This window comes from Sabethes cyaneus, chromosome 1 (genome assembly GCF_943734655.1).
Source record: "Sabethes cyaneus chromosome 1, idSabCyanKW18_F2, whole genome shotgun sequence".
Taxonomy (NCBI): Eukaryota; Metazoa; Arthropoda; class Insecta; order Diptera; family Culicidae; genus Sabethes; species Sabethes cyaneus.
In genome coordinates, this window is record NC_071353.1 from 138,662,446 (window position 1) to 138,721,352 (window position 58,907).

General features: G+C 39.5%; 4 protein-coding genes across 4 annotated transcripts; 3 read left to right on the forward strand and 1 right to left on the reverse strand.

Annotated features, from left to right (window-relative positions):
* Positions 1–234: 234 nt before the first annotated feature.
* Positions 235–2,301, forward strand: LOC128732693 (sphingomyelin phosphodiesterase-like). Its single transcript, XM_053825993.1, has 4 exons — positions 235–349; positions 415–875; positions 933–1,907; positions 1,963–2,301. The coding sequence occupies exons 1-4, from the start codon at positions 235–237 to the stop codon at positions 2,299–2,301; spliced, it is 1,890 nt and encodes a 629-aa protein (XP_053681968.1).
* Positions 2,302–12,282: 9,981 nt separating this feature from the next.
* LOC128732705 (sphingomyelin phosphodiesterase-like) lies at positions 12,283–14,607 on the forward strand. The gene is made up of 5 exons (XM_053826023.1): positions 12,283–12,405; positions 12,465–12,601; positions 12,665–12,837; positions 12,903–14,036; positions 14,109–14,607. Exons 3-5 carry the CDS (start codon positions 12,688–12,690, stop codon positions 14,481–14,483), a joined length of 1,659 nt encoding a protein of 552 aa, XP_053681998.1. The 5' UTR covers positions 12,283–12,405; positions 12,465–12,601; positions 12,665–12,687; the 3' UTR covers positions 14,484–14,607.
* A 7,637-nt stretch (positions 14,608–22,244) lies between these two features.
* Positions 22,245–24,310, forward strand: LOC128746294 (sphingomyelin phosphodiesterase 1-like). Its single transcript, XM_053843341.1, has 3 exons — positions 22,245–22,398; positions 22,462–23,906; positions 23,966–24,310. Exons 1-3 carry the CDS (start codon positions 22,245–22,247, stop codon positions 24,308–24,310), a joined length of 1,944 nt encoding a protein of 647 aa, XP_053699316.1.
* A 420-nt stretch (positions 24,311–24,730) lies between these two features.
* Positions 24,731–52,806, reverse strand: LOC128746295 (corticotropin-releasing factor-binding protein). Its single transcript, XM_053843343.1, has 5 exons — positions 52,750–52,806; positions 40,997–41,063; positions 28,550–28,990; positions 28,339–28,490; positions 24,731–24,997 (listed from the first exon to the last, which is right to left on the reverse strand). Exons 1-5 carry the CDS (start codon positions 52,804–52,806, stop codon positions 24,731–24,733), a joined length of 984 nt encoding a protein of 327 aa, XP_053699318.1.
* Positions 52,807–58,907: the final 6,101 nt, after the last annotated feature.

The window sequence follows — 58,907 nt, forward strand, 5'->3', positions numbered from 1 at the left end:
GATGTTTCAAAATTTACTTCTATCTGATCGCGCCACGATAACCAACGCACAGGAAAACGTGACCAAAATACACTATAAGGTGTCCGTAGACCGACGTTGTCGCGATAATAGCGACAAGCCCGTCGATAAGAGTTGACATTTTTTTAATGTATAAAAATAGCAATTCAACGTACGGCTGCCGGTAGTCTGCAGAATTCTTCCTCAACATAGAGTTGGTCCGTCCGGTGTTCGAGAATGAAGTTAGTAATAGCAACGTGGCTTTGCTTGCTGCTAGCCAGCTCCGTGTTCGGATATCAAGTCAAACCGAAAGATTTTCATCAGATGGTGGACTCCCTGGAACGGCACTACGGTTAGTGGAGTTTTTATTTTGTCTCATATTGGTCAAATTCTTAGGAGACAATTTTTCTTCAACAGTCAGCATCCAAGAGGAATTTCAGCAGGACTTCGAAGTCTGGCAGCAAACTAAGGAGAAGACAGCTCGTCTGCAGCAAGTGTTCGATGTTTTGAAGTTTAGCGAAGAGGAACGTCGTAATGATTTGGAAGATCTGCCACACGAAAGGCAAACAACGTTCTGCATTCTCTGTCGGTCCATCGTGTCGCAGTTGATGCAGCAACGGGTGAACGGAGCTACCAGGGCGGATTTGTTTGCAACGGCCTACGAACTATGCACCACTTTGCAGATCCAAGAATCGGATGTTTGCTTCGGTGTGATAGAGTTAAATATCGATTTTTTCCTCTACATTTTCGATAACCGACCAAACTTAGGAGCGGACAGTGTGTGCGGTGTTATTTTTCAATCTTCCTCGTGTGTTATGAATGATCCAGAATTCCTCGACTGGTCCGTCAATGTGGACACGAATGGAGAACCAATTACGGTACATTAGTAAGGTTGAAAATCTTTTTACCACCAATCTAATTGAAACCCATTTCAGCAATCGAAACATTTCCCAAATGCACGCAGCGAAAATGACATCAAGATAGTGCACATTACCGATCTTCATTACGATTCGAAATACGAAGCAGGTTATAATGCTGTCTGTAACCGGCCAGCATGCTGTCGCAATGATCAAGGTATTCCAAATAATCCCCAAGAAGGTGCCGGTTTTTGGGGAGACTATCGTGACTGTGATAGTCCGTGGGTCTCGGTTGAAGACACCATCGATCACATTGTCGAAAATCACCCGGATGCGGCTTATATCTATCACACGGGCGACATAATCGATCATGGTGTTTGGGAAACCTCGATCGGGCACAACATTCGTTCCATGAATAGGTTGCATAACAAACTGATCGAAGCATTCCCAAATACGCCCGTCTACAATGCTATAGGTAATCACGAGGCCCATCCGACTAATGTTTTTGCACCGACCATTGCGAATCGTCCAGAGTTGTCGGTCGGCTGGTTGTACAGTTATCTGGCGGATGTTTGGGGTCACTGGCTTCCACGATCAACGATCAACACAATCCGTCAAGGTGGTTTCTATACGACACTCGTTCGTCCTGGTTTACGAATGGTTGTTGTCAACAATCAGGATTGTTACACCTACAATTGGTGGATTTTATGGAATCCAGGATATCTTGCGAACCAACTTCAATGGTTACACGATGTTCTGCTGCTTGCGGAGCAGAATGGCGAAAAGGTACATCTTCTGGCACACATTCCATATAGTTCTAGCGGGTCAACCTTCGTCGTGTGTCAGCGGGAGTTTCGACGCATCGTCGAACGGTTTCATGATACCATTAGTGGAATATTTCACGGGCACACTCATCGGGATGAATTTAACGTGTACTACTCGCGGGAAAATCCTCAACATGCCATCAATGTTGCTTGGAATGGCGGTAGCGCAACCGCGTTCAGTGACATTAACTTTAACTACGTCGTCTATTACGTAGATCCGGAAACATACGTGAGTCTTATCTTGAATTCTAGAAAATACTTGACTAAATCTCATAATTTTACAGCAAGTAACCGATTTTGAGTCATACATCTTCAACCTGACGGAAGCGAACCAATTCCCAGATCGTCGGCCGGAATGGTTTAAACTGTATTCCTTCGCCGATGCGTTCGGCATGCACAACCTCAGTCCGGCCGAAGCGGATACGATGCTTAAACGACTCGGTACTCCGGCCGGGCGAAGCGAGCTGCGCCAGTACTGGGAGTTCAAGGTCAAGATGGGAGACCCCTCGCTGGCAGCCGGCTGCAATGACGACTGCCTGCTGAATCATCTGTGTCAAGTTGTCGTTACCGAGCTCGGTGACGATGTGAAATGTGACGAACTGAGGGACACGTTTTTCGATTGAGTGAAGCGGAATTAGATATACGTTAGTGTTCTACGCATGACTTCTAAGAAGTCCAAAACGTTGATGATACGGAAACTGCAATAAATAATCAGCAAATGGAAAATAATTACAATTTTGAAAGTTTGCCTTACTATATCTAGCTGGCGGAGTGGTTCGCACAGAATCAAGAGGTCGTCTTCACCGAACTTAATCTCATGCTACTTGTCCATAGACTCCCAAGGGTATTGTCCAGTACTCGAAAATATTGGCAGCGCTGCATTAAGGCAAATATAAAACGCATCAGCGCAAACATTTTTACCCCTCGTAGTATTCGTTTATCTGTCAGCCCACGGACCTAACTACTGAACTACTGACAGTGTTTCTCTCTCTCATTTTTCTACCCTTCAAAACGATTCATTTATGAATCGCAGTGCTGAATGATTGCTCGACTAACCTGCCAGTCAATTTTCTTGTTTTTGACTGATATTTCAGATCTCAAAGTTTAGTTTTTTAAACAGCCTGCTTTTTGAAGTCAACAAACCTGGCTGAAGAAAATTAATCAAAACTTCGGAGCAATGTTTACGTTTATTGTAATATCATTTACTGTTGTCGGCAGTTCAAAGTAAATTAATGACTCACATTTGATTTTATTTACTATTATTGGGAATGAATAAATGTAAAGAAAAACACGAACATCAAGTGATTCTCCCGAAGCATTGTTTACAGGTTGGCAGTGCAGTATAATTATTGCATCAATTTAGGCGTATTGCAAAAATTGAATATGAGATTTCTATGCTGGTATTGTCACTAACAACTCGCCATCGATCCGGTCTAGCAATTGTGCGCGGAATCCTCGCTAAGCAGCACGTGCAGTTCAGGTTGGTACCTTCATTACTCATCATACCTTCATAACCTTCATTACTCATTTGTACTCCGCCGTAGATTACCCGCAGCATCCTCCATTGGACACTCCACGAACTCTTCAAGATCCTCAGCTCTGTAAGATAGTCAGCAGCGCAAGATACAGCCTGTATAAGAATATAACACATACACTGGCGCCACGTAGCGAGATAATTCTGCGCTATTTTCTATACCATCTTGAAGCCGACAGTCATTTGTGTAACCTTCCCGAAGACAGCAACGTTCTAGATAGTCAGCAGCGCAAGATACAGCCTGTATAAGAATATTACAGTATTACGTTATATTGCATTACATTACATTTCATACAATACTATATACATACTACGCCACGAAGTGAGACAATTTCGAAATACTACAATCTAACGAAGACCCGTTGTTTAACTGAACAACTTCGACGAAGACACTAACGTTTTATACGGTCAGGATCACGAATTATTCCATGTTGGTACCAATAAAGTCAATTCCCATATGAGGGGAGCCTTGTAGCCGCAAGGTACCGAGTCTGCCTTGACAAGCGAGTGGTCATGGGTTCGAATCTTAGTAGAATCAGGCCGTTCCGATGTTAAGTGACTTTAGCATGGGTTTATTGTCAGGCCCCTCCACATCCTTCCTGCTGCATTCTGCATTTACTAACAATGAAAGCCTCTTGCCAGGGCAAGTTATAAGAGTGGTACTTGCTTGAGGTGCGAATGAAGCCTCTTGTTCAAGGGCAAATTATAGCTTGTTCCCCATCCTGGTTCTTGGAACGAGATTGGTAATGCATAAGTAGTAAGGAACACATACATACACACATACACACCCTCACTCTGTGCTGAACTCTGCTTTACCGACCATGAAGCCTTTAGCCGGGACTGGTTATAAGAATGATACTTGCTCGAGGTGCGAATGAAGCCTCTTGTCCAAGGACAAATTATAACTAGTCTCCGCACTTCCTGGCTCTAGCGCTAAGTTGGTTGAAAAGTAGTAAAAAGCGTAGGGGGAAAACGGGGTGAAAACACACCGACACTTTAAGCACGGATAATAAGCAGTTCGCTCACTCTATAGCGATACTGCAATAACAACGAAGTGCGGAACAACACCCGGATAACATCACAATAGATCAAAATGCTGGTCGTAGTGATAATATCCACACACAAAAAATTCCCATATGCTCATAGACTCCATTAAGATGGTTTCCAATAACGCAGTCCCTATTAGCACAGACAAACAGATAAGACACTCGCGATAATTCCATCATCCAATCAAAAACCACTCATTTTTCAAATAAGCATGTTTCACAACATGGCCACATAGCGGCGCGCGTGTGTTGCTTTGAGTTTTCAGTATAAAACCATTCAAATGTACAAAACCCTACAACATAAAACCCTGCAAATGCAAGCTACTCCGCAACATGCATAACAGAGGGTGCTAGTGTGCAAGCAAAATGTGCAGGACGATGGTTTTTAAAGGATTTTCTTCTATGTGTCTTGTCAGTTCGTCAGTGCTATTAGTGTTCTTAGTAGGTGGATTGCTGTCAAGGACTGGCTTGTTAGACCAGTGTCATACCTCGAGGCCCCGGTTCGGATGACCTGACCAGTCCTGACCTGACCTGATGGCTCAAGTATATGTACTTCTCGATCAGCTCGGTGCGGTGGCTTGATCATCTGAATAAGTTGGTCTGGAAAAATGAACTATTCCAGTGCATGCTCTTCCATAACTGTTTTCGATTGACTACATCAAATGCTGCCTTGTAGTCGATGAAAATGTGAGGTGCAAAGACATGCAACATTTTTACAAAATCATTCGGAACGAGCAGATTTGATCCGCGATAGCAAGAGCAGCTTTGAGGTTTGCCTAGAGCTGACCTACAAACTTCCTGGTATACGATGTTAGATGACAGAATAAAAATTTTGCATCTGCAGTGATGCGGTTCTACGTATTTTGGATTTATCTACGAATCTTCGGATCAAGTGCATGTAAACATTAGCATCAGAAGAATCATTGAACAAATAAATTAATAAAAATTTGGCTTCCCTCTTTTTAAGCAATAATTGAAAACACAATAGCATAATAAGAAGGCGATAAAAAGATGACTAAATAACGGAGAAAAGAGAACGAAAATGTGTTAAAAAACTTAACTTAAAAAGTGATTAAGAGACGGTAAAAATACATCGAACAGACGACAAAAAGACTAAAAATAATATGATAAAATAAAATAATAAGACGCTGAAACAGCAACGAAAACACACGACAAAAATAATAAAAACCCGATCAGGATGACCTAACAAAATTATAACAGATTTTGTTATTTTGTTATCAAATTTTCTAACAACAGATACATTTGATCATATTATAACCACCGTTGGTTTAAATTAGCCTCCATAAGTGGTTAAAATATCAAAAATTATAACTAAACTGCCCCTAATTGATATCTGATTTATAACAAACCATGTAATGATTTCATCTTAATTGTAACACATTGTGTTAAAGCGAAGACCCCATTACTAACAAGACTGGCATCTCTATTATTTTTTCATATAAACGTCGAGCGTCACTATCAGTGGCGCTTCTTTTAGCGAAGGTGGTACATTTTGCAAAAGTGTTAGTAAGCTCTCAAAATTCAAAATTCTGTATTGGTGTTTGTGTGGCTGTGTTGGCAAGACTGTATGAATACAAGTACTCACTCACACAGATGCATCCAGGGACTACCTTTTGTTATAGAGGTCTTCGGTTAAAGGTTAATTGTCAACATTTCAAGATATTCCAAAAATAACACAGCTAATAAAGATATATTAGCAAGTATTAGTAACTGTGAAGTGACGTATTTAATATACTTTTGAAATGATGATGGTAATTAAAATAAGTTTTGCAAGTAACATATTTTGTTATAAAAGTAATTTGCAAGTAACATATTTTGTTATTAAAGCGAAATATGTCATTCTTAGTGGTGGAATCTATATAGCTCATTCATAACTCAATGTGCTACTTGTATCTGAATCTGTTACAAACTTGAATTTTCTTTCTTATTAGTTTATTTTCGATTTGTAACATAATATGTAAAAAATATCAAATGTTATAAAACAGATATAATCTTGTTATGACTTCCTGATCGGGAAGACCTTTAAAAGGCTTCGAAAAGGCAAAAACATGCGAAAAAGACGAATATTCGACAGGAAGACGCCGAAAGAATGATATAAAGACAGTAAAACTACAACATTTTTATTGTCTTTACAAAAAATTAGACACCGAAAAAATGATAAAAGTGTGACGGAAAGACAACAAAACAAAAACGGCGAAACGTCGGCGAAAGACGATGACCAGCTGACAACAAACGAAAAATGGACAACAAAAAAGCCGACAAAAATACCAAAAGCAGACGTAAAAACAATGAACACAACACGAAAGTATGGCGAAAAGATGACCAAGGAGAGATGCCAAAAATATGAGACAGAGAGAGAGAGAGAGATGATAAAAAGACGACGAATACGAAGAAAAGATAATAAAAAGATGACAAAAAGACGGTTTATTGACGTCAAACAAACAACAATAAGATAACGAAAGAACGACGAAATGACAGCATAGGCGAAAGTCAACAAAAAGACAGTGAAAAGACAACAAAAAAGGTACGACAAGTGGGCGAAAAGACGACGAAAAAAATATGACGAAAAGACACCGAAAAGCGCTAAATAAGCAATAAAAAAAATTGCAAAACAGAAAAAAGAGGATGAAAAGGCTATAAACAGATGCGAAAAAGGCAATGACGAGACGATGAAAAGACGGTGAAACAGCGACAGTGAGGTCTCGGCGCACGCGTGATCTAAGTGAAAACGAGCGAGAAACGCTCTCCGCTTAGCTAATTTTGTTTACAAATTTCCGACAGAGATGAAGAATGAACTCGCGAAAGAAGAAGACGAGGGAAACACTCAGCGCATGGTATAGAGTTTGGCCAGAGTGCCAGAATAGAAGACAACGATTCTCACGTGAAGAAGTAGGTGTGGAAAATCTCCCTTCATGTTAAGTTATGAACAAATTTTGGTTTTGGTGTTTGACGGTCAATCCCGATGGTTGGCTATTTCAGAAACAAAATTGGTCTGCGAGAGAGCAACTTATGGAGAATTGAGCAATGTTCCCTTGCAACAATTTGGGTTTTATCACACTCTTATGACCAAAATTAGTTATGAAAACCACTATAAGAGTGCAATAAAACTCACATTGCTATTTGAGTTATACCTCGATAGAATAGGGCAAATGAGAAATCCAACCGCTCCTCCGACATTATTCTTCCGGTCAGATCCTTACAATGCACAGTGGGGAATCGCTGGCCAGCAGCCAAAAAATGAAAGTTCATTTCGACTCTCCGTTGTATTTTTCCTGTGATTCTATACTATTGAAGTGTTCAAATCCAAAATTTTAGATCAATATGATAAAATTTGAATTTTCTATGAATCTTGAAAGTTTGCTATCTCAGTATGTTTTAGCGTTTTTTGAAAAATAACCCAATATTTCAAAACATGTTAGAGGTCTAATGGTAGCTCGGATTTCAACGGCGTCTAAGGAAAAGTTCTTCAAAAAATAGTGCTGAATAAAGCCCATTAATTGAGTATGCAGTAATTTTATCATAGTATGCCACAATTTTAATTTTCATTAAAAAAGTGCCATATTTTCGCGTAAAACACGCTTAAAAGTTTTGAAGCCAAGGTTCGCCACTATTGACACTACCGGTAAAAGTTAGCGTAAAATATGAGCTTTCAAATGGATATAGTCTCATTTAGCGCAGAGTAGCGCAGAGCACAAATGTTACGCTTGTAAGGCTACTATATCAGAATTCAACAATATAGACAAAATGCAAACACTCAAAGTAAACGGTGGATATCTTAATTATGGGATATCTCCTTTACATTGTTGGATAGGCTGCTTCGAATGTATGGTCCATATTGCATATTGACCAGATTTTAGAGGCTGGAGGAAATCTCGAGGATACAGCGATGGTAATGACGGAAATTCAGCTCGAAGATCTTATGCCAATCCTGGTATTAGTTCTGAAATCACGGGTATTGATATGACATTAATTAAAAGATTGAGAAATTTTCTTACAGCAAGTTCTTGAACACATTATTTCAGAAAAATTCGAAACTTATTGTTTGTATACCAAAAACCTTTACGTCGGGGTATTATAGTCCTCATATAACACGTCCACTGCAATGCAAAGAATTTGAATTCGCGGTCCTAAATGAATCTAGACAACTATATTGCTGATAGGACGAATGACAGAAGAAGCAAAAAAATAAGTTTCTTTGTTTAATTATAGTCACTTTAACAACTCGGGTCATTCGTGACTTCTGCGGGGTTGGGAATTGAACCAGGGTCGTCGGTGTGAGAGGCGTGAATGCTAGCCACTGCACCGGTATTGACCCTCACGAAAATAAGATTATGCCTTATAAGACAATATTTTACAAGCAAAAATAAGTGTGAAAAAACAAATCGTGATAGAATTATTCGTCTTCTTATTTCTCCGGATAAAGCTTATAGCTTCTTCGAAACGGAAAAATGCATTTAGAAAAATCTTTCTGAGAACGCTATATTACTATTAAAGACGAAACGTGAAACTAGTGATTCTGCAGAAGGAGAAGAAGAAGAAGAAGAAGAAGAAGAAGGAGAAGAAAAAGAAGAAGAAGAAGAAGATGGAGATAAAGAAGATTAAGAAAACTAATAAGGGGAAAAGTTTTGATTTTTGATTAATATTAACTTATATTGATTTTGTGTTGATTATTAAAGCTCATACTTGCTTTGAATAGTTTTATATAATGTTTTATCCTACAAAAATTCATCTGCAATAGTTTTCCAAATGACCCTCATTTCTTATACGTCATTATACTTAAAAAATACTTGAAAAATAGTTGAAAATTCTCCCTAACACAAAAAATATACGTTCTAATGCAAAATAAACCTGAAATTTGGGCTCAGCACCCCAAAATTACTTAAGAACCACATATTATCCTTAATTTAAAGAGATTTTTTTGCTTGGCCAGCGTTTGTATGGAGTCGCCCCACTGTGCAATGATCCGGGGGATTGCTTCGTACAGTCACTCGCTCCCTGCTTTTAAAAGTATTAGAAATCGCGGTACCGTCCTTCTCTGCAGCTCTACCGTTTTTAGCTCACTGATTGTCTTTTCAACCTCTTCATGTGCTGGGGCCTTAATCGCGTAACGGCTACACCAGATTTTTCCAGCTATTCTCCGTGTTTGCTTCAAAAATCCACAGCCTCAGCAAGTGATTCTTCCGCCTGGTCGTTACCGCTATTTTGTCAGTAAACAGGTTGCCAGCATTATCATTGCACACCCGATTCGTGACGAATTTCCTGCTCCTCGCCGTTCTACGTCGTTGCTCGCGAAACACCCCACTGCCACACCTCTGCCTCTGTGAGCACATTTCCTCGCGCTTATCCTGATCAAATTAATTTCAAAAGAATGAAATAATATCTTTTAGTGCAGATTATCTAATGAACACACCGTCTCCAAAGTATCACTAAGGCAGTCCACGAGACCTGGAGAAAACTCCAGTTTGCCCATGCCTGCTTCTCGCCTTCAACTGTTTTTTGGGTCTTCTCTAGGTTTCGTTGAAGATTACCTAATATTGCTCGATTGGTCCATAGTCTGGCATGTTTGAAGGGCTTTCGCCCTCAGGACACAATGTGTCGGTGGCCTTTGTTTCGTAATGATCGGTTGCCAAATCCAACCAAAACAGCATGGACTACTCGGGTGCTTCAGGAAAGGTAGCAGACGTTCTTCCGGACATGCGTTTACATAAATTTCCTTTTTGACTATCCCGGCTGGTATGAAAATGACGCCAAACCAGCTATTTCCTAGCGAACTTCGACAGTTTTAAATGCTTGACAATGTACACGCCACCTTTATCAGAAGGGAAAGTAAAACTTAATATTTTTTGAAACGATGGTTTTACAATTGATGGAAGGACGGTAGGGGAAAGTAATGAAAATAATTAGCGTAGCTACCTATTACCCCCCCCCCCCCCCTTCCTTTCCACTTTTTCCCCTCCTTTCCCAAAAAATTTTCATTACTTTCCCCTACCGTCCCTCCATCAATTGTAAAACCATCGTTTCAAAAAATATTAATATTAATGCCTGACCGCATTTCATGGTCAAAGACTAAAACACGAGTTTGGTCAAAGTAAAACTTGTAAAACTTTCGGTTAGGAAGGCATATGAAACGAACTACGTCAGCATCGTCATGTACAGCTCCCGAGGTCGTGTTTTTGCTGTCATATTTAGATAATCGTCAAAAGTCGGTGTACTTACTTTATTCAGCCGAGAGCCGGGGTGGCTTTTGCCGTATCAAGAATTCCTCTCACTTGTACTCGGTCCTGTGCTACTCGTCGCCAATTCGTTGCGCATCTCGACACACGCAAGACGTCTTCAACCAGGTCGAGCCGAGTCGAGTTTTCGGATTTCACTACACAGTCGTCCGGCATCCTTGCGACGTGGCCGGCCCACCGTAGTCTCCCAACTTTCGCCAGGTGTACGATGGGAATCTCTCCAAGCAGTGCCTGTAGCTCGTGATTCATACGTCTCCGCCACTCTCCGCTTTCCGTTTGCACTCCGCCAAAAATAGTCCGCAACACTTTCGTTCAAAAACGGCAAGTGCACGTATGTCTTCCGTAAGCAAAGTTACTGTTTCAAGTCCGTAGAGGACTACCGGTCTTATTAGCGTTTGGCACATCGTCAGCTTTGTGCGATGGCGTATGCTCCCAGATCGAAACGTCTTGCGGAGAAAAGTAGGCTCGATTTCCAGCTTGAATGCGTCGTTGGATCTCCTTACTCGTATTATTGTCGGCGGTGACCAGTGATCCCAAATATACGAACTCATCAACCACTTCCAGTTCATCGCCGTCAATAGTCACTGTCCGTTGGAGGTAAACGTTACTTTCTCGGGAGTCTCTTCCTACCATGTATTTAGTTTCCGACGCATTAATTTGTAACCCTATCCTCCTAGCCTCAGTTTTTAGTCTCGCGTAGATTGCCTCCGCCGTCCCACAGTTTCTAGTAATGATGTCGAGGTCGTTTGCAAAAGCTAGGAGTTGGCTACTCTTGCTGAAGATCGTTCCCCTCGTTTCGATGCCCGCTCACCGGATCACACTTTCAAAAACGATATTGAATAACATACAGGACAGTCCATCCCCTTGCCGTAACCCTCTGCGCGATTCGAAAGGACTTGAGAGTGTCCCCGAAACGCGCACGAAACACATCACTCGTTCCAGAGTAGCTTTGATCAGCCGCGTCAGTTTGTCCGGAAAACCGTACTCGTGCATTATCTGCCATAGCTGTTCGCGTTCAACGGTATCGTATGCTGCTCTGAAATCCACGAAAATATGATGCGTGGGCACGTTGTACTCTCGACATTTCTGAAGGATTTGTCGGAGAGTAAAAATTTGGTCCGTAGTAGCACGGGCCCCCATAAAGCCCGCCTGATACTGCCCTACGAGATCTCTTGCTATTGGGGATAGACGACGCAAGAAAATCTGGGAGAGCACCTTGTAGGCGGCGTTTACTAGCGTTATGCCGGTACGCTGTTGTCGTTTGTAGGTAGGCATTTTCACGGTGCGCGAGTAAAATTTTGTATAGAAAGTAGCCCTGCTTACTTGGACGCTATTTTGATAACTGAAGCGCAAATGTCAAAATCAAAATAAAGGCATCATTCTGTAGGTACGCACACATTTACAGAATGAGAGATATTCATGATATTCGATTGTACGATTGAAAATAATGCGTCAAGTTCAACTAAATGTTGATCGTAACATCCTTTATATTGAATGCTTGTATGTTTTGGACAGGATTTTTGGCAAGTTGCGCCGTAAATAATTATACATAGAACATCCTTCATTATGGCACGTATACAGTTAAGTCGCGCTGCGATTATGATTATGTGATCTGTGGATTATGCGGTAAGTAATGCAGAGAACCTGATTTATTGCAGGCTGTAAATAAATAGGTTTGAACAGCTGAGTAAACACGCTTGCTTAACAGTTTTGAGTTAACTCGAGCTATAAATAAATGCAATCAGTTCTCGGTAATTGCAGTTAAGGAAAATAGTTTAATCCGTTTGCTCGCAATGCGTTTAATACTTTTGTTGTTAACATCTCTCTATATTCTTATTCAGGTGAAATGTGATTCTTCCAGTAAAGACAAAATGTGTGACATTAGTGAAATAGGTAAGAATAAGTAAAAAAGCAATATGCAGAAAGTAGACACAATCTTCTCGAATTCAAAGGTGAAGCGGAGAAGCTGTTCTTCGATGCTTTTCGAGTGAATTTCGACATCAATAAGATGTCACGAGATGCGGCTAGAATTGCTGGTTGCCTTGAAAGCAAAACCCTGAAATTAAATCCGATTCCTGGTTGTCTGAAGGTAAACTAGTACTTTTTTGTCACGTTTGTTGTGCAAAAGTTAATCACTCTGTCGTATTTGTAGCCCAAGTACTGTGCCGCGGTGCAATGTACACGTTGATAACCAGCTATAAATCCACATTGGCCAGCAAATCCTCTCAAGTGACGACAGAGACATTACGGAAAGTGGCTCAGGGACTTTGTATGGTGGCAAAGTTGGAGAATGAGTATTGCAAAAAACTTGTCGATATTTATTTGGTGAGTAATAATCACCAAACTAAAAACCCTTTTCATTTATAAGCTTCTTCCGTCCTTTTACGTAGCCTACGATAGCGCAAGTTCTTCAAAAGAACTGCAACATCACACCCAACCAGATATGTTCGATGGTATTTTCACCGATCCAATGTGTTGAGCAGCACTCCGCTGAATTGAGTCCAAAACCGGTGGTTCTTAGCGATCGACCGACTAAGCTACCGATAGCGAAGCATTCCTCGAATCTACCCCCAATTAAAATTCTTCACATCACTGATATTCATTATGATCCCGAGTACAAGCAAGGGGTCGAGTCCCTAGAAGTTGCGAAACGGTGCAAAAACACGTTCGGTTGTTGTAGAACTGCGCCGTCTGCTGGGGCAACGGAAAACTATTGGGGAAACTATCACTTTTGCGATACTCCAAAGCATCTGCTCGAAACGACTCTCAAACAGATCGCTGCAAAACATCCGGATATCAACCTCATTTATTTGACGGGAGATCTCTTACGGCATCACATAACCGAGATCGACTTTGAGACCCTCAAACGAGATTCCAGCTATGTGCTGGATTTGTTCATAAGTACCTTCCGCAATGTACCGATCCTATTTGCGTACGGAAATCACGACACGAATGTTTTCGGGGCATTTTCATCTGCGCTGGTGAACACAAAAGATGGCGGGCAAGCAAATGTTTACTCGTTCTACCAGCAATGGATAAAGGAGCTGTGGAACAATGGCAAACTAATTGATAACTTAAAAATACCACCCAAAACGGAAGGCTATTACACTGTGAAATTTACCGGCAAGTTTCGGGTCATTGTGCTAAACAGCAACATAGCTTACATCTACAACTGGTGGATGCTGGTCGAACACTTCTACGCCGCCGAGCTGCAGTGGTTGCAAAATGTTCTCGCACGGGCAGAATCCAGACAGGAGAGGGTGCATATCCTATCGCATATTCCACCGAATCATCCGACGCTGTTGCATGGCTGGTCCCGCGAGTACCAGCGCATTGTGGAACGCTACAGTGGCACAATCGTCGCCCAATTCAATGGTCATTCGCATTTCGATGAGTTTGCGATGTTTTACGACTCTCGGGATCTCAGTAAGCCTATAAGTGTTGCTTGGAATGGGGGAGCTTTAACGCCTCATGTCTACAATAATCCAAACTATCACATTATCACACTGGATCCGAAGAATTTGGTGAGTTTTTTTCTATTACTACTACTTATTGGTTAGTTGTTACTAGTACCAACGTTTCATTCGACATTTCAGGGCGTTTCACAGCTGGAAAGCTATTATCTGAACCTTGCGGAAGCCAATGAAAACCCTCGCAGAGATCTGAACTGGAAATTGTTGTTCAACATGACAGACACGTACGGATTGGAAAATCTGTCTCTTGAAAGCTTAGACCGTTTCGTTCAGTGTTTGGCCGCTGATGAAAGTGTTTCACAGCAATACTGGGCCAACAAGGTTAAGAAAAGCCCACGCGTCAAGCGGCCACTGACGGCGGAATGTCGAGCAGCATTAATTTGTGATATCGTAACTACCGATGTGCGTAATTCGAGCAAATGTGAAGAATTGGCAGGGAAATATCGGTCCGGATGGGGATCCGCGAATGTGAAACTTTGCCCGATGGATGGTATGTAGATAGAAAAGAAGTAGAGGGCACAATGCGCGGTAGACACGTCAGACGTGGTATCATTGAACAGGAACAAAACGTTAATATGCGAAAAGAATCTAATAATGTAGTATATATAGGAGTTTAATTTAACGATTGATTTGATACATTGGAACGGAAAAAAAAATCATGATCCTGTAGACCTCTTACAACATACTTACACTTTGTTGTTTGAATATCAAACATTCATCCTTTTGAATCAGAGGCTTTTGAATAAAAGAAAGACGCAAATTTGGCATGGTTCTGGGGTGATATCGGTGTCGTGTGGGCTCACTCTTACTAGAATTCGCTGGGTCATCCACTGTATTGGTACCGCTCGGCCTTGGAGTTCCCAGATTGGCAAGACCCATACTATGCTTTGCTTGCTATAGTGGCGACAGCCCGTTATCGATTCTACGCCGAACGAATTATGGCCCTCCAGTACTGTCGATCCTGAAACGACGTTCTCCAATCCCTTCGCATACCAGCTAAACGTGCATCGTCCATGACAGCGCATATTCATCGGGTGTAGGATTTGCCCCGAAGTATACGGGCTCTTCCTGGTTCTCTGCTGGAAATAGTATTGGCTTCACTTTCGTCAGGCATTCTTTCCCACGTGCCCAGCCCACCGCAGCCTGCCACATTGTACTACCTTTACTAAATCAGCATATGTGTATATTTGATACAGCCCGTTATTCATGCGTCTGCGCAACACTCCGTTTTCCATTTTGCCAACAAGTATTAATCGTAGAATTTTACGCTCAAAAACCCCACACACTCGCCGGTCAGCTTCCTTTAGCGTCTATGCTTCATGTCCGTAAAGGATCACCGGGAGGATTAGTGTTCTGTAGAGGGCCAGTTTTATGCGAATTTCCAAACTACGGGACTTCAGCTGGCTTCTCAATCCGTAGAGAGCCCAATTTGCGGCTGCAATTCGTCGATCCACTTCGCGGTTTACATCGTTGTCACATGTCACGAGCATACCAAGGTATATGAATTCCACAACTATTTCATATCGTTCCCCTTCCAGCTCCACCTTGGCATCAACACCGTTTGGACTCCAACGTTCCCTTCCAGCAACCATGTACTTCGTTTTGGCGGTATTAATGGTAAGTCCCAATCTGGTTGCTTCCCATTAAAAAGATTTCTTCCACTGCTTTACAGTCGATTCCACGTTCGACGTCATTCGCAAAACCAAGAAGCATGTGAGATTTCGTGGTGATAGTCCCGTTCATTTCACGTTTGTTCTTCGTATTGCATCTTCCAAGGCAATGTTGAATTGCTTCAGTCCATCCAACGTCTCGAAAGCAACTATGGTCTCTCCCGCTATTCTGACGCATGATATTGACCCCTTCAGCGTTGCACGAGTCAGCTTAATTAGTTTCATCGGAAAACTGTGTTCTAGCATTATCTATCACAACTCATTTCGTTTGACTGAACCGTACGCCGCCTTAAAGTCCACAAACAGGTGATAAGTCGGTAAGTAATACTACCGGAACTTGTCTTGTAACAGGATAAACATCTAATCCGTAGTGACATGACCCTTACGATGACCAGCTTGATACTCGCCGACGAAGGACTCTGCTAACGGTCTCAGTCTACAGAATAGGATACGGGAGAGCACCTTATAGGCAGAATACCTTGATAGATTTTACACTCGAGTCAATGGCCTCTTTAAAAATAAGGAACATGAGGCTCCTCCGGCATATGTTCTTCCCCCAGATCCCGACAATGATCCGGTGGATTAGAAGTTCAGCTGGGATACCATCCTTCTCAGCAGCCTTACCTTTTTTCAGCTCACTGAAAACTAGTGGCCATTGCTAATAATTCTTATCCTGTTTCTGCTGATTTTCCTTTAAATCAACAGCGTCTGGAAGTGCTCCTTTTACCTGGCTGCTACCGCCGTTTTGACAGTAAGGAGGTTGCCAGCACTATCATTGTACATCACAGGCATGGCCAAACTCCTGCAGCTCCACGTGCTTCTTGTACTCGCTTATTTACAGACGATGGGTTCTTTTTTTGCAGCTCTAGTCTCTTTATGGCATTCTGTGTTCTATCGTGCCTACCACATCTCTAACAGTTGCTTCAAATGGAAGTTCCTCCACAGCTCACTTATATCTTGTTCTCTTTCTTCGTACTAATCTGCATTGGCGTAGCTAGGAAAATTCCCTGGAGGGGGCCTAGGGGGTGCCTACAAACAATTTTTGATCATGATCTTGTTTCTCTGGCTGTCATCGAAAGCACAAGGTTTTGTAGAGAAATACCAGGCGGGCTTGATAAGGGTCCGCGCAATTACCAGAAACGTCGGAAGTACAACCTGTCCGCGCGTCACATCTTTATTGATTTTAAAGCAACATACGATACAGTCGATCGAGACCGGCTATGGCAGATAATGCACGAACACGGTTTTCCGAATAAACTGACGCAACTGTGCAGACCTACATTGGAGAGAGTGTTGTGTTTCGTGTGCATCTCGGAGATACTTTCGAGTTACTTTGAGACGCGGCGAAAGTGGGACAAGGTGACGGCTTGTTTTGCATACTATTCAGCATCGCACTTGAAGGGGTGATCCGACGAAATCGGAATCTAGGACGAGTGTTCTAAACATAAATGCGGCCAAGACCAAACACTCAATGGAAACAGACGCGTGCCTCTCGCGGACGGAAACTGTTGATGACGACGAACTATAAGTGACAGATGGGTTCGTGTATTTGGGATTGCTGGTGCACACGGACAACAACACTAGTAAGGGGATCTAGTTACGCATTTAAGCGGGAAATTAGGCTTCCTTAGTCCTTCGCAAAACGCTACGCATACGCAATGTTCGAGCAGAAGGACGATATTTGGCGGAGTACAAACTGAAAGCGGAGAGCAACGGAGACGTATGAAAATCAGTAGGCTACAGTGCGACGAAAACAGTTCTCTTTAACAACTGCACCAGCATCAGGAACAGGGAGGCTCAACGTGCAAGATGGCTCGACCACGTTGAAAGTGATTTGCGACTTCTGTGACTAGGAAATTTGCGACGAGTGGCCCAAGATGTAGTTAAATGGAGACGAACTCTTGAAACAGCATGAGCCGGAGTGGCTACTAAGCCACTGACGACGACGACAACTACGCTTTTGTGATGCCTAGTGAAAAATAAAATATCTACACAGCGGGAACATATACACTGAGTTTTTTTTCCGGTTTCCAATTTCAATGAGGAAAATTTCTGGAGGGGCCTGCAGAATTCTGGAGGGGGCCTGGTACCCCAGGCACCCCCTCTAGCTACGCCAATGCTAATCTGTGATTCGTTCGTCGTTTCAGGTGCATTCCGGTGCCACGCCATCTGCCGTCAACCGCTGAATGTTGCAATGCAGCGTTCGACAACTTTGTGCGAATCTTATATACGTCGAAATACTGGTTAGAGCCGTTATTTGGACCTCGAAAAGCCCGCATATCGATGACATCCAAAAAGTGTCAACCATAGTGCGGATTCCAAACAATACAGCTTGTCTCGAAAAGCGAGCGAATCATGGAACAGTAAATAGTGTCTAACGTACATGAATTCTTTGTCGAATCTGAGGTTAGTTCCCAGCTGACGATAAGCTTTATTAACAATGTAGGTACTGTCTAAAAGACAGTTGGCTGTCCAATAAATAGAACGCTGAGATCCATAACAGTATCACTGCGGGTAATGTACCGTTTATGCGATAGTTCAAAACAAATCACTGTTTTTCTATGACAAAAACTAAGGGCATTTTTGAATTCCTGTGAATTTTATGAAAACAGTGCTGATTGACATCCTGTTAGAGGTGGACCATACCGCAAACAAATCAATCAATTTTTGAAGTGTTGAGCAATCATTGGCGGACTTCATTGGCAGATAAATTTTCATATAATCCACATAGCACAACCTTGTTCTAGACAGCAGCATCGTTGACAAATAGTGAAAACAGCAAAGGTCACAAAATGCTCCCGAGAGGTACTCCGTAATGGTTCTAAAATCACCTTGATTGAGAAGAACGGAATTAAAAGGCAATTTTGCGTTCGCGACGACAAGAGCTTAGCCAAGAAAGCATACTGGATAAAGCTTAAAGAATTGTTGTTCGACTCGATCAAATGCTGCTTTCAAATCAATATAAATGGCATCGACGTTAATGTGTCCTGCTGTTAGATCAACGATGACGCCTTATGGTAGAACAAACACACCGGCTTTAGGGGTTTGCCGTTCCCGTTGTAAATGCGAAAACAACTATATCCCTCCGCAGCATCAATCGCCGTACTGCCGAAACCATTATTGTCGCTGTTCAAAACAAGTTCAATTAAGTATCAAAAATCTGTAGTGAATTAATTGTTATTCAACCTTGTCTCTGTAAGCACAATGGCGTCGCAGTTATAATCAGAAGATATCAGAAAAGTGTGGTCAAATTTGGTCATCAAGCCTCTTACATTCTAATAATAAAACCCGATTTAATCCACCTATTGGTGAAAGGAACCTTTGTTATACCATCTCATTTGTCATTTGAGTTAGAATTCGACACGCCTTCGGAACATAATTCAACTTTTATAACACTATGGTAGTTATCATCAATACATATGCATGTCTATTTAATATACTGATAAATTTGTATATTTCAAAGGAATCAAAAATGTCTTCCTTTTATTTGTAATGTGTTCTTTTGAGTTAATGGCGGGGTCGCATTCTGGGGTTTGGTTTAAGTTAGAAACTGGCCGTTTTCCTGGATGTATTCAGAACGTTCCTACAACGTGTCCGGCTGTGTGGCCAATGTAATCCTGGATACTTTATATGACGACAAATAAACTACTTTTTCAATTTTGAGTACTTAAAGATGTCACATGTTGCATTTTAGTTCAATTCAGAAACTGATCCCAGATCCGGAACATTCCCGGACGTGTTCAGATGTGTCCGAACGTGAACATTTTATACGACCAATGGTCTAGTTTTGCAATTTCGAGTACTTGGAGGTGTCGCATGACGGGATTGTTATGATTCAAGGTGCTTCTATGTTCGAGTTTCATATATTCTGGAACTTTTTCCGGACATATCTTCGGAACCTTACATCCGATCTAAATCTAAATATCTAAATTGTGACGTAGCCGCTTTCCGATATCTCAATTTTTCAATTTTCGCTGCATTTTTTAAAAAAATCGGTTCACTTCGCAACCAGTAAGAGGTAGATAGTTACTGTGTACAGCAAAGTTGCTCATTTTACTGTGTTCTACAGCTTTTGTGGAGACACTGTACTTTTTTGGACGCATTTAAAAAAACAAAAATTTGCAACACCCTAATAGGTAGATTTACGGTCACCCTAATAGTGTAGAAAGTTGCGCCATATTTTTTAAATAAACTCTTCCAAAGACACACCACCTGGGAAATTAAGCATTTTTGCGCAAGAGCACATGATCGCGTTTTTTTCTATTTGGTTCATATCAGTAAAGTTTGCTTAAATAATTTCATCAATGTTTTTTAAATAACTTTTGACTGGCCAATTCTAATAAGATTTAGCAGATATTTTCACAGTGTTAAGGTATCTCGTTTGATACTAAGATAATTGAAATCTGATTAATTATCTGGTTAAAATGATGAATAACGTTATGATTATGAATAATTGTAAATTTTATTATGCTGTACACGACTGCTCATAACTTTCAAATTAAACATCCAATCAAAAAACAAATCAATAGTGATCTATGAGGCTATGTTACCTACCAAATGAGACTAATAGCGAATAAATCGGTTTGGCCATCTCTGAGAAACGTTCGACTAACTGACACCTTGAAAAAGCACATTTTTAAGCATAACTTTTGAACCGCTTTATTGTTTTCGAAAAAACTCTCCCAAAAAATTTGCAGTAGCAAGAGCCTTCATTTGATACTAAAATTGTTGAAATCGGTTGAGCGGTTCCGGAGAAAATCATGTCACGCAATTTTTACATTTTTGCTTATAACTTTTAAACAAAATGTCGGACCACAAAACAGTTCAATAGTGATCTACAAGGTGATAACACCTTTCAAATAAGCGTAATAGCAAAAGAATCGGTTCAGCCATCTCCGAGAAACAGACGACTAAAGTCAAGCGTCACATACACACATACACACACACACACACACACACACACACACACACACACACACACACACACACAGAGACATTGCTCAATTCGTCGAACCTTATCGATTGGTATATGTGACACGGCCCTCCGGGCCTCGGATCAACTTCGTGTTTTTCGACCAATTTTGTTATAGTATAACAAAGGTAAAACCATGCGGCATTGTTGACGGCGAATGGTGATGGCATGCTATGGGATCCACCATCTACATTAAGGTGAAATTAGTCGTCATCGATTCTACAAATTTTCAAAGTAGTTTATTGCCCCTTTTATGACTATTTAGACTACTGTGATAATCATTTAATGCAACGTACCGCATTTGGCACTGTTAATCTGACACTACAAAGGCTTTAAGTTTAATCAACTTCTGAGTTTGACTTAATTTTCCTTCTTATCCTTCTTTTTCACTTCATTTTCCTTGAGCGAAATCGTGTGCGAGATTCGACTGTGATAATCGTGTAAATCGGGGTAGTCTAAATAGAGGCAAATGTCGCAATATTTTGTTTGAAACAAAAATATTGTTCATGAAAATATATTCGCTGTGCTCAGATTGGCAAGAAAAATGCAGAGAATACATTTCTATAATCAGAACCCCGCTTTTGGGCCCTAAAACTACTTCTGAAATTGGGTTCTCCGGGCTCCGGCGAAATGTTAATGACTGCTAATTTCCCGTTAAAGCGCGATGAACAACATCTCGCGCAACATGTGAAAAGGGCCTATCTGTAAATTAGAAATATTCTTCGTGTCTCCTCTCTTACGTTTATCATGGCATTCCAATGCAGTTTTCCCTAACCAATAGCTGGCTAATAACGTCAGCTACAATTTCATGGAAAATTAGCATATTCAAGTGCATTTGCACCGCCGTGATAAGCGAAAGAGAGGAGACGCGAAGAGATTCTCTCGTTTACAGATAGGCCCTTTCCACATGTTACTCTAGAACTGTTAATTGCTGTGATGGTAAAATTTCTGGCGTAGTAATTTGCACTGGGGTCGGGTTCACGGCGGAAAATTCGTGAATCTTGTGGAACACGATACACTCCGGCTAAACCAAAGGGTTAAGTGGATTCGTCTTCAGAACGGAGTTGAAACCGACTTTCAAGGAAACAAAGGTGATGCTGCACCTTTTCTTACTAGTTTATCAACTTCAGAGTATTGAGTTATTTCGAGACACGCTTGTATCAATGCACCAAATTGCCGTTCTGAATCATTTTATGCAGGACAAAGTCGACCAAAATCAAATATTTGTTTGACGAATTGTCATCCAATTGCCAAAATCAAACTGCCGATACAAAAATTAATAATAAATTTATTATCCTAAATATTCCAAACAGCACTGTAGCGGTAGCCAGCATCTCGGACCAATTTATTATGTCATAATTTCCATACGAGGTAATAAAATCGATAAGATACACCTCTCAAAAACAGTACTGGCAGACAGACGGTAGGTATTCATTTCTAGTACCGTTATCAGTGCTGCTCTCACATCCATCACCCGAGGGGATTTAAATATTCTCTCATCAGCATCGCAGCGAGGCTTTAAGACACCCGAACAACAGCTCGTTGTCATTCAGTTGGGATCGAACGTTTGTTGAAGTGCTTCGAGGCCTGAGACCTTTCAGGACCGGTGTGTAGAAAATGACGAGGCAACTCTCCATTGCATTTTTGGTTCTGATAGTTTGCCTGACTATCAGTGGGACACAAGGTAAAGCTTTCGTCGAAACAGGCAATTCTATTTGTAAGACCAGCGGTAATTCGGCATGTGAAGATGCAACGGTCGAAGTGGAGGTCGGTGAGTTCTGTTTGATTTGTCGGGATTAATTTTTTATTAACAAAAGTGATCGATTTGTGACAGAAAAATATTTAACCGAGTTTCTGGAGGAGTTCAAACACCACCAGGCCACCGGTGTGAGTTCAACGAACTTCGTTCGACTGCTGGATCTTATCAAGTCCAGTCAAACTAAAATTACTCTGAATGAGATGCCCAACGCAAAGAATAAAAAACTGTGCCTGCAGTGTTTATCTGCTAGTTACACGTTTCTGGAAATCTACAAAGAAATGGAAAATAAGGAGAGACCTGTTCTGGTCAAACTAGCGAAGGACATTTGTAATCTTTTCAATATGAAACCCTTCGTTTGCGAAGGTCATGTCGAAATGAACGCAGATTTGATTCTGTACATGCTGGAACAGCTGGATACACTGCCAACCGTGCAAAGGATTTGTGAAATTACCTATCAGGGTGAAAACTGCGTCGCTACCGGTTCGGATGTTTTCAACGATCGATACCCTGCGGTCGACATCAGCCCATCCGACAAGGCTCTGCAATCATCCAAACCGACGGCGGTCACTCATTACACCGAGCAGCCGCTGACCATCGTTCATCTGACCGATATCCACTACGATCCGGAATATACGGTCGGAGTCAATGCCGATTGTGGTGCCGGGACGTGCTGTCGGGCTCTACCGGACCTTGAGCCGGCCGATTCGAGTAACGCTGCTGGGTACTGGGGAGATTATCATGCCTGCGATACCCCGTGGCATGCCGTCGTCGATGTGTTGGACCAAATCCGAGCCCAACACATTCACATTGATGCAGTTTATTTTACCGGCGATATCATTCACCATTTCACCTGGAATACTACACTGGAGACCAACATTGATGCTATGCAAAAGATTTACCGTCTACTGAAGGAACGGTTTGCCGGAATTCCGGTTTATCCCGTGCTCGGAAACCACGAAGCTCATCCGTCGAATATATATGCTCCGCACGAGGTTCCTGATGCATTGAGTTCCAAATATCTGTACGATCTAATCACTGAGGAGTGGAATGATTGGCTTCCGGATGATGTTAACGATACTCTCGCCGAAGGCGGTTATTACACCGTGTTGAGCCCGCTTGGACATCGAATCATTGCCCTCAACAATAACTTCTGTTTCAACTATAATCGGTGGCTGTTCATCACCGATAGCTATTTCACCAAACAGCTTCAGTGGTTGAACGATGTTTTACTTGCCGCGGAGGATGCAAACGAAAAAGTTCACATACTTGGGCACTTGCCATCGTACGATAACTACTGCTATCTCGGCTGGACCCGAGAGTACCGCCGAATTGTGGAAAGATTCGCTCACATCATCGAGGGTCAGTTCAACGGTCATTCCCATGTTGATGAGTTCAATGTTTACTACAAGAAAAGCGATCCTTCCGCGGCGGTTAACGTGGCCTGGAATGGTGGCTCTACTACGGCGTTCTCAGAACTAAACCCAAACTACAAGGTCTTCTACGCTGACCGAACGACCTTTGTAAGTTCAATTATTATACTCTATGAAGGGACAACTTATTTCATTTCTTCTCCCCACAGGAAATCCTTGACCAAGAATCGTGGATGTACAATCTAACCGAGGCCAACCAGCACCCGGACCGCAAACCGGCTTGGTTCAAAGCTTACACCTTCAAAGAACACTACGGTTTGGCAGATCTTAGCCCGCAATCCTTGGATGGGCTTTTGCAAAAATTTGCCCGCTCTGAAGCGGACCTGCTGCAGTACTGGAAGCTGAAGCAGAAATATGCCGATCCACTGATGGCAGCCGGTTGTGACGCCGATTGCCTCCGGGAGACTTTCTGCGATATAGCCCGGTCCGAGTACGGGGACGATGCCGCTTGTGAACGGCTCCTTGCCGAGGCGACGACTGGTTCCCGCAATTGAAACACTCGATGGCTTGTCAAAGTTAACATTCATTTTTGCTTTATTTTTCTGAAGTTCACTACGCATGATGCTGATGTGTGTTCCTGTGCCTGTTTTTGTTTTAAGTTTAATTCACTTTAATTTTATGTAGATTTTGGTACACCTTAAATAAATATCGGCTCGTGTGTTTTGTTTGTTTTTCACTTGCATTTTTGCTGTTTTCCCTTTTTTTGGTCAAGAAAAAGTTAGACGCAGTAGGAAAGCAGGTAATTCTTAAACCTTTAATCAGAGTAATCTGCACATTAATTTTCTCCTATTTATACCAAATAGTTCGTAGCCTACGCAATCGACCAAGAAACAGCGAGATCATATTTTCTTTTGTTTTTTTTATTCACTATTTTACAAATTCTGTGTGTACTGCCTTCTGTTTACCGACGGCGCTTACTTCCTCTTCTTCCGCCTCATGTCACAGAGAACGGTGGCCAGCGGGATGTCGCTTTCGTCCGCTAACCGAACGGCAATCATCGCCTGGTTTGCGTATCTTCCGCTGGAAATGAGCCGAGCCGTCGATGTGCCGCAAAAAATTGCCTGCTCCGGACCGAGCTCACCGCTTTTGCCACATACCGAGCTCGATAGGTCCATGCTGGTCGAGTCCAGCCCAGTCGAACCGCCAATGTCCAGTTTATCCGCCGAGCCCGGTCGATCGCACTGGGAACAAGAAATAGAAGAAAATAACACATGTTGGATTTTTTTTTGCAAACACATGTTAAGTGGAAAAATGAATGACCTAAAGTAAATTTAAAATCAACAATAAACAACAAAAATACAGAAAGTAAAAAGAAAAAATTGGAATCCAACATCATTTGACCTGCAATAAAAATTATGAAACAAAAATACAGAGATAAAATGAGAATTTAATTTGAAATAAGTTTGTGATTTTAAATTTCTTAATGCTTATTTTTGATTTTTATTCATTCGCTTTCTGGTTTCTGCTAATTGTTAATTTTTGTTGTTCATTTTAAAAAATAATTTAAAACATTTGCCTCCTTTTTACCTACTTTTCGCATCCTTTTTGCATTTTTTGGTTCCTATTTGTTTCTTTTTCACCACCTTCGTTTTGTCAACAAGAATCCCTTCTTTTTAAGTTTTTGATATCCTTTTACTGTCTTTATTGTCCCTTTATTGTCTTCTTTTTGTTTCTTTGTCTCCTTATTTTTGTTTCTTTATCGCCTTATTTTTGTTTCTTTTATATTTCCCCTTTTGTCTTTTTGCCCTAGTTCTTTTGTGTATGTTTTTCTTGTATTTATGTCCACTTTGCCTCCTTTTATCTCCTTTTTGTTTCCTTCTTGTGTCCATTTTGACTCTTTGTTATTCATTTTTATCTCATTCATGTTTCTTTTTCGCATCCTTTTTGTCTCCATTTTGTCTTCTTTGTGTCTACTTTCATATGTATTTGGTCTCCTTTTTGTCTCTTTTCTAATTCCTTTTTATCTCTTTTTTGTCTTCAATTTCTCTCCTTTATGTCTCCTCTTTGTCTTTTTTAAACTTTTTTCTGTCTTCTTTTTATCTCCTATCCTATCCAATGTCCTATCTGTCCCCTTTTTGTCCCTTCTTGGGTTCTTTTTATTTCGTTTTTGTCACTTTTTTGTCCCCTTTTTATCTCCATCTCATCCTTTTTTGTCTCCTACCTGTTTCCTTTTTGCCTCTTCTTTGACATCAGACATCAGAGAAGACATCAATTCTTTTGCCTTTTTTGCTACCTTTTGTCTCGTTTTAATCTACTTTTTCCCCCCTCTTTGCATCCTTTTTGTCTCCTATTTGTTTTCCTTTTTCTTTTTTGTCTCCGTTTTGTATCCTTTGTTAGCTATTGGTTTTTTCTCCTATTCGTTCCTTTTGTGTCTTTTTCGTCTCTTTTTTGTTTCTCTCTTTCCTCCTTTTTCTCTCTTTTTTGTCTTTTTTGCCTCCCGGAGTAAACCCCGTTTTGTCTACTCTTCGTCTCTTTTTAAAATCTTTTCTGCTTTCTTCCTATCTCCTTTTTGTCCACATTTCGATCCTTATTGAATTCTTTTTGTATCTTTTTTGTCTTCCTTCGATCACCTTCTTGTATCCTCCTTTTCTCCTTTTGGCTTCTCTCTTTTTTGTTTCATTTTTGTCTCTTTTTGTGTATTTTTCGATTATTTTTTGTCTCCATTATGTCTGCTTTTGCTTGTTTTTGTATCCATCTCCGTTTTATCTCCCTTTTATCATCCTTTTGGTTCCGTTTTGTCTCCAATTTATCTCCTTTTTGTTTTCTTTTTGTTTCCTTTGTGTTTCATTGTTTCATTTTGTCTATTCTGAAGACAAAATGGAGATATTACAGAGATAAAAATAAGATAAAAAAGAATTTCATTTTTATCTCTTTTTTGTCTCCTTTTTGTATCCTATTGTCGCTTTTTTAAACCTTTTCTGCCTACTATCTATCTCCTTTCTGTCTGCTTTTTGCCCCTTCTTAAGTTCTTTTTGCCTCGTTTTTTATCACTTTTTTGTCTCCTTTTTATCTCTTTCTTGTCTGTTTTTTATCCTCTTTCTGTCTCCTTTTTGGCACTTTTTCTCTCCTATTTGTCTCCTACTTGTTTCCTTTTTGCCTCTTTTTTTCTTTTTTTAGGTTCTTTATGTCCTTTAACCCCGTGTACAGCAATCGGGGCCTGCCACAAAAGACGATCATTAGGACTGTCGCAGTGGCCTTTTAACCCAATGGCCTTCTGGCATACAAAAAAATGTCCTTTAACCTCCTTTTTCCGTTTTGTTTCTTTTTTTGTTTCCATTTTGTCCCCTACCTGTCTGCCTCTTGTGTTCTTTTTCTCTCTGCTTTGTCTCCATTTTGTTTACTTTTTATGTCCATGTTAGCCCCTTTTTGTCCCCTCTTTTCTCCTTTTTATCTTCTTGTTTTTAGAATTTGGTTTTTCATTATCGCCTCTTGATGTTAATTTTTCTGACTTTTGCGTTTTACTATTTGTTCTTTGCTCGTTACTTTTTAGTTTTTGCGCAACATTTTTCGCTTTTTGCCGATTTGAAATTTTACCAATTTTTACTTGATTCCAATCTCTTTGCTTAGTTCTGTATTCTTTTTAGCTTCTCATGCATCATGTATATATTTTCCTTCTTTGTGCTTCCTTTTTGCTGCTTTCGTTTTTCATGTTTCATTTTACTGCTCTCTGCTGATAATTTTTTATTTTAAATTTTTAAATTTAAATTTCTTTAGTTCTTTTGTTCTTTAGAATGAAGAATCAATAATGAAGAATGAAGAATGAAGAATGAAGAATGAAGAATGAAGAATGAAGAATGAAGAATGAAGAATGAAGAATGAAGAATGAAGAATGAAGAATTAAGAATGAAGAATGAAGAATGAAGAATGAAGAATGAAGAATGAAGAATGAAGAATGAAGAATGAAGAATGAAGAATGAAGAATGAAGAATGAAGAATGAAGAATGAAGAATGAAGAATGAAGAATGAAGAATGAAGAATGAAGAATGAAGAATGAAGAATGAAGAATGAAGAATGAAGAATGAAGAATGAAGAATGAAGAATGAAGAATGAAGAATGAAGAATGAAGAATGAAGAATGAAGAATGAAGAATGAAGAATGAAGAATGAAGAATGAAGAATGAAGAATGAAGAATGAAGAATGAAGAATGAAGAATGAAGAATGAAGAATGAAGAATGAAGAATGAAGAATGAAGAATGAAGAATGAAAAATGAAGAATGAAGAATGAAGAATGAAGAATGAAGAATGAAGAATGAAGAATGAAGAATGAAGAATGAAGAATGAAGAATGAAGAATGAAGAATGAAGAATGAAGAATGAAGAATGAAGAATGAAGAATGAAGAATGAAGAATGAAGAATGAAGAATGAAGAATGAAGAATGAAGAATGAAGAGTGAAGAATGAAGAATGAAGAATGAAGAATGAAGAATGAAAAATGAAGAATGAAGAATGAAGAATAAAAATTAAGAATAAAAAATGAGAAATGGGAAATGAAAATTTCAAAGCAATTGCAAAATTACACTTACATCATAATTGACGCCATCCTTGCGTTCGCCCACATCTACTCCAACGACTGACATCACCGCTGGAAAGACTGCCGTCAGCGAGCAGTTCCGATGTTGGCCGTGATTTTTCAGTGTATAAAATGGAGCTACTCCTTCTGCCATAATGTTGCAAGCTGAAAAAACCATTTTTCATTAATTCCTTTCACAACAACATCCAACCCAAGCGACTCACGGTCGGGATTATGGATGTACCGAACCGAAACCACAAACGAACCGCTGATCGGTATCCGGTACTGTACCAGAGCCGCATTTTGACTGGACCGAAATGCTTTCCGAACCGGTTTGAATGGCCACAGCTTGGGATCGTTGCAGAACTCCTCGATCCGTTGCTCCATGCTCTTGGGATGATCGTGCTCCGTGGGAAAGTACATTCCATTCAGCTCCCACCCGTCGACGAAGGACATCAGCCCGCCCAAATCGCAATTAACGTCGACGTGCTTGATGCTGACTTCCACTATCTTGTCCGGGTCAGTCACGAAATACAACCCACACACGTCCATGACCGGGGCCACGCTCAGGATGTCGATAAGTCGTCCATGCTTGGGGGCTGCGACTATCGGTGCCGTTTTCTTGAAGAAGAATTCACCCTCTTCCGATGTGACGTGCATGCAATCTATAATATGCAAAAATAGTGCTCTGAAAGTATCGCTGATAAGCTTCATTCACAATTTTAACTTAGTAAATCCTTATTTAAATTTCATTACCCACTCCAAGTTTGATTTTTCCGAGAATTTGTTTAAAATGCTAATAAACCATAAACATTCTTTTCATCCCTACGAAGAGGCATTATGCATGAAATCTACATCATCCTCAAGTTGCTTGCAGAAGACACTTGTTGTGCCCCCATGCTTCGGTCGGAAACTTTTTTTTTCGGGCTGACACAATGATTATTGAAATCAACCAAAAGCCTTCTTGGCAATAATGAAATGTATTCAAATCAAATTTAGCGATTCTATGCATAGTGAGAGTGACTGACTGACTGACTGACTGACTGACTGCCTGTCTCTGCATCTGGCAGCTTCAAGTGGCAAGCCTAGGTCCTGGCCCCAACTGGGTTGTCTGTTGTCTTTTCAATTCTAGCGTGCGATAAGCTTGATAAAAATTACATTAACATTTAGATTCTGTCACACTTTACACCGGGCCGACGTCGCGCGCCATCATGCAGCGGAAAATCACGGATTACACACAATCCGCGCTGACCCGAAGCAAGTGCTTCACAGGCCAAAACATGACGAGTCAGAGGGAGATAAATTTTTAAAAACGTTCTTGTGATGGGTGCGAAACAATATGTGCGTGCGTGCGTGCGGACTTGAAGTTCAAGTTGAAGATTTTATTCTCGCTTTGTTAACAAGCGGTGAAACCCGCTGAGAGGAAAACTGCAATTGAGATTGACTTAATTATACACATAAGTGAAGAGATTTAATAACAAAGCACAATAGGAACATAAGTGATGTTAGTATATTTTAATCCTAACAAGTACTTTCATGTAATATGTGTAAAATCACTTCACTTTCTGTTTTCTTGAGCAGCTTTTTATCCACATGGGATGTACGTATTATTATTTTATCAAATTAATAGAGCTCATAGTTCTTCGATTCCTCTTTACTATTAATATGAACGTTTTTGGTGCAATTTTTCTTTCCACGATTGTTCACTTAGAACTAAAGCATCTGATTGCTATCATGCATATTAAGTTATCAGCAGTGATATAGCATTTCAAAAGTTTTCGCGAGACTTTTTACGCTACATACAGCCAACATTCCAAAACCATTACACAGGTGCATATTAGGTATCGTAAAACATTTGCTTGAGGCGCCTCCTTAAAGGGTACTGTACTTATCATAGGAGAATTTAAGTCACCAAAGTTTTTATTCGATAGAAAAACTGAGAACTTTGAACATTTGTTTGAAATAATGCAGCAAAGTAATAAATACACTTTTTCACTTAAATAAATTCCTTCATGTTAAATTCTATATTACCCACTGAATCCCCTTGACGCCTGGAGGATTCTTCATTAAACTTGGCACATATGTTCATTAACATAAAATAATCATTGCAAGGGGTTGACAGAAGGGCGGCTGGCTCTTACAATGAGGGAGGAAGGTTCAAATGGGTGAAAGGGCACGTTTCTCTTATATTTGGACGGATAGCCTTTCTTTTGGACCGATTTCTTTCTTTCTGGACCAATAGATTTTCTCGCTTTAGCGGGATTGCCAAAAAGAAGACATATTTACAAGTAGCTGATGGATAACGGGGAGAAGGAGAGCTGTCAAACGGAGTAGACACATTCAAATACAGATAATGTTTCTTGCATTCAGCACAATAACAAATGTACAAGTGGCTGAGAGACAGAGGAGCCCCGAGTAAGATCAGGCAATCAGCTAGTAATAAAATAAATGACACAAAACTAATACGGGAATGACACCAAAATGACACAAAAAGAGCAGAAAGAAGATTCAAAAATAATACATAAATGATACAAACAGTACAACAAAATCAATGCAATAGTATATTATTTAATTATTATTATTTATTTATTTATAGACCCTTTAACTTTTGGTCATTCGGGTCTAGATATTATTTAATGCAAACAAAACCAAATACAAACCCCCTTATTCTGCAAGTCACGTGACTCAATACGACAATTGTCACTCGCCGTGACTCACCACGGCGAGTCGAGTCACCGCGTCACCTAGGTAACAAACCCCTGTCACCTAAGTGACAAACAGTGTCATCTAGGTGACAAAGCGAGTCACCTAGGTGATAATTGTCTGCAAAAAACTGACGCAGTAATGAAAAATGATACAAAAATGGAGGAAAAATTATTCAATAATAATACAAAGTTGCAAAAAACATGTCCCAAATTGTCCTTATTCGTAGAAATTGACCTTATTCTTAGATGGCCAAGATTCTTATGATAGTTAGAGATCCCTCCGCCGCCTAAGAGGGAGGGGAGAGCTCCCATACAAATGAAACACAAATTTCTACATAACTAGAAAATTAATCAAGCAATAGAGGTTTTCCGTCAAAAATTTTTTTTTCACTAAATGTTCGGTTTTGACTCTTAGAAATGATACCCATATAAAACTTTCTTTATTAAAGCCTCTAACTACTGTAAAAATGAAAAACTAAAATACGTATATTTCAACTGGTCACTTCTCGGATGTCTTACATGCCTTTTTGTACCAGTGTCCTCTATTTTCACCACTTCGGAACCATTTGTGCCACTCTTTACTCTTGTGGCAAGCAACAAACGAAATGAAAAAGAAGGTAATCATTAGCTTTTCATTCGTTTTATCCTTTTCACTCTACCGCTGATACACATATGTCAAAAACTGTTATGCAATGCTGCCAGAAAATCTGAAAATTTTGATAAACAGTGCAGCCGAAACGAATTTTTTAAAACTCAACATTCGTGATTTGGTGAAAAGAAACTCAACATTCTTGCAATATGCATTGTTTAAAAAATCGTAGTAAATTCTAGAGTCAACGAAAAAAATATATTTTTGCACCATTGTCACTCGTATTGGGAGTACTTTTGAGAAAAAATAAGAAAAGGAGGGGTATGATCTGACGGAAAACCTCTATTGGAACCGAATTTGGCATGTGGGAGTTTTTGGAGGCAAGAATTTTTTTCTATGGTGAATTGAGACCCCTACCCTCTTTACAAACTATAACCCCTCTCCCCTCTAAGAGGGCGGGGGGCTTCCATACAAATGAAATACAAATTTCATCTGATTTCGAGAACTAATCAAATAAATGGAACCAAATTTGGCATGTGGGGCTTTCAGAGGGCAGATATTTTTTCTATGATGAATTATGATCTCTTCCCCTTTTAATCGGGGGGGCTCCCATAGAAATGATAAACAAATTTCCTCATAACTCGAGAACTATTCAAGCAAATGGAACCAAATTAGGCATGTGGAGGACTTTGGAGTCTTGTATTTAGTTTATGATGGTTAGAGACCTCTCACCCCTGCGGTAGGGAGATAAGGACTCTCATACAAATAAAACAGAAATTTTTGCGTAACCCAAAAACTAATCGAACTCGAGAAATTCGAGACTCTTCTATAAAACAATAGTCAATAACAAGACCACAAAAACTATCTATAGTAACACTAGATTATTCAGAGCGAGACGGCCGCGAGTGTTGCCGCCGTCGCACAGTGGGATGGTTTCAAAAATAGTGAAACATAAGTATTAGCATCGAAACCTTAAGACATAGCATAACAGTTGCTTCAGAAAAGTTTCTTCATTCAAAAAGCACTTTCTAGTGGTGAAAAATTATTTGGACATTAGGGTGTCCCTAATCAAATACAAAAAATATTTTCTCTATTTTAAGTCAGAAATGGTTGTTTTCTACAGAAAAGTTGTAGCTAAACTATTTTTGAGAAACTTTGTTGAATACTACAGATTTCTATCTCTTACATGAAAGAAGTTATAGAGCCAAACTCTTAGGGACACCCTTTAAAACAGTTTTTACGATCTAGCTCTTTAATAACGCTTCGTATGCTTTTCAAATGTTCTAAAAAATTATTAATCACATTAAATTGCATATTTTTGTCGAAGACAGTAGAGCTCTATCTTTTTCCCTTTAGCAGCTGTCACTGGTTTTTTAATTTTTACATGTAATCTTTAAGGGGGTGTCTCTCAGGGGAGAGCAGCTATGAGCAGCTAATCTCACTTATTTTTTGTGAATCAATTTATGCTGTATCATATCATGTACAACTTAGGGCGGAACACTGTGGAACATCTGAGAAAAGTTACCATGAAGGCAACCGTTTTTAAAGCTGAAAACTATGGAAACCATAGTGTTGTTCAGTTTCCACAAAGCAAAACAATCAATATATTGCAGTTAAATAGCATTTTATATAAGTCGATGAATATGTTGTAGTTTAGTTTTGTAATTTTAGTATTTTTTTTTCCTATATTTTTATTTTCACCTTACTCATCTTGTTTATCTTCATTTATGGTATTGGTTGAAAGAACTGGTTCTTTTAGCAGTTTCAGTGCAGTTTCACTGAACGGCATAGTTTTTTCCAGACTTCTTTCATGTAAGAGATAGAAATCTGCAGTATTCAACAAAGTTTCTCAAAAATAGTTTAGCTGCAACTTTTCTGTAGGTTTGTTACCTACAGGTTTGTCATTTCTGACTTAAAATAGAGAAAATATTTTTTGTATCTGATTAGGGACACCCTAATCTCCGAATATTTTTTCACCACTAGAAAGTGCTTAATCAATGAAGAAACTTTTCTGAAGTAACTATTATGCTATGTCTTGAGGTTTCGAGACTATTACTTATGTCTCACTATTTTTGAAGTTGTCTCACTGTGCGTCGGAAGTGCCGTCGGAAGCGCTGGCCCCTGGAAGGGGGGGGGGGAACCACCGCAGAAATTACCACTATCTAGGTTTATTAGTTTTCCTAGGTCTACTGACCTCTATTACTTTCCTTCAGTTGGGTCCTTACGAGCGACAGCGAATGATACTTTCCGCGAAAAAGTTTTCCGTGAAATGGTACATTCCGCTTAAGGTTTTTCACGAAATGGTATACGGCGAAATGTTGTACAATCACGGCGAATATTACTATCTGCTTTCTTTCACAGATATGATGTAATAATAAAATAAAAGACACAAAGAATACACTACAGAAATGAATAATAATACAAAAATGCCTTGAAAGAACAAAAAAATAATTGCAACACTTTATAAAAATGATACAAAAACTAAAGCCAGAAATAATACAAAAATAACGCAATAAGAGAAAACACACAAAAGAGTAAAACAAAAATGAAGTTCAAATGAAAAATTATTCAGAAATGATACAAATATGGCCTCAACAAAATGTAAAATTAATACTAAAATGACAAAAACGATTCATAAATAACACAAAACAATTCAAAAATAAAGCAGTAATGCGAAAAAAGCAGCGCCCAAAAATCAAAAAACTGCCCTAGGAATATAAAATGATACAAAAATGACACTAAAATGATACAGGAAATAATACAGTAGTAACGCCGTAATAAAAGAAAACCAAACGTAAAGGGAGTGAATGAATCGAAAAAAACACCCAAAAATAAAAATCTTAGTTTTACTGTGAACACGTGGAAAGAAAATGTGCAATCTGCTTCGTCATAATTACCTATTGCTTTTCAATCCAATGAAAATTTTTAAAAATACCAGCATTTTAGACGTAGGACTATGTCTTTTAGGAAGGTAGCTGGTATAGGGTCATTCAAAAAAATCAAAAAATTTGAGCGTTACGAACAAATGATAGGTTTTGAGCGATAATTAATAACTTAGCGGTTCCCAGATCAATTTTCAATATGTTTGCGTCGATCCATCGGAAAATTTTCTTCGCATCAACTCCAATAAAGAAACCAATAGATTTCATACCACGCACCATTGAAAAATGGAAAATATTGAAACATTGTTCAACGGAAAACTGCTAGAAGAGGACCTACGAGTACTCGGAGTTTTCGAACGGTAGGTGGTGAGCGGGCTTCATTCTCGGTTTTTTGCTCAGTAGATGCTCATTTGACTACAGCGCCTCAACTGAACAGAATTCGAAAAAGTAGTGTAAAGGACAATTGTAGAGCTAATTACTATATACATTATTGTTGAAGAAAGTATATCTATCTTTCGTATTTACGTCGCTATAGGGCTGCTACCCCGTTGGTAGCCAAATGAGCGCTCTTTTTGCTACGAATGGGGTTGCAGCCCCATAGCGCATTAAATACGAAAGATAGAACTACACTTTTTTAAATAATAATGTAGCTCTACAATTGCCCTTTACACTACTTTTTCGAATTCTGAGCTCGCGTGTCTCTACGGCGAACGAAGTAGGGGAAGACGGGGTATGACGGCCCCCTAAGCAATTAAATAGCTTAGGGGGGCCGTCATACGATTAAAAATCATATTATTATTTGTTTTGTGTATTTTTCCACGATTTTTCGTTAAATTTTGAACCGCCTAAATATCACGCGTCAATTTTCAGGCGAGGTAAGAAGGACCAGGGTTCGAATCTTAGTAGAATCAAGCCATTCGATGTTCAAAGTGACTTTTAGCATGGGTTTATTCTCAGGCCCCTCATTTACCCTTCCTTAATGCTGCATTCTATGTTATCCCGATAAGGCCTATTGACAGTGCAAAATGAGACCCTTATAGTTAAATGCACTGGTATGCAGTGCCAGGGATGACTATAATTGGGGACTGTGCGCTGTCATGTGGAACGAGGTGGGTAAAGTAGAGAAAGCATTGATAGAAGGGTAAAACCCAATTACACACAAGCACGCATGAAATTCAATAAGCATATCGCTCACTCAATAGCGATTATAGCAAATAAATGCAGTGCAGGTCATACAGCAAACACCCGGGCGATATCACAATAGATCTAACTATACTGGTCGCAGTGATGAGTCCATACAAAAAAAAAAAAGAAGGACCACCAAAGGGGTAAGACGGACCACGACGGAGTTAGACGAATCGTGGCAGTTTTTGTGCTTTTTCAGAGTTGCAAAACTAACTTCAATAGTATTTACTCAAAACAGAAACAAATTTTTTTAAGATTTTTCATAAAATAGCATAAAATTAGCTTGTAACTAACATAAAATTAAGTTGTACTGCTCAACCAACTCAAGTGCCAGTTCTTTGATCATACTGAGTCCATAGAACCGCTCCTCCAGTTCTAGCAAATGCTGAACAAGTTCAAGATAGTTTGTTTTGATTCTAATTTTGACGTTTCGTGTGGCCGATCACCACAGAGTGTTTCGAAAGTACTCAAATACGTCAACAAAGAAGGTACGGTAGCCTAATTGCAAAAAAATAAGGATTTCTATTCGAAATCGATGTGGTCCGTCTTACCCTGCCGGGCCTTCTTACCCCGTCTTATCCCATGGACAGCTATCCTGCAAAAATGGTTTTCGCATCGAATCCGGTAGGAACAAGACGAAGAGGGGCACAGCGAGTGAGGTGGTAAGACCAGGTGGAGCGTGATCTGGCGAGCACTGGGTGCCCGCGGGACTGAAGAGACCAGCTGCCATGGACCGAAATAAATGGAGAAATTATACTGCGCAGGCCTTGTCGTCAGACGTTAGGCCTATTAAGTAAGTAAGGCAACTGGAAATCCTCGCTTCGTGATTGGTTGGAAAAACTTCATCATAGTTTTGACGTATTTTTAGAAAAAAAAAGTGACAAAATCTCCCCATCCCAACAGGTCGAAGATTCCTTACGACGATTGAACCTAGGTGAATTTGATATCTGTGTTGGAAGAGTGCGCTAGTGCTGTAGTGTTGGGTTATAATATAATGGTTGTGCATGTTTTCCGTTTCGTTGGAAGTGTAGTTAGTGAAGTGAAAAGAGAATGCATTTTGTACTGCCAAGGATGTGCTAGTCCTCCAATAAAAAAATATGGATCTAAAATTTTTCAGCTTGACACAAACACACCAGATTTGAACAAAATCGGAACACTTTAAAAGTTGCTCCTTTTCCTATCAGTACATTCTCTGATTTCAGTACAAGTTGTAGGGTAAAACACGGCAAAACATTCCCTTACACGACGTTTTAGTGAAAAACTTGATCATCGTTCGATCTTCTGACTTTTTCAATTTGCACAACAGGCATGCCTTTTTGAAAAACTCTGTTAAAAGTATCGAATTGGCATTTTGCCTGTAGTACAAAATCCTTGAGTATAATAGGACTAACCAGGCTCCTAGGTTATTTTATAACAGGCTTCATTCTCGGTTTTTTCCTCAGTGGATACTCATTTGACTGCAGCGCCTCAACGAAACAGAATTCGAAAAAGTAGTGTAAGAGGCAATTGTAGAGCTAATTATTATTTCCATTATTGTTGAAGAAAGTATAGTTTTATCTTTTGTATTTACGGCGCTATGCGATTACTACCCCGTTGGTAGCCAAAGGAGCGCTCTTTTTGCTACCAACGGTGTAGCAGCCCCATAGCGCCGTAAAGACAAAAGAGAGAACTATACTTTCTTCAACAATAATGTAGTTAATAATTAACTCTACAAATGCCTTTTATACTACTTTTTCGAATTCTGTTTCATTGAGGCGCTGCAATCAAACGAGCATCTACTGAGCAAAAGCTGAAAATGAAGCCTGTTTTATAATTGAAGCTGATTTATAATTTAAATTGAAGCTGATTTATAATTTAAATTGAAGCAGATTTGGAGGAAACAAGTTTTATTTGGTTCGAATTATACCCTTCAAAACAGTTTTTAAACCCTGACTTATTCTGGCAGCTTTTACGTGTCCATAGTTTTCTAGAAACTTGTTTATCTTGCTAAAATCAACGTTTTTATAGAACATTATTATACGCGATTTTCTGCAGTTTCGGAGATCTTGAGCATTTTTGATGAAAAATAGTACTACTTTGAGCTTAACCCTCTAACGGGCAACACCGTAAAAACGATTCGATCAAGCTAATGACTATTTTATCATGAAAGTACACACAAAAAAACCTTAAGTTCTGATTTTCATGCAAAAATAATTATCTGGAGGAGCGCCAGGTAAGAAAAAGTTCAATTTCTCTTTTTCTTTTTTCATGTCTAACGCTCTGCCCAGATATTTTTTCAATTCAGATATATTACAAAATTAAAATAATGCATGAAATTTACTCATAGAAATTTTTTTTAGGTCAATCATTTTGCTCTAGATGGCCTTTTCCTTCAAAAGTAAAAAGGGGAATATTCGCGCATTAATTATTTTCTGAATTTTTCGGAATTTTTGTTTTTGAAAGGTTATAACTTTTGAAAGCATGGTCAGAATGTTATGATATTAGTATCAAAATGTCAAGAAACCTGTTCTGAACACATTTTGCATATTGCCAATTAAAAACAAATTTCGTATGCGGCTCTGGAGCTCCAAAAGCGAAGGCCGTCTACAGACGGTCTTACCCGTTAGAGGGTTAAATCTTTCCCAAGTTGGCAGATGGTGGCAGATCAAACAACTTCTACTTAAAAGAACAATAAAAAACCTTTAAAAGCAAGTATCAATTGTCTGTATCTGTTTGTATCCTCAAAAGTTATAGTTGTTTTAAAAAGCCATCTCAGTCATGTTTATAGAACAATTAAAATGTACTTCGGATGCAACAAATGCCATTTTGTTTACATTGACAATCTCTTTCTAACAAGTTGAGTTATCAGCAAATTTTTCGCCTAGTTTCGAGTCGAAAATGAATGTAGACTCAAAATTATTTGACGAAATTAATAAGAGAGAAGCTTCCAAATGACTAACTTAAGTCTATTTTGTTCTATACCTTGGATTGGTGTCTTTTCAAAAGATTACACTCATAATGGGCTGGTACTGAATGGCCGAAACACAAATGGTCGAATCACGAATGGCCGAAATCCAAAAGGCCGAATTTCAGCAACAGTCACAGAAGGCCGAATTTTCTCGGAATGACTAAATAACTATTTAATTAGAAAACACGAATTGACAAGCAGTTAACAATTAACTTTACTCAAACCAAAAATAAAATAAGCAACACATCTTGTTGTTATACTCTTAAGTACGAGTTGTTTGATCTGCCGCCATTTGCCACCTTGGGAAATATTTATGCTCAAAGAAATACTATTTTTCATCAAAAAAGCTCAAAATCTCCGAAACATCCGAAAATTACGTATAATTCGGGTCAGGGTTTTGAAAGGTTTGTCCTCGAATAACGCTTCATAGATAATTTCCATTAAGAGATAAAAGTATGGTGTCTTTGACAAAGTTGTTTGCATTGATATTTATTACAACTTTGCCGAAAGTACCAAACCTGTATCTCGAATATACGAGAAAATAAATTTCGTATCTCACTTTTAAGGGAATTAATCACCCAAAGATTTCTTTCTCAAGAAGGGGCTTATTATACCAAGAAATGTTCCTAAAGGTACTATATGCGAAAAACTTCACATTTCGGCGCTATATCAAACGATCACGTATTTCGCTGATTGGACCACTGTGCGTTGGTCTAATGAAATCAGAGTTGAAATTTGGTAATAAATTAGAATTTCATTTGGACTTGAAACTTAAAATGGAATAAAAAGCTACTTCTTGTATCAGCAATTAACGTATTCTATTCGAAAATCAGAATTCTCAGAAGTATTTATCATTATGATAAAATATCAGAATTGTTCAGGGATGGAAAAAATCGCTTCTAGCGATCAAGATCATAGAAGCGATCAGAATCAGATTCGTTAGCATCATTACTTGTAAGCGACAAACACTTTGTCGCGATCCGTACAGATTATGACAAACCTCATGTCAGATAATGTTCATTGCATGCTTGCGTTGAGAAATATAACAGATACAGACGATTGGTTGTGTGCATCGTATGAATCACAATACAAACAATATGTGTGACCTTTTTTCTCGCAGCTAGGTAAGATGTAACACTGTGATCGACTGCTGAGACTGTTTAGAAAAAAAAATCTTGTGATCATCGCTAAAGATTCACTGTTTGTCATGATCTGTACGGATCGTGATCTGTGTGTGTGTGGCGATAACTCACAGTTTTTATCAAAATCGCTGATCTTCCATCCGTGGAATTGTTAATAGCTAATTGTTTTAATTATTTTTTATCCTTTTTATTTTTACTAATGGCTTTCGATGTCCGGTCGATAATTATGCTTGTTATAAGACTTATTCATACAGCGCAGAAAAATCGAAAAGCACTGCTTTTTTCATAAGCGGTTCAACTCTTTGCATCAAAATAAAAAACTAGCCAATCGTGGAGTGCAATTACATAAAATATTTTTTTCCCAATTGGTTACGAACCCCTCTGTAATGGGGCGTCCTACGTCCATCTCGACCACAAAACGCAGTTCAACGCATCGGAACCGTAAACCGGGTAACCCCATCATCGCATCGAGGAGATTATATCTACATGCTCTTCTTATAACTATCCGCCACGTATTAAATAGAGACAAGCCGTAAGCCATCAAAATAAATGTTCCTATTCAAACAAGCTGCTGGCAGCCAATTAGCCAAACAAGCAAAGTTTATCATCCTCGACCGGCAGCTGCAAAATGAGTCCGCTTATCTTCACTGAAAATTGTTATAGTGCATTCAACGATTAAATAGTACATATTTTCCATAGTTTAAAATAGTAGGAGGATGACCTGTAACGTTTGTAAGAATAATTGACCTTTCTCAAAACATACTTCAAACTTCCGCAGTAATTTTACACCAGCACCAGCTGAATCCGATGAAAGTTCAACTTCAAACGACACAGTAAGTCGTCGCGAAAAGGACAACACAAAAAGTAATGAAATTGGAGCCCCATCATATCACAATGTTCCTAAATTGCTCCTGAAATGAGTACGACTTGCGGGGCGGTCGAAAAGTCAACCGGCGCTAAAAATAGTCTAAAAAACAGTTCCTTGTGTGAAATTGGATACGGTTTAGGTTCGTCTAGGTTTGGCGGTACCGCCGGCGGAGTGGTCCTTCGAACTGACCAGACCAACCGACGAACGCAGCGGGCCACTTTGATGTGTCCTAAGCTTCCTTGCTAAGCTGGGGCTTCCCCGTCCACCGAAGATCGAACGGTCACTTCCTAATGCTCCTGTTACTCTACTCGACAACCCAGTTAACAACCATCTCAATGACCATCAATTCTCACCTGTCACTGGGTGTATCTTCTCCGGTGGCTTGATGAACTCGAACGGATTCCGTACCGCTTGCCAGGCCTGCAGGAAGGAGAAAATAGAAGGTGGAAAACGGAAATTTGGTTAGTGAGTGTCACAGTACGAAAGACTCCCCATGCTGGGAGTATATACTAAGCTTGTCATCGCATTGGGCGCACATGGTAGGGACAGTTCTTCCAATTGCAGTATCTACCTAGGTTGTTTTGCTCCACGGTAACGTACGACCATTAATCAAAACAGAAACTCCTCACGAAAATGGGATTCGATTTCGGCAATATTATTTGTTACGTGATTGCACTTGTTCGAGTATTTGTCAATGTAAACTATTGTTGTTGTTATGCAAGCATTTCAATTTTCGGTATTGACTTTGGAGGAAAACTCATCTACAATTCGGGGCAAAATTCAAGTGCTTCCGCAGATTGGATTTAATCTTCAATTTACCCATTGAGATTGTCATCTGAAAACCCGCAATTAGGGATTACCGGATGAGAAAAATACGCATTTCCGGTTCGGTGTCGCTCGCAACGCGCTTCCTATTCAAAGCAACAAACGGGAGCGGGAGCTACCCCCTCGAAGCTTCACGCAAGGGTGCGAGTCAATGATTGAAAGACACCGATTGATTACATCCACCACGCCGTCGACATGGTTTGGCCGCAGAATAAATAGAACGCAATCATTCCACACCGCCGTCGGCCCGACGGATGGATGATGGGAACGAACGTGAAGCACTAAATAAATGTTTACTAATTTGGGACATCGTTTGCCAAATACGTGGCGTTCTTTCCTGTCTGTAACCAGTTCTTCGCAGTGGCTGGTTGACCGAATATTTTCGAATGGCAAAGCCATTTTCCTTATTAACATTTTCTGTAATTTACTAATGCTTATATTAAATTGACTGGTTTATATCACGCTTTATTTGTAAAATACCGCCTACATAACAATTGGATTAAAAATTCTTTCAGCAGACCGTCGCATTTTGACAGCAACCCAACCGTGCCTTGTTATTAGTCATATGTCTTCCACCCATCATATATGTTAGATATTGCATTTCAAATAAACGCTTCCGAAGGCAAAATTAATTTAACATACACGTCTCTTGTACCGTGAACGAACGAACAAACGAGCAAACGAAATTGTACCGCCACATTTGCCATCGTATGCTTATGCTTCCGAAAAGCCTGAAACCCAAGACGGAAGCACTTTTTGTGGCTGCCTGCAGCAGCAGCACCCCTTCCTAGCGGCAGGCTGCGCTAGAGCTGAGCCGTTCGACGTTGACGTTGAGTTCGTGCGTGCGTGCGGCTAACGAAATTATCCCGCAGGGAACGACAAGGATACAACAATGCATCCGAACGTACGGACTGATACCATCTTGTCAGGACTTTCTCCGATCAAGACGTACGCCACCAATCCGCCACTCTGCAAGATATTTTACGCTAATCTATACCCACCTGCCACGGTACATGTGTGTCTGTGTCTGTCTGTGTAAAAGAGTGTATATCATTAATATTAGATAATCCTGTGTGTGCACTTTCAAGAAACCGGCATTCACGTGGGCCAACGTCAAAAGATGTACACCATCATTAATCATACTCATTTAGAGCAGTGAAAACGGATTCCACCAGTCAGTCACCAGAGAATGATCTGCCCGACTGTTCTGGTGGCACGTACCGCCGGATTTGTCACCATGGCATCCCACATAGGATAACCGGGTAAGCCACAAGTGTGACTTCCGAGCTAGACAATTCCAACAAGGAACATTGGAAGAGTTTATTCATAGGCACTTGTCGCAATGACTCTGCACGTATTAGATGCAGCGGAAGCAGTTTTAATCCACCTAGCTGATTTAGTCGGATGTTTTCCATCGTTATTTAAGACTCCGCATCATTCAAACTATTTTTGAGAAATGTCCTGTAGATTCCTAGCGTTTCTCTGCCGTTCTATGCGAAAAAAGTGTTTATTTTAAAACATTTCCATACTTTTTTCAGCCAAGCCAACCTCTCACGTAGGTAGCTATATCTACTAGTTTCGGTCAATAAACAACCAAGTAGCAATCGGAGAAGAGCTTTTTTTCCAGTGCGGTCGAACAAATAAAAAGCACTAAAGCACAAACATCGACCACCCACCCACCCAGTTGCCAGTTTCTAGTGGCGGCAGCTAGTTGCATCACTACTACCGACTACACGTGATGTGTAATTGTAGATTCGTTAACGGAAAAAAATCGGCAAAGTCAAACTCTGGCAATTGTGATCGGAAACTTGTTTCGATAAATATTATTGGAAAGTTACTCTCGTTTAACTGGTTCTTTTTTTCCTTCATTTTTTATATTTTTCATGCAAAGGGTTTCCTTACACCTTAGAGTACCGTGTCACAGAGGAGTCAGTTGGTGCTTTACAAATCACATCGATCAAACGCAATGAAAACATGCACCCTGAGCTAGTTTAGCAGCAATGGAAGCTTGTAATTAAAGAAACTTTTCCCCGAATTGATTTCACTATTAATTCTATTCACGACGAGTGTCGGAAAAGTTTTCTTATGTTTAATTTCAGGTTTCGTATTCATATCGTTTTTACGATTTCTGGCGCTTTCTAAGAGTTCGTAAATAGCCAGCTTCTAGCAGAAGATTTTTTTGAAAAACTAGTGAAGCCATCATAAACTAACCCTTTGTCTACTTTTTCCTAGGAATCAGTGGTGTCGCATTGGTCACCACTATTGCCCCCAAAAGGGAAACGTTTATGTTTTATATTACGACGTGGGGGGTTGGGGAATGGGGGTTTTTCAAAAGCATTGTACAATTCGTCAAATTTTATGCAATACTGTACACAAGTTTGAGACTTCGGACAAAACCAATATCTATAAATTCGATGCCATGAATTTCCCCGGAATATTGAAATGAAAATTTTTCGATCTGTCGTAACTTTTGAACCAAGCAGCGTAAAGCAAATATTTTTGTATTAAAATGTTAGCCAGTGTATGTTTTGTTCCACGTCAGCAAAATATTCCACATCGGCCGAAAATTTCCAAACAAAGTGGAACATTTATTTCGATCTATTCAATCTATCTGGTGTTTCCCAAGGTAGTCATCGCGGACCGTTTATCTTCCTCATCTATCTGTATGACGTGTAGCATCCCATATGACCTGGAGGACGATGCAGGTCCGACACGCCAGTCGTCGTATGTTCGAATCTCAGCTCTAGAAAAGGCTGTTAGTGTCAGTAGGATCGTAGAACTAGCCCCGTAATTATCCTGTACTCTAACTGGCTGGCTGCGAAATTTGACGAATAAAAACAGAAGGACAACTTGCGAGCACGGAATGTAGCACCTAGGCTTTGCTTTGCTGATCCGAGCTTCACATTGAATGCGCTTTATAAAATGGGTTTCTTCTGGCGACAAAAATCAAATTTATCCGAGCGGAAAGCTATAAAGTGAATATACGAAATAACCATTGGAATTCTTATTGCGATATCTTTCTTTCGGTATAATCAGAATTGAACTGAACTGATTGAATTTATCCCTGTGGCATTTGGAGGCATTGATATAATTCTCGTGGGCCCAGATAAGAATAGCAGGTGGGGCACCGATCTTTCCAACACAAATTTTTTACTGTTGAAATCAAGTTGCCATAGGCTAAAGGATTTATTTGAACGCAAATAGTTTACTTGTCACAAAATGACCGACCGATTTGGTTAAAAACTTCCGCGTTACACAACGGATTAAATATTAAATTTTATTGAGAAACTGGGGCTTCAGTCTAGGCCCATCAGAGACTTAAAAGTTGGTTTGAAATTAGACTTGTAAAAAAAATTTTGGCGGCCATCTTGGATTTGGTCGCCATATTGGATTTTATCAAGATTAGATTTAAAAGAGTTCTCACTCACTGGAAGTGCAATCCGTTGTGCATAACTGAAATTAAAGGAAGGTTTTGTGCCTGTGGGAGAAGAGGCTAAGCAGCTTCACTCCCAGGGGTTTTCCTTCTCCTAACAAAAAATAAAAAATAAATAAAAAACTATCGAAGTTCACTAAGAAATATCTAATTATGCAGGCTGGCAGGATCAACCCGTGGCTTGAAAAATAACATTTTTATTGCAACTGGAACCGTCAACTAGGCAATTGGCGCGAACGCGTGTCGGGAAAAAACGTCTGCTGCCTTTCCTAAAGCAGTACGCTTGGTTCGTGCTGTTTTGGCCGAACTTAGCATTCTGCGGATACGGAATAAAGGCCGTAGAGTCGGAATTGCACCAACAACGTGCAGGCTGGGGCTCATGGACAAAAACCTTCCGAACACGCCGGAATTCCACCCAAACAAAAAATTTTGGGCCATCATCAAGCGGAACCCGACTAAGATTTCAGAACTGCTGGAAGCGAAGGCAAGTTCCCAAAACTGCTGGAAGCGAAGTTGAGAAGATGCATCAAAAATAGCTCTACCCAGCCATTAAGCATTTAGCTCACCTTAAATTCTACTTAAAAACTACTTTCACAAAATAACTAATTAACTGCTAATACTCTTATAGTGCTGACAATGCTTATTTGCAGCTGATTACCGAGGAGAAGAATTTGAAAATAATTTTGGATGCCAATTTAATGCAGTGAGGTAGTCACAAAGCTCATAAACAGTAACGTGCAGTATAAAATACCAGATATGCTAATAAGCGGCTGATGTACAGCTTATGTTGGGTAGCCATCCCAAGATACTACCTAGTGCCTCAACATGGCCATATCCGGTAATACTCGCAAAGGAGTAGCTTAGCTGCAGATGCAGTGCCGATGTATGCGAATCCAGAAAACATAAAATCTCAAAAATTTGTTTCTAAATTCACTATACATTCATGCATGCGCTGGCGCGCCCAGATTGGGGCGCACTGGGGTACATGCCCCACTTTCTCTGTAAAATTTAATGTAAAACTAATTAATTTCTGAAACCCAGGAGTCCACAGTAAAATTATAAGTAACTTTAATTGCGTTAAAATAGCCCCACTTTCATGTCCAATTTCAAGTGCAGTTACAAATTAAATTTCAAGTATAATTTCAAGCCTAATTTAAGCTCAAATTCAAGTTCAAATTCAATTCTATTTTCATGCCCGATTTCAACACCCATTTCAAGTTGACCAAACTCGTGACTTTAGTCATGACCTTGAAATGCGGTCAGGCATATATTAATATTTTTTTTTTTGAAACGATGATTCTACAATTGATGAAGGGACGGTAAAGGAAAGTAATGAAGAAGGATTTTTTCGGGAATGAAGGGGAAGGGTGGAAAGGAAGGGGGGGTAATAGGTAGCTATGGTTAACAAGTTGTCGTTGTGACTCCTATCTTTTGTCCAATGCTGGAAGGTGCATGGGTCGAACCAAGCTGTAATCAGAGATTATAACCGGATTTGAACCCACAACACCTGCCAGGGCGTGTCGCTCACTGGTACCCGTGTACCTTTGAACCACAGAGGCGCTGGACCCATTTCAAGTCCAATTTTATGTCTAGTTTCAAGACCAATTCCAAATATAATTTCAAGTGCAATTTAATTCCAATTTGTATACAATTTTAACTCCTAATTTAAGTTCAATTTCTAGTCAAATTTCAAGACTGATTTCAAATTCAATTTCAATTTATTGTCTATTTTCAACCGCCCAGTTAGCTTCAAAGTATTAGGCCGGTCTGATAAGCCAGTCGTCGCATGTACGAATCTCAGCTGGGCGGTGCTGCTGGAGTCAGTGGGATCGCTGCACTGCCCCTGTAATTGTCCTGTACTCTAATAACCAGCTGCGAAGTCTGTCGATAAAGAAGGGTCAAATCTTAAAAGACGTTGAAATCCAAATCCAAACTTTTGGGTGTCGTTGTTCCTGAGTTATGACTGGAAAACTCGATTTTTCTTACATCTACTTAATTAAAAGTTCACATGTCATGAACCAAACAACGTAGAGTATACAGTTTCTTATGAAAACCATATTTCCAGTATATTTCCTCAGCATAATAACAGATGAACTGCCGATGGATCTGGAGGTAGTCCGTCTTCTGCTGCTATCCAGAAGAAACAAAAGTAGAAATGGAAAAAATGAGGAGTAGAAAAGAACGAGAAGAAGGATAAAAGAGCAGAATACAGCAATAAAGAAAGAAAGACATTAAAGAAAACGAGCAAGAAAATTAACATAAATTTGACAAAAAAGGAGAAAAACACGGGATCAAATAGAAGAAAATACGGAAGCAGAAAAATGAAGAAACGAGAACAGAAAAAGAAAAATAGTGGGACAGAAAAAGAAAAAAAGGTGAAAAAATGAAAATAGAAGAAAAAGGAAAAAAACGGCAAAGAAAAACATAACGTGACAGAAAAGGAAGAAAAGCAGGAAGAAAAAACGGAACAACTGACAAAGATAGACGAGATAGAAAAGGAGAGCTTCCCCAAAAGAAACGGAGTTAAAAAGCGAACAAAGACAAAAAACTGGAAACGAATAAGAAGACCGGGACAGAAAGTGACAATAAAAACGAGCCAAGAAAAGAGAAAAGCGAAGAAAAAAAATCTGAAGAAAAATTAGGAGCAGGATTCAGGAATAGCGCGAATAAAGGAGCAGAAAAAGGAAGAAAAGTAATAGAGTTAGAGGCGGCAGCGGATAGAAAACTGGTAGGGAAAAAAAGAAAAACGAAAGAAAAAACGGTTCATAAAAGGAGAAACAAAGTGAAAATAAGTGGAAATACGAGACTAAATATAAGAGAAACCAAAAGGGAAAAGAAGAATAGCGAGAGGGAAAAAAGAAAACCAATAGAGGAAACGAGAAAAACTAGAAACAGAAGAAAGATCGGACAAAACACGGGAAAAACGAAACAGAAAAAGAAGAAATTTAAAAAGAAAAAACGGGCAAGATAATGGTAAAATGGAAGAACGGAATATAAGGAAGAAAAACCGCAGAGGACAAAGAAAAATTCAAAACCAGAACTTACGCCGCTCTTCAGTTTGACAATGTTAAGGATTTTTTTGACCAAACCTCGTGATTTTAGTCATGACCTTGAAATGCGGTCAGGCATATATTGATATTTTTTTCTGAAGCGATGGTTTATAGAAACCACCGACCGAGAAGCTTAAACTAACTTTGTGTTTACTGGCGGGACGACGACACTATGCAGGCCCTTGCGACTTACAAGGTACAGCGTGTGAACGCTGTTCGTCTTGCAGCGTGTTAGCCGCGGTTCTCAGCACGGGGTTTCGGGGGGAGGCCCGTTCATGTGAAAATTTTTCCAAACCTCGTGATTTTAGGCATGACCTTGAAATACGGTCAGGCATATATTAATATTTTTTAAAGTATATTTTGTTAAGGATGTAGATGGTCTATCTCTTCAAGATAATCAGTTGGACATCACCCCGTTGATGGGAAAGATATTTCCCGAAACCGGTCGGTAAACTATCGGTTAAAAGGTTAAAAGGTAAACTATCCGTTTTGTAAGAACTATTAGTGTTGTGCCCATCTCACTAAATATTGAGTTATCGGTTCTTACGTTGGCATGAAAAAAGTTTTTGTGGCAGATCTTACAGCAAAGACAGAAAACGGGGCATCAAACAAAAGAAAAACAGTACACACAAACAAGAAGAACGGAGAAGGAAAGCAGATAAAAAGTTAGAAAGTTAGAAAAAGACGAAAGCTAGAAATGAAAAAGGGGGAAATGGAAGAGAATAGCAATGTGAAGCAAAATCGAACGAAAAACCAACGATGCCTATTCTCACGCGGGGGTTTAGGGGAGCATAGCATTACGACGCTTACGACACTCAGCAAACGTAAGACAAACAGTCGCCGTTCCTATGTGCAGCCATTCTGCTATCTACACACTCGCGAGCGCACAGCCTCATACCATCTTTCTGCATAGCCCCGTCACGAGTCAAATAACTCGTGAGCAACCAGAGGATTAATGGCGCTCTGGGATCTTCGCCCTCGATTCTACCTACGGGCGATAGTGCAAGCCCTCGCGAGTAATCGGTATCAGTAGTTTGGACTGCAATGACGAACGAGAGCGACGACCGTAGCTGTTAGATAAATACACACTCGGAAAAACTCGTCACAGTGCATGAATAAATAAGAGTGGGAGCCCGAAAGGGATGCTCATTTCGGCATGTTCGCTAGAATGAGTACGCATGAGTGAGAAAATTAGAACGGTAAAAGGAAATAACAAAAAAACGAGTGCAAAACGAAACAGAACTATTTTAAAATGGGACAAGAAACGAAAAAAAAGCAAAAACAATGAAACAAGAAACACGAAACAGAAAAAGGGAAAACGAGAGAAAAAGAGTGTAGAAGAAAAAACACCATTACTCCTATGCTAGCCGCTGCTCGTAATCTCCTGCTGAGATGGTTTGTAGTTCTGTAAGGTTGGGGAGGAGATGTAGAACCCGTACCCTCGCGCCCTAATTTAACATGATATTGACTTACATTCTATTACGTTCAGCTTTACATTGACCTAGGTAATTGTTTGACTAAAGTCAGCGGAAGTGCTCACGCCCTCACCCCCCTTTGTTTGTCAATAGCGAGCCTCCGCGTGCTGTCTATATGCCGTACGAAATATATAGAACGTAGGGTTTCAACGTTAGGTGTAAAACTATGAATAAATGAGTCGTAAGTCGCCTGTCGACCCATAAGATTGACACTAACTTACTTATGTGTCCATGTTCGCCGGTCCAGCAGAACAAAGCGATGAAATCAAAGATCTCTACTACTGACGGTTACCCACCATGCCTTTTATCTGTCGACAGGACAGGTTCTCGTCTACAGCCCGGATGTCGTTGGCTAAGCTGCGTCGCCATGAGCCTCTGGCTCTGCCTCTTCTACGCTGTCCTTGTGGATTCTGGTCGAGTGCTTCTCTGCAGACCTCGTTCGCTCCTTTTCTCAAGGTGTGTCCGATCCACTTATACCTTATACGTTCACGAATTTCTGTGGCTATCGGCCGTTGATGACACCGACGATGGAGTTCCTTATTTAATATCCAGTTATCAGGCATGAATGGTATATAGCAGGCACCGGTTAATGAATACCTGCAGTTTTTGCATTGTCTCCGCTGAGACGCACCACGTTTCGCAGGCATACAGCAATACGGATTTAACGTTTGAATTAAAGATTCGGGTTTTCGTACGTCGAGTGATCTGGTTTAAGCGCCAGATGTTCCTCAGACCTGCAAAGGCACCCCTGGCCTTCCTGATCCGTGTGACTATATCCTTCTTCCAGCTTGCTGCCGCCGGAGAGTAGCGTCTTCTCTTGGATCCAGTTGAAGATTACCTTACAGAGTACTTTGAGAGTAATACAGTGCAACGTGATGCCACGCCTGTTACCGCATTCAGTTAGATCTCCTTTCTCAGGGACTTTGACCAATATGCCTTGCATCCAGTCCATTCCGGAAAAGTTGCGGTTTCCCATATATTGCTGAAAAGCTGATGCGTTATATGGGCTGACAAAGATGGGTCAGCTTTAAGCATTTCGGCTGAAATACAGTCTATCCCTGGTGCTCTATTGGATTTCAAACTCATAAGGTTGACAGGGTATAGTTTCATCCACCTTTTTTGCTTTTTTGCTTTTTTTTAAGAAGTCCGTAGGGTATCATGGAGCTACCCTCCTCTTGTAGGAAGGAAAGTGTAAACAAAAGTCAAGAAAACGGTTTAGGAAAAGAGAAAAAAAAGAACAAAAAAGGGAAACGGGACTGGAGCAGAGAAAGAGATAAAACGTGGTAGTGAATAGGACGAGAAAAGTCAATTCTAATTTCAAGTTAAGTTGCGTGTCTAATTTGGTTTGAAGTTAAATTTCATGTTCAAATTAGTCCAAATTCAACTCTTATTTAATGTCCTACGTTAAGTCCGATTTCAAGTGCAATTTCATCTCTGATTTCTAGTTCAATTTCAATGTTGATTTTAAATTCTAATTCTAACTGCATCCGAAAGTCCGGATATGATAAGTAATAATTTGTTTGTCGATCATTCTAGGTTTTAGGACCCCTTAATTTCGATATCTTTTAAATTTTCTATTTCTAGAAAAAGAAAAAAGAAATATATTCAAACTTTGTAGAATGGATGTATGCCACAGGTGCAATAGGTTTTCTGTGGGGCGTATTATTATTAACCTCCATCACCGATCATTATCAATTGCGTGATACAATATATTTTCTCCGGTAATAAATCAAGCGAAAGTGCGAAGGTGAACTGCATACCAATCTACGCACAGATGTAGGTATGTGACGTTTCCGACTAAATGACAACCTTTGGTGGTGACGATATGAAAGATAATATGTTGAGTCTTATCGATCGTACAACCAGTGCTAAACAATTATCGAATATATTGTTTACTGTTTATCACTAAGCTAGCCTTTCGAGCTGCATAATGAAACGCTGCTAGAGTTTATTTTACAAAATGCCAGATTGATTAGGATTCCATTGAAATGGTTTTTTTTCGTTTTTATCAGTGAATGCTGTGAATAATTAGAATAGATGACTGTTATTGATTCAGTTTTTTACTGACCTTTGGAACCTCGCCGGTTTCTGTTCCTAAAAAAATACTATTTTTATAATCTTCCCAATATGAATAGCATTTGAGTTCATTTGAAACGCCAACAGGGTCAAACGAAAACTATATTTTCCGAACTCGATAAAAAAAAAGCTTTAAACTAAAAGTGCTCCAACAGCGTACATGCAACTGATACTACAGCCCGCCTCGGTAGATTATGAAGGACCATGAATACATACTAGTGTAATAAGTTACCGTAGAAAAAACAAAAGCTTTTCCCACACGTCAGCTCGGTATTGTTGAATTGAAATATGACCCAGCTCCCCACCGGCCCCAGTTGGTCAAGGATTCATTCGAAATGTGCAATTGCTTTCCCAGTGATTTCCATTGCACTGACTGACTGCCTGAGCGCTGGACTGGCTGGATGGTTGCGGGATTTAACGTACTGCTGTGGGAAATGAATTGAAAACGCATCCCACCTCATCGCGAAGCTTGACGGCGTTCTTTATTGATGAAGCTGCTGCTGCGAAAGCCAGGATCAAACAGATCACGAGGCTAACGCACCAATCGGCACGATTGAAAGTCCCGCGAGCGGTTCATTAATTCCAATGAATGGAACTGACTTGCAACCGACTTGCATCGTTAATCCACTGTTTTATCACTGGATAAGTTGTCGTTTGTGGACTCTTTTTCTCCTAGAAACCGGTAGATTACCGTTCGACTCCATCGATGCGAGTTGTGCAGGACCAAGCGTCTCCTCGTAAGTAAATTAATTTTCATTCCCATTTGTGTTTGACTCCTCTCGGATTGATTAATGTTAGGCAAAGCTGGTGCTTTTCGTATTGGAAATCATGCTTCAGCCAAGACTCCTGCTAATTGATATAGACGTATCTGGGCCAGTAGTAAATATAGACATGACTGATTGCTTTTCTATGTTGAGATAACTAAGGACTTTGGTTCTTCTAAGATCAGTCTGTTGAAAGAAATTTTTGCATTTTACTTATTTATAATGGATCATCGACGAACAATTGAAGCAATATCCACCAGCGGCACAGAGGATAACATTCTAATTTAAAACTTTTGACAATGGCATTGTGTCTCGTGGGTCAACCTTTTCACAACAACTCAAAATGTTTGCTTTATTTTTCATTAACCAATCTCTGCTAAACTGCTCCATTACCGAGCAGCAAGTACCTACATATTCAGTAGGTAGGTAGATAAGGCTGAAAACGAGAAGAAGAAGATGGACAAACATAAACACTGAGCTTACCTTCGCTTGAAAGCTGAGCAGCATCACGTGAAAGCACAACGCGAGGACCCCTTTCATTGCGTTGCCTTTCTTTGTCGTGCTCTTTTCTCTGGAGGTGACTCCTGGTGCGAGTAGGAAGTGCGGTCAAGTGGTAGGGCTCAGTACAAAGAACGATGGATTCGTGTTCAAAGGACTTCACCGGCACGCTTTTGATGGATGCTGTCTACGCACACATACACGAACACACACACGTACACGCACCGTGCCACTAAACTGGTGGTAATGCTCCCGAAATAGCCGCTCCTTCCGGTCGAAGATGAGTTGCTTCAACGAATGTTTCTGTTTGCTTAGGAGCCGTACTTACTTTCACTGTCCTCGTTTCACAGTCAATGGATTATATTGTTATGTGTAAAATTAACTTACATTGAGTGTCTTGCCCCTTTGCACTAATCTGTTTGACATTAATTGTTATGTTCGTAAACTGGAGTTAGGTTTTTAATTTATTGGGAGATTAAATGCACGTTCATGCGAGTTTTAAGAACCGGAACAAACTGTACCTACATCTACCAGAAAAGTTAGCTAAATAATCACATGTTGCTTCCTAGTTTCCAGTCGGTGCGGTATGTGGTTACATCTAGCAGAAAGTTCTGCCAAACAACCATTACCGGACGTTCGGGTTGTGCCACAAAAGAAAAGTTTTGCGTTAAAATTAAAAGCTAACAGCGGTGACTGCTGCCCATTTTGGGAGAATGTGAGTGAAAAGTATTAGTTTAATAGATCTGGATCCTCGTACAGGTTGTGTGAGAAAATAAACCAAAACCATTAACCCCCCCCCCTTCCTCAACCCTAAGAGTCTCTTGAGCGTAATGTTGCTGCATGGACTATGACACAGATAATCGGTTCATGAAAATAAAACTCTGCTGTCTTGTGCACGGCAATAAAAATTCCAATCCAACCGATAAATCGACAAACGATATCGTGCTTAATAAAATGACGTGCTTGCAATTCAGCATTTCTGCATACGATTTACCTATCAGTAAAAATGATTGCTTGATTGATTTGGAAACCATTCTAGCATGTAATTATTTTGATTTCGATGAAGAGAAATCTTGTACAGACTGACGATTATTCGTTAAAAATTCGCAAGATACAAGAAGTGGCTAAACACCCAGCAAACCAGATATCGTATATTCATGTCGAGATTTAGTCTTATATAAATGGATATCACATCGGACTCGTATAAATGTACACGTGTTGTAAGCACAATGTGTAAATTTCATCGTATGTAATGCACACGATGATTGATATACGAATTAATAGTAAAAATCGTAAATAGGTCGAAAGATAATCGGGTTATGCTTAGCGAATATCGCAAATGACGAATTCTTAGATTTAGTTACCAACAATGGCTATCATGAAGATGTAATCGTACTTAATTACAGTTTTCATCGGATTATGTTTTGCAAAATGTCTTATATAACATCGTTTTAGACATCGCCTGCTGTGTATGCTATTTTTGACACTTGCCTTTTACCACATGGAGAAAGGCGAAGGGTAGAGTAGAAATATTAACGTAACTGTGTCGAAATGCAATCCAGTCAATCGGCTCAGTCGTATAAACTGTTTTGTTTTGTCGGCATTTCTATTATTCTGAAGAACTGAATCATGTATATCGCCTCCACTTTTGCATGTATATGCCGTTTCTGCGCATGATATATGATTTGATAGACCTTATATGCTGACGTTTATCTCATTTAGAATTAAGTTATACAGATCAAAATGTTTCCCAGCAAACATTTTCGTACGTATATCAAAGTACCAAATATGATATACGTACCGATATATACCTAAAAAAATCGCATTCGATGCGCGAAACCAGCATATGCGTACTATACAATGCTATATATGCTATACAATTCTGTGACGAAAATCGTATGTGAATCAGTTTCTATCATTTTGTACGAATAAATGTAAACTAGAGTGCGCTTTATTAAGCTTTATGTACGATTTCGAGTTTGTTTAGCGTTATTTAAGATGATTTTCGCACATTATTATACGATTTGTGGTTTGCTGGGTTGCTGGGCATTCAAATTTTAAGCAAACATGTTTCTGTTGTAACTGTAATTGTAAGCTTTCAGTAAAATTTAAAAAAAATAATGAAACTGACAAGATATATTATGTAAATTACATAAAAACATAAATACAATACGAAAATGTCGCAAAATGTTTGTTAAATAAAGTAAGAATGGCAGAAAAATTATACAAAAATGAGAAGGAATATTGAGTAAAGACATAAGGATCCCCAGTAACAATTCAAAAACCACTTGATTTTACATGAATTTTATAAAGGTTTTATTACGGTATAAATCATTACCCTCTCGTTTTATTGTGGTATTACCAAATACCATGAGGATGCGAGTCAAATCACACTTATTGCTAGCTACAAAACCACAATAAAACTATTAATAAAGCAAATTATTTTATGATTGCTTGTATTATCACGATAAAACTTGTTTGCTGCATCACGTCTCTTATAAACTTACCATAAGTGTGGCGTATCAATAAAATATGGCGCCCCAATCAAAATTGATCGGTTACCGATTACCGGTTATTGGACCAAACTACAATAAATCTGTTAGTTTTCTAGAGTTATTCAAATGGTAACTCCCTGACCAATCAGATTACTGCTATTGCAAATATTGCTGTTATTATGAAGAATATTAGAATTTAACATGGAAAACATTTCTTTAAGCGAGGCCATATTCTAGTGTTTTCTTTAGCCCACAAGCAAAAATTTATTTAAGCAAAGTGTGAGTTGCAGAAAGAAAGTTACTATCAATCGACTTTCATGTCACAGGAAGCAAGTAAAATGATTTTTCTAGAAATTGAGATTGACAAAATTAATATAGTTATATTTTTAACAATTGATTTTATCCTTCTATCATACCAATATTCACGATAAATTTTAGTGCGCATATGCCCCACAACTACCGAAGCTACTGAAAATTTATTTGTTTATTTTATCGGATATTTTATAGTAATCGCTATTAACCAAATCAATCAGGATAATCTGACAGTAAAACTTTAACTTTTCTGCTCATCGATGACTTTTTAGTTTACAAAGCTGTCGGACTGATTTAGCTTTTCACCAGAGCAAAGTGTACGCTTTATAATTTTGAAGCAAAAAGCTTCATTAGATTATGGCGATAGCTGTCAAGCAGCGAAAAGCTTCTTAGGTTTTATTGCTGCTTTCAGCATAACGTGATAAAACTACTTGAGCTAATAACTTGAGATTTATTGCGGTTTGGCAAGCAACTGAATTAAGATTAATTTTGATAGGAGCGCCATATTGTATTGCCACGCCATACGTGGTCCAGCCAACTAGTTTTACGTGATAATCTAAGCAACCACAATAAATTGGCTTTATTACAGTTTTAGTATGGTTTTGCGGATTACCTACGAATGGCCGGAACACAAATGGCCGAATCACAAAAGGCTGAAACACGAAAGGCCGAACGTCATATTCGGTCGAAAATAATCACAGCCTTCAGCATGCACAAAAGCTAGATATATACTGTCCTTACTCACTGCCGCTCGTTCGGACTTGACTAAGGGATTATCCCTACTAGTCAGTAAACCTAGGAAAATGCATGCACCTAAATAGTGGTGGTTTCTGCGGGGGGGGGGCTGCCCCCCGCATACTTTATCTACCAAAATAAAAAATAAGACGCAGAGTATGTCCTGTTTTTCTGAAACTATGGTACAGAATTTTACGAAAAGCTTTTTTCTTTCACCTATTGACGCTGATCATCACAGAGCTGCGAGTGAAACAAAAGGCAATAGAGGGGAAAAATTTAAAGGTTTTTCGAGAAGTTTCAAATTCACGAATAGAAATAGATGAAAAAATTTATTCAAAATGTGTAAGGTCTAACAAAATGAGCAAAAAAAAATTCGTTGATTTGGGCATTCCGGGAAAATTCGGCCTTTCGTGATTCGGCCATTCGTGATTCGGCCTTTCGCGATTCGGCCTTTCGTGATTCGGCCTTCTGTGACTGTTGTTGGAATTCGGCCATTCGTGGTTCGGTCATTTGTGTTTCGGCCATTCGGTGCCAGCCCGGTTTTGCAGCTAGCTATAAGTGTGTTTTGACTCGTATCTTTTTGATATTGCGCAATACCATAATAAATCCAGAGATAATGATGAATTCCACAATAAAACCTTTATAAAATACACATAAAACCAAGTTGCTTTAGAAGTGTTACTTGGATTATAACTGACTTATAAAGGACACAAAAATAATATGAAAATGAAGCAAAATGTCGCTTCATCGAGATATGAAAATTACACAAAAATGATGAAAAAATGAAAAAAAGCATGCATAATAATGACACAGAAAGTATCAAACAGTTGAAGTATCAAACACATGAAGATGATATAAAAGAAATACAAATACCAGATCAAACCGAAGCAAAATTTAAATGAAAGTTACACAAAGAATAACATGAATAACTTTAAAATGGTTTAACGAATTTTAAAAGGGCACTCAGTTTAAAAAATGTTTATTTTTTATTTATTGACTAGCTGACCCGACAAACTTCGTATTGCCACAAATTAACCTGTGTTGTACATAAATCATGAATCTCGGATGATCTTTGTCACAATCTCGAGTTTTGCAAGCCCCCCAGTGGGTGGCGCTTCCGACGGCGGGTCACCGGCAACTCACGACCGTCTCGTCCTGAATGATCTAGTGTTACTATAGATAGTTTTTGTGGTCTTGTATTGACTAATGTTTTATGGAAGAGTCTCGAATTTCTCGAGTTCGATTAGTTTTTGAGTTTCGCAAAAATTTCTGTTTTATTTGTATGAGAGTCCATATCCCCCTACCACAGGCGTGAGAGGTCTCTAACTATCGTAAAATAAATTCAAGACTCCAAAATCTCCCACATGCCAAATTTGGTTCCATTTGCTTGATTAGTTCTAGAGTTATGAGGAAATTTGTATTTCGTTTGTATGAGAGCCCCCCTCTTAAAAAGGTAAGGGGTCCTAATTCATCATAGAAAAAATGGTTGCCTCCAAAAACACCCACATGCCCAATATGGTTCCATTTGCTTGATTAGTTCTCGAATTATGAGGAAATTTGTATTTCATTTGTGTAGAAACATCCCCTCTTAAAGTTGGGAGGGGCCCTAATTCACCATAGAAAATATTTTTGCCTCCAGAAACCTCCACATGCCAAATTTGGTTCTATTTACTTGATTAGTTCTCGAGTTATGAGGAAATTTGAATTTTATTTGTATAGGAGCCCCCCCTCCTAAAGTGGGTAGGGGTCCCAATTCATCATAGAAAAAAATTTTGTCTCCAAAAACACCCAGGTGCCAAATTTGGTTCCATTTGCTTGATTAGTTCTCGAGTTATGAGGAAATTTGTATTTCGTTTGTATAGGAGCCCCCCTCTTAAAGTTGGGAGAGGTCCTAATTCACCATAGAAAATATTTTTGCCCTCGAAAACTTTCACATGCCAAATTTGGTTTCATTTGCTTGATTAGCTCTCGAGTTATGAGGAAATTTGTATTTCATTTGCATAGGAGCCCCCCCCCCCTCCTAAAGTGAGGAGGGGTCCCAGTTCATCATAGAAAAAAATTTTGTCTCCAAAAACACCCACGTGTCAAATTTGGTTCCATTTGCTTGATTAGTTCTCGAGTTATGAGGAAATTTGTATTTCGTTTGTATAGGAGCCCCCCTTCTTAAAGTGGGGAGGGCTCCTTATTCACCATAGAAAATATTCTTGCCCTCGAAAACTTTCACATGCCAAATTTTGTTCCATTTGCTTGATTGGTTCTTCAGTTATGAGGAAATTTGTATTTCATGTGTATAGGATCCCCCCCTCCTTAAACGGGGAGGGGTCCCAATTCATCATAGAAAAAAATTTTGTCTCCAAAAACACCCACATGCCAAATTTGGTTCCATTTGCTTAATTACTTCTCGAGTTATGAGGAAAATTGTGTTTCTTTGATACAGGAGCCCCCCCTCTTAAAGTGGGGAGGGGTCCCAATTTACTATAGAAAATATTCTTGCCCTCGAAAACCTTCACATGCCAAATTTGGTTCCATTTGCTTGATTAGTTCTCGAGTTATGAGGAAATTTGTATGGAAGCCCCCCCTTTTAAAGAGGAGAGGAGTTAT

What these genes read in the sequence shown, in the direction of transcription:
- LOC128732693 (XM_053825993.1), top strand. Translation starts at nt 235, where the DNA reads ATGAAGTTAGTAATAGCAACGTGGCTTTGCTTGCTGCTAGCCAGCTCC. An exon ending in CTCCCTGGAACGGCACTACG is followed by an intron (nt 350 to 414) that starts GTTAGTGGAGTT and finishes TTTCTTCAACAG; the next exon opens with TCAGCATCCAAGAGGAATTT. An exon ending in ACGTAGATCCGGAAACATAC is followed by an intron (nt 1,908 to 1,962) that starts GTGAGTCTTATC and finishes ATAATTTTACAG; the next exon opens with CAAGTAACCGATTTTGAGTC.
- LOC128732705 (XM_053826023.1), top strand. Translation starts at nt 12,688, where the DNA reads ATGTACACGTTGATAACCAGCTATAAATCCACATTGGCCAGCAAATCC. An exon ending in AACTTGTCGATATTTATTTG is followed by an intron (nt 12,838 to 12,902) that starts GTGAGTAATAAT and finishes CCTTTTACGTAG; the next exon opens with CCTACGATAGCGCAAGTTCT. An exon ending in CACTGGATCCGAAGAATTTG is followed by an intron (nt 14,037 to 14,108) that starts GTGAGTTTTTTT and finishes TCGACATTTCAG; the next exon opens with GGCGTTTCACAGCTGGAAAG.
- LOC128746294 (XM_053843341.1), top strand. Translation starts at nt 22,245, where the DNA reads ATGACGAGGCAACTCTCCATTGCATTTTTGGTTCTGATAGTTTGCCTG. An exon ending in AACGGTCGAAGTGGAGGTCG is followed by an intron (nt 22,399 to 22,461) that starts GTGAGTTCTGTT and finishes GATTTGTGACAG; the next exon opens with AAAAATATTTAACCGAGTTT. An exon ending in ACGCTGACCGAACGACCTTT is followed by an intron (nt 23,907 to 23,965) that starts GTAAGTTCAATT and finishes TTCTCCCCACAG; the next exon opens with GAAATCCTTGACCAAGAATC.
- LOC128746295 (XM_053843343.1), bottom strand. Translation starts at nt 52,806, where the DNA reads ATGAAAGGGGTCCTCGCGTTGTGCTTTCACGTGATGCTGCTCAGCTTT. An exon ending in TGCTCAGCTTTCAAGCGAAG is followed by an intron (nt 41,064 to 52,749) that starts GTAAGCTCAGTG and finishes TCCTTCCTGCAG; the next exon opens with GCCTGGCAAGCGGTACGGAA. An exon ending in AGGATGGCGTCAATTATGAT is followed by an intron (nt 24,998 to 28,338) that starts GTAAGTGTAATT and finishes TCTTGTTCCCAG; the next exon opens with TGCGATCGACCGGGCTCGGC.